This window comes from Jaculus jaculus, chromosome 1 (assembly GCF_020740685.1).
Source record: "Jaculus jaculus isolate mJacJac1 chromosome 1, mJacJac1.mat.Y.cur, whole genome shotgun sequence".
In the NCBI taxonomy this organism is placed as follows: Eukaryota; Metazoa; Chordata; class Mammalia; order Rodentia; family Dipodidae; genus Jaculus; species Jaculus jaculus.
Genome location: NC_059102.1, coordinates 305,766,890 through 305,821,828, shown reverse-complemented (window position 1 = coordinate 305,821,828; position 54,939 = coordinate 305,766,890). Strand labels below are relative to the sequence as shown.

At 39.3% G+C, this 54,939-nt stretch overlaps 1 protein-coding gene and 1 pseudogene across 1 annotated transcript; both read left to right on the top strand.

Annotated features, from left to right (window-relative positions):
- Positions 1 to 20,139: 20,139 nt before the first annotated feature.
- LOC101594850 lies at positions 20,140 to 20,734 on the top strand (annotated as a pseudogene).
- A 6,230-nt stretch (positions 20,735 to 26,964) lies between these two features.
- Positions 26,965 to 46,313, top strand: Fmo3 (flavin containing dimethylaniline monoxygenase 3). Its single transcript, XM_004658890.2, has 8 exons — positions 26,965 to 27,096; positions 32,836 to 33,024; positions 36,455 to 36,617; positions 37,495 to 37,637; positions 38,707 to 38,906; positions 41,051 to 41,406; positions 45,017 to 45,089; positions 45,968 to 46,313. The coding sequence occupies exons 1-8, from the start codon at positions 26,965 to 26,967 to the stop codon at positions 46,311 to 46,313; spliced, it is 1,602 nt and encodes a 533-aa protein (XP_004658947.2).
- The last annotated feature ends 8,626 nt before the right edge of the window (positions 46,314 to 54,939 follow it).

Below are 54,939 nucleotides of genomic sequence, written 5' to 3'. Positions count from 1 at the left end.
CGTTCAGCTGCAACTGAGAGATTACAACCTTTGAGACTGGGCTAGCTGACCTGCGCTGGGGCAACAGGAACAATGTTGATTCTTTTGAAGGGGCCTGAGTGCTCAAGGAGTGTCCTGTTCTTCATAGTCTGCTTTATTCCCCCCCCCCCAGATTAACAAATTGGCACCCTACCTGGTATTGTGGAGTATAAGAAATGCAGGAAAAAGAGGGTCATTGAGTTTGCAACACGGTCTTGTGTTTTGGAAATGGCCATGGGCGGTGTGAAGTGGATTTTGTTGGTTGCCTGCATGGAGACCCCTTGGGGCCATAAGGATGAACCATGGATTGTAGTAGAGACCCAGTGGAGATGCCAGGACCATGAGATGGCTACCAAGGACTGTGAGTAGCCTAGCTGGAGGGGCAGAATTGGAATGCCAGAGACTTGTTGCTGGTTAGAATTATCAGACTTGGAGATTTGTCAATGGCTAGAGTTGTTGGACTTGAAGCTAAAGAGTTTGATGTTTGCCCTGGTTGCTTTAAATCTTGTATTGGCTGTATGTTTCTTTGATATGCCCAATGCCATTTTCTGCAGTGTGAATATTTATTCTGTGCCATTATGGGGGTTTTGAGGTTATTTTTTAGTATTATGGCTCAGTGAAAAGATCTTAGACTATGGGGATGTATGAATATCATTGAAATTGATAAAAAAAACCATGGGACTTTTAAAGTTAGATGAATGCATTGCATTTTACATCATGTATGGTTATCAGTTTATGGGGAACAGGGGCAGAATGTGGTGGTTTGATTCAGGTGTCCCCCTAGCTCTGAATGCTAGGTTCCCAGCTGATGGATAGTTTGGAATTAACGCTTCCTGAAGGCAGTGTATTGTTAGGGGTAGGTTTATGGGTTTTGTAGCCAGTTTCCCCTTGCCAGTGTTTGGCACACTTTCCTGTTGCTATTGTCCACCTTATGTTGGCAGGGAGTGATTTCCACCCTCTGCTCATTTTCCCCTGCCATCACGGAGCTTCCCCTCGAGCCTGTAAGCCAAAATAAATCTCTTTTGCCCAGAAGCTGCTTTTGGTTGAGTGATTTCTGCCAGCATTGTTAACTAGACTGCAACACTCTGCCTCCAGAGTTCTGGGATTAAAGGTGTGCACCATCACACCTGGCTTAAATTGAACTATCTTGAAAGCACCAGTCATATACTTGTATGTTCACACAGTGCCCATCACATCAAAAATCCATGTGGATCTACAGAGAAGAAAGTATGGGGAGTCAGAGTAATTGTCAGTCTTTGAAAGTGGGTTGAGAGAGATATTTCTGTGTCCCCACCCCCAACTCTAGCACTGTGTTTGGCATCTGGAGAAAAATTCAAAACATTTATCTATAATGTATAGTAGAAGTCACTCGTTCATATGCAATCATTCATTTAATTTGTAGTGCAAGTAAGATACTGAACTGGGGATTAAGTATATAAATATATTATTTCCAGGTATATAATTCTAATAACATAACTGACTGTGATATCAATTCTTCTATAATAGGATGGAGCAGAGAGAGAAGAGCTGTTTAGCATCAAAGATGAGCTCAGGGGTAGAGCATATGCTTAGCATGTGGTAAGTCCTGGGCTCAGTCCCCAGTACAAGAAAAGAAAAAGAAAAAAGAAGATATCTATCTTGTTAGGAAAGTTGCTATTTAGACTGGTAGTTGAAATTGCAAGTCAAAGTAAAAATAAGGAAAAGAGGAAGTGGCTGGAGAGAGTGCTCAATGGTTACAGCACTTACCCACAAAGCCGGATGACCCAGATTTGATGTCCCAGTGTCCCCTTAAAGCCATCTGCACAAAGTGACACAGGCATCTGCAGTTCATTTGCAGTGGTTACAAGCCCTGGTGCTCCTTTTCCCTCTCTCTCTCTCTCTCTCTCTCTCTCTCTCTTCCTCCCTCTCTCTTTGTCTCTTCTCTCTTCTTTCAAATAAATGAACTGTAAAAATAAGAAAAATATATTTATATTAACTCTTTTCTTTCTTATGTGTAATTTATTTTTTGAAATCATGGTGTTGCAGTCAGGTTCTCACTACTGGCAGGAATCACCTGACCAAGAACAGCTTGTGGTAAAAAAAAAAGTGGGGGGCTGGAGAGATGGCTTAGCGGTTAAGCGCTTGCCTGTGAAGCCTAAGGACCCTGGTTCGAGGCTCGGTTCCCCAGGTCCCACGTTAGCCAGATGCACAAGGGGGCGCACGCGTCTGGAGTTCGTTTGCAGAGGCTGGAGGCCCTGGCGCACCCATTCTCTCTCTCTCCCTCTATCTGACTTTCTCTCTGTGTCTGTCGCTCTCAAATAAATAAATTTAAAAAAAAAAAGTGGGGGGGTTACCTTGGCTCTAATGTGAAAACATTAGTGAGGAAGTTCCATGATGGCAGGGGAAACTGATGGCATAAACAGAGTGTGGATATCACCTCCTGGCCAACATCGATGGACAACAGCAACAGGAGAATGTGCCAAATACTGGCAGGAGGAAGCTGGATATAACACCCATAAGCCCATCCCCAACAATAAACTGCCTCCAGAAGAATCCAGTTCCCAAATTTCCACCAGCTGGAGGCCTAGCATTTAGACCACCTATGTTTATGGGGGACATCTGAATGAAACTACCACATTCTGCCCCTGGCCCACATAAACTGAACCATCCATGATGTAAAATGAAATTCATTCAAAGTTCCCATAGTTTTTGTCAATCCTAATGATATTCAAACATCCCTATAGTCCAGGGTCTTTCAACTAAGCCATAATACAAAACAACCACAACAAAATACCATAATGGCACAGAATAAACATTCACACTGCAAAAGATGGCATTAGGCATAGCAAATAAATATCCAGCCGATACAAGATTTAAAACACCAAACTCTGTAGCTCCAAGTCAGTGACAAGTATCCAAGCCTAATAATTCTAACCAGTGGCAAGTCTCCTGAGTTCCAATTCCACCCCTCCTCCTGGGCTACACACAGCCCCAGGAAAACTCATCTGGTGCTGACAGCTCTCCTTGGCAACCATCTCATAGTCTTGGCATCTCCACTGGGTCTCTACTGTAACAGATGGTCTCATCCTCTTGGTTTCATCAGGTCTCCATGCAGGTAATCCAACAAACTTGCATCACACTGCCCATGACCATGACCATTTTCAAATATCAAAGCCACGTTGCAAATACAGTGGCCCTTTCTTTCCTGAGTTTGTTATACTCCCTAATACCAGGTGGACTGTCAATTTGTGAATCCAGCTGGGTAATAATGCAGACTTTGAACAACAGGACACTCCTTCAACATTCAGGCCCCTTCCAAAGAGTCTGCATTCTTCCTGTTGTCCCAATGCAGGCCAGCTGACCCAGTGTCCATGGTTATAGTCTCTAAAGCAATTGAAGATAAAAGGGCAGCAGTTTCAGGCCAAAGATTTTTTTTCTATGCCATATCCCTCTGCTCATACAAGTCCATTTCTACAGAATACAACCCTGCACAAATACTCAGGACATGGATATAGCAGCAAACCTCTCACACAAACTGCTTCTAGCCCAGTCCAGGAAAAGCTCTTCCTCAACCTCACAAGCCCAAACTCACAGTCTTTAGTTCTTACTGCATTCAAGTCTTTTTAACTTTGACCAGAATGGTCCATCAAGCTGTATTTACAGCACTGCAAGGCATCTCTTAAGCCAAGATTTCAAATCCTTCCACATTCGTCTTGAAAATCAGCTCCCATAGGCCAAAAGCCATGCATTCAGGTTTCTAGCAATAATATCCCCCACTTCTCAGTACCAACTTTACTGTTGTAGTCTTGTTCACACTGCTGGTAGAAAACACCCAACCAAGAGCAGATTGTGGGAAAAGGGGGTTTATTTTGGCTTATAGACTCAAGCAGAAGCTCCATGATGGCAGGGGAAAATGATGGCATTAGCAGAGGATAGATATCACCTCCTGGCCAACATCAGATGGATAATAGCAACAGGAGAATGAGCCATACACTGGCAAGAGGAAGCTGGCTGTAGCACCCATAAGCCTGCCCCCAACAATACACTGCCTCTAGGAGGCTTTCGTTCCCAAATTGCCATCTGCTGGGGACCTGGCATTCAGACAATCTAAGTTTATGGGGGACACCTGAAACAAATCACCACAGTTGGTCCTAAGATGACAAGTTGGGAATCATATTATGGTGTTAGGGAGTATATTACCTTAGGTAGAATAGAAGTCACAATGACAGAGAATGAAATTTCTATTATCTTGTGGGAAAAAAAAAAAAAACCTGCAACAGTTCTCTCTTGGAATAGTAATCAGAAAACCAAGACTGAATTGAAGAGACATAAGGTATGAGTCCTGGCTTCTCTGCTACCTAACTGGAAACTAAGTTAACCCATTTCATGCCAGGTTCCTTTACGAGACTAGGGAACCAGGAGTAGCCCTATAGCTTAATGGTGTTTTCTTTCTGTTAGAATGAGTTGGTGCTATGCTGGCCAAGTAGTCTTTCCTTCTTTGGGAAGCCAGGAGGACTGATTGATCCTCAGTTGTGACTCTCTTGTTTCAGACTGTACACAGATTGGGGGGGGGTGTCTCTTTATCCTCCCTGACCGGAAAGACAGGTGACTTACCATGGGGCCAGTGTAGAAGTGTCCCATTATCTCAAGGGGCCTCATGACCTGGGAGCACAGGCCAAAATATTGGCCTTTTTAGCTCCAGTGATTCCAATTGGCTTTGACTTCTATGTAGGTGATTAATACACTTAGAAAGGAAGTTACACAAACCTGGATATATGTACATATAGACCACATTTGATTACTGAAATAGATACAGTTAACGAATGGCACAAGAGTAAAGTCATTTCATCCAACCCTTAAAAACTTGATTGTCTTATGGCAGCATAAGCCATATCTGAGGCAAAGAAAGTAGGCATGTAATCTTTAAATATCTAATAGTTATAACTACAGACAGAACCTGTCACCAGCCTTGAAAACAATACAAATGTAAACCATTAATTTAACCTATAAATTGTCAGAAATGGAAAAGTAAGACAGTATAAAGTCTTGGCACCTGTGTTTGAAATCATCTTTGATTAGTCCAGATACCGGTGTGGGTGCCAGTCACCCAGGGAACATTGGAAACAGAACCACAGAGCTTGAAATTATTTCTCACAGATGAGGGCCATTGTTTGAGCTTGAGGTTGTACCCTAAAGTAGGGAATATGTCTTAAGAGTTAATTTTGTTATAAGTACTGGACGTGAGATGCCAGAAATGAGACTGTTACTTCACATATAATAGAGCAGAATCTGGTCATTGTTGAGTCAAAACAGCTAAGCTGTAATACAACCCTTGACAAATCTGTTTTGAAAGAGAAAACACCATTTGACAACCAATGTTTTTAGCTTAATCTGGATAGCCATTGATTTATGTACCATAGAAATTTTTATTAACATAAAACAATTTTATGTCTCACCCATGACTTAAATTGATAAAGCTTAGACAAACTATCCCAACATATTTTACCTAACAGGAAGATACAAGTTATCATTATTGAAATCAAGTCACTTAAACCTAAATGATTAAATCTAGTGATGACCTTTAAATAGCATTAGAATAAAACAGAAGTTACCTTTAAAGTCACAATGTTTTTAGGTATGAGTACCTCATCTTTGGAAATTAAACACTTATACATGAACTTTTATGTTAAGACTCAGTTTCTCCAAAGAACAGAGGAACACAATTTACTTTACTGAGTCCTAAAGTCAGTTTTTATAACTATCACACCATAACAAATTAACATCAGTGAGCTGTTAATGAGTGAGAACTTAACCATAAGACTCAGTTTCTCTACTGGTTAAAACCTTGGCATCAAGTAAATATTAGATTTTATCCAATTATTGGGTTTCAATGAAGGGGCCCATCCCTGAGCAACCTTCATTCCATCATGATGTCCTGGTGACATCTACCCATTTTTCTTTTTCTCACTCTCTAGTCCTCTTTTTCCTTGGCTTCCCAATTATAATAAAACAGAAGTTGCCACTTAGAGCAACTGTTTTAAATTTCTTATCTGGTTTGGTTACCAATTTTTGTAATTTCATACAAATACCATATGTTGACTGAGTTAAGAATTTATAAGATGAATTTCCTCCTCCATGGTTCTGGAGTTACATTAGTATGTCTTCTAATTGTCTCTTTAAGTCTCTGGAGAGAAGTAATAGACAATTCTTGTTCTCCCTGTATTATCTAAATTAGCCCATTTTTTAAGGAGACAGGCTAGCAGAGACTTTTAGGGTGTCTTGGAAGCTGATTGTCCCATCTGAAACAAAGTAGAAGAAAGTAAAAAGAAGAGTCTAGAGCCAGGTTATGCCCAATCCTGACTTGCATCATCTCAAAGAAGGGAGCATCCCTCCTAAACCAGATTTGGAAGAAGAAATTAGGGCTTTAAAGGAGTCCTAACCCAAATTTCCCTGTTTTCTCCCCAACCAAATGGGGAAACATAGAGTGGTCTATGTGCCTCTGGGAACAAGGATGGATCAGGACAAGATATCCATTCATCCTCCTGGCCAGCTCAAAAGCCCACATACCTCCAGCATTCCCCCAGCCCTGCACATGTCTTACATCACAGCATATAAGCAGTGCCATTGGCAAGATGGGCCCAAGCGTGAAGACTTCCACATTTACTCCTGTCTCAGCAGCCTGTATGCCCTTCTAGGGAGGAGGGTTTTCCTGGGATCACTACCCCTTCTCTGCACTGTGGGAGCCTGGGATATGGGTCCTCCACATTTATGAGTGTTTCAGAATGGTCTAGGGACTAAAGAGTATTATTTTAAAGGTAATCTTTGGTTTTATTACTTTAAATATAGGGAACCTACCCTTTGTTGATATTAGAGAGTATGAAAGAAAGAGAAAGAGAGAGATGAGAGAGAGCATGCCAGGGTTTCTAGCTATTGCAAACAATAACTCCAGACACATGTGCCATCATGTGCATCTGGCTTACTTAGATGCTGGAGAATTGAGCCTAGATCTTTAGGCTTCCCAGGCAAGCACCTTAACTGCTAAACCATCATTTACTTGATTAGATGCCTTTTTTTAAATCATATCTGTTTATATCCTGATATATATTTAGGTAAGTCTAATGTTTGCCTATGTAAGGAGTTTGTAACTTGATCCAGTACCTTAACTCAGTTTACCTATTTGACCTTTATGTCTCGTGAGGAATCTGATTTAATAGAGGTGACTTTAGGTGTTCAAAAGAGAGGAACTATAAAGAAAAACAAATTTATATACTGTTTGTCATTCCCTTTTCCTTGTCAGGGACAATTGGCCCTTTTGTCTCTGGACACGTTATGTGAGACACATGGCCCAAACTTGCATGGAGTCTGAGATAAAGAGGGTGAGACCCCTTTCTCTAGAGTCTACCTTCCATGACTATAAATAGCATACAACAGTAAGGAAGAGCAAAGGGAAATAACTAAGCAGAGAGCTAAGCATCCTGACATTCCTTATCTTACTCCAAAGTTGTTTGATTTGCCAGGCGTGGTGGCGCACGCCTTTAATCCCAGCACTCGGGAGGCAGAGGTAGGAGGATCGCCGAGAGTTCGAGGCCACCCTGAGAATACATAGTGAATTCCAGGTCAGCCTGAGCTAGAGTGAGACCCTACCTTAGAAAACCAAAAAAAAAAAAAAAAAAAAAAAAACCAAAGTTGTTTGATTTACCTAGGAAATTTATCTTACTTATTTGTAATACACAAATGATAGGATCTTGTCTATGTCTAACCTGGTTAGACCTCCAAAGAATATGAATTACACTGGTGCTTATGCCTTTGTGACTCACCTAGCATAGGACATCACCTGTTTCTAATGTAAGCCAAATTTAGATTAAGTCTATGTCCCTATATAAACTTCTAAATTTAGCCTGAAAATTAGACTTCTGTTCCTTATAAAAGGAAATTAATTTTTAGGCAAAATTTGGTCCTTTTAGATCTCCTATATTCTTTCTATATATGCACACCTTCATCCACATACTTTAACATTCTGATCTAAGTTCCACTCAAAAAAACATTTTTCCTTTGAATATTATTTATTATAATATTTATAACCTCACTTTTTGGTGAGGGAAGAATAGTTTAGATTAAGGAATTTATCCAAAGAAGCACAGTTTATAAATAGTCTAGTTTATTTTCCTGGTTGACATACCAACACAAATCCATGCATATGTGCAGCACAAATATGCAAATACAAAAGGTAGTCTATTCATATACTTTTCCTTGTTCCATTCAAAGGTGTTGTTATTGTTTCTTGTTTCTGCTGACTTCTGGTTATATATAGACGTGCCAAATGCATCACCGGCGTGCAGGCAGGGCAATGCATTTCCAATGATGAGTGCAAAAGTCCTTCCTGGCAACTAAACCAAATCCCACATGCTTAGACCCTAGCATTGCAACCATGCTCTTTTTTTCATTTTTTTTAAAGATTATTTAAAACCTAAAACCTATTTAAACTGCAGGTTGGCTTCATAATGAAACTTCTCATCTTAAACCATACTCAGAATTCTATTTCATAAAAGGACTGCTAACATGTAATGACAGACAGCTTTAAGTAGGCATTCACAAAGGGCACAAGTAGACACAAAATTTATGAAAAGTATAACATTTTAAAGCCAAGCAGGGTGGTGCATGCCTTCAATCCCTGCACTCAGGAGGCAGAAGTAGGAGGATCACTGTGAGTTCAAGGCCACCCTGATACTAGATTGTGAATTTCAGGTCAGCCTGAGCTAGTGTGAAACCCTATCTTATTCTATGTCCAACACTGAAAAATTCCTTCCCAGTTCCTTCAATCATTTCATCTCAACCCATGATTAGCCATCTTTCTTATTAATGTTATTAAGAGAAACTATACCAAATTGATTAATCATATTACCCACTGACAAAGAAGCAAGTAGTCTAGCTTCAGAGTTGACCACCTTATTGTTGGAAATTTGTAGAAAAACAGCCTTAGCAGAAAAACAACTTTCTTAGTAACCAAAAATCTCTATCAACAACCAGACTTCTTCTACATAACCTATTGATTTGAGATGTCACCTATTAATAAACTCCGTGAAATACACTTTTACATTATAAGTCTATAAATACAGGCAAAACACAACAACCATCTTGGGGATAATCTTTATGAATACCTCTAACACATTTGGAAATGCTTTTATTAAGAGTAACTAAGACAAATTTTTGTTTCTGTCTTGAGGCAGGGTGGCCTGAACTCAGGCCAGTTGCCTCCTCCTTTTAAGAAACAGGGCTTTACATACTTTTAAAATACCTGGCAAATTATGAGACACCACCTCAGAGAGAATTTTGTTGTTTTCAATAATCCTCTATGTAAGTTGAAGTTGACCTACAACATAAATTCAGTAATAATATTCATCAGTTCAACATAGGCTTTAGTTAAATCTGAATTTTAAAGACAAAAGCAAAACAAAAAAAAAAAACCTTGAAATAAAGCAAATGCCAACAAAAACTTTAGGACAGACCTGTTGTACTATCTGGATTAATAAAGAAACCAAAAGGTGTCGATAAACAGCATCTTATTTGTTTAAAGCCCAAACAAAAGAGAAAATATCAAGCATAGTTTGAATTAAAATTATGTACTTATTTTTATAAAAGCCACATGATTTAAATGTGGAGTCAGGCTATCACACTGAAACCTTGAATTGGGGAAGGAGGCATGTGGTCTGGACCTGCAGGACTGTGGTGAGGATAAAATGTCAGTTTAAACTGGCAACTGACACATAAAAGGGATTTGAAAAATGTTGCCCTACACTGAAGACCTATAGAGTACCAAGTAATATTGATAGGAATCAGAAATTGGCCAGGCAGTCATGGTAACAGACCCCTCCCCCCCCCAAAAAAGTAAATGGCTTTGTTTTCTCAACTAAAAACAAGAAATGTCACTAAGCTTACAGAAACCTGGATGTAACATCCTCAAGGAAAGATTTCTAGGTTAAGCTCCCACCTTTCCTAGATAATAGAAACTCTAATCCTTCCCTGAGATTAGTGGGAAAGCTATAAAATCTGGTCTTTGGCTATAGTAACCTATAAACCTGGTCCTCCTCATAAAAACAAAAAAAGAACTGAGGTCTGAGGTGGCCTTCTCAATCCCTGTCTTGCCTCACTAGGCGAAACCTCCACCTTGCTTCTTTCTCCTATGTTCTAGGCTTAAGCCCACCTTCTCTTCTTCCTTTTAAAGTTTAAGCTATAATAAAAGGTTTATGAACCTTATTCTCTGTTACATAGATTCCATTCTTCTACTTCACAGGACAAAGATCTGGGAACACCTCCGGTTATAGGAGTGTTGGCATATAAGGAACCCATAATTCCTGTTTCAATATCACCTTTACTCATTAAAACCCATGAAAATTCTGTGAGTAGGTATGAGTACCATTGTTTAGAATTAGACAAAGCTAATACTTGGTGTGACCTGTCTGCCCACTGTCATAGTTCCAGAAGATAGTGGGACTAACTCCTTAAACTGTCCCACTAACTGGTCTGGTGTGTCACAGTGAGCCCTTGCTTAAATGATAAAGAATTCTGAGTAGTTTGGTAGTTTCCCACTCAATGTAAGAAAAGTCTAGCATTTAATAGTCCAATAAAGTCTTAGGAGGGCTTCACATGACTTAACTCTTCTTCAGACCCAAATCAGCTGTCTGGTGGGTGAATCAGAAATGGGCTCCTGAAAGAGTCAGGCAAAGGATGTTTCAACTCATAGTGCCATCAATGTCTACCATCTGCCAGGCACTGTTTGAAGAGTTTACAGAAGTGAATCAAATGTAAAAAATAATTGCTTTCATGAAGATTGCATCCTAGAAGAATGTAAAAGAGTGATAGAAAATTAGTAAGTAGGGCTAGAGATGTGGCTTAGTGGTTAAGGTACTTGCCTGTGAAGCCTAAGGACCCAGGTTCAATTCCCCAGTACCCACATCAGCCAGATTGCCAAGGTGGCACATGTATCTGGAGTTCCTTTCCATTGGCTAGAGGCCTTGGTGTGCTTATGCTTGCGCTCTCTCTCTCTCTCTCTCTCTCTCTCTTTCTCTTTCTCTCTCAAGTATATAAATAAGCAAATGAATAAATAAATAAAATATTTTTTGAAAAGAAAAGAAAATTAGTAAATAAAAGACAGACCATGTTGGCTGATGGACTATGCCAAGAAGAAAACAAAGGGCTGGAGAGATGGCTTAGCGGTTAAGCGCTTGCCTGTGAAGCCTAAGGACCCCGGTCGAGGCTCGGTTCCCCAGGTCCCACATTAGCCAGATGCACAAGGGGGCGCACGCGTCTGGAGTTCGTTTGCAGAGGCTGGAAGCCCTGGCGCGCCCATTCTCTCTCTCTCCCTCTGTCTGTCTTTCTCTCTGTGTCTGTCGCTCTCAAATAAATAAATAAAATTTTTTTTTTTAAAAAAAGAAGAAAACAAAATAAGAAACATGGAGAGTCAATATGTATGGGAGTGAGTTGTTTTATGAAACTTTTTATCCTACGTGCCACAAGGTTATAAAAAGAGAAAAGGTCATCTTATTGCTGGGTATATAGTAGAAAAGCTGATTTCCTTCCCCACTCCCCCACCAGGGCCCTAGAAAATCACTCAGTTGCACAGATATTATGACTAAGAGACTTGGTGTTTGGGAGTGGGGCTCTCTGGCTGTTCACCCATAAAATATTATGTGGCTCAGAACAGTCGTGAAAGCCATGGATTATGTAAGGTATTGTTAGATATTATAGGTTTCCCCCAACTGAGGAGGTAATGCTCATGCTTTTTATGTAAGGCATCCAAATAACATACCACACATACCACTCAGAGGAAGAACTGGGGAGTTGAACCTTTCCAGAGTCATGACCAATTTAGCAGATATTCCACTCTGCATGCCAGGCTCTGTGCTGAGCTTGGGAACTTCCCATCCATAAGATTTAGTTCCCACATCAAAGTGAGGGAAAGTCCTGGGAGAACAGTGTTTTGTAGGACAGATAAATCAGAACATGCTTTAGAGAACATTAATTTCTTAATAAGCCTATATTCCATGTACCTTGGCCTTAGAGATTTTAGTTTATGGTTTGAAATAAAAGCAGTATTTTCTTATTTATTATCCCATGTGATAGTTTTTGTTACAGAAGATATTTGCAGAGTAACCTATAAACAGCTCCCTGTAACTGATACTATTAAATGCCAGTCCTTGTAACACTATAAAATAAGTTTCAAATGATTTATTCTCTTCAGATCTCTTAATCTTCACCTTCTTGGCACTTCTGACTCACTCCCACAGCTACACCCTTGTGGACCTTGTCATCATAAAAGTTACTCCACCACTGCTATCTTCAAGCAATCCTGCACAAACATCAGAAATTTATTTTCTCATAATTCTGAAAGCTAAAAGTCTAAGATCAGTTTGTTCCTGATCTGGTCTCTCTGGGGGCCTCTCTTCTTGGCTCATAAATGATGCCTTTTCCCCGTGTTCCCCACACATTCCTCTGAAGATATCTATGTCCTAATCTCTCCTCTCTTAAAGATAAAAGACATATAGGGCTGGGGCATCCTAACAACTGCACTTAACCTTAATTTACCTCTTTAAAGATTCTCTACAAATATAGTTACATTTTATGGTACTAAGAGTTGAAAGTAGTTCAACATACAAACTGAAGGGCTAAAGTTTACCCACAACACCTTCCTTCCCACAACCTGGTCTTCTACATTACTAGGGTATGCTTACCCTTCTTAGATGTCTTTTTCTCCTTCCTTGAATGTCTTTCGGATGCTTGTTTTTCACTTTACCACCCTTGTAATAAAAACCACAACTCTAACAACCCCTTTTCATGGGAGTATCTGGATTCAATTCACCTGTTGTACAGCTCTTCTCTGCTCCCTAGTGGACACTGTTCCTAGACACACAGAATGTTGCTAGTGTATATGAAAATCATGTTCTAGTAGAGATTTATGCTTAATGCCAGCTAGGTTTTAATACCCTCGGCAAACCCTAGAGTTCTAAACTCTAATATGTTTCTAAAGACTGCTACTTTACTACATGCCCACTTGTTTTGAATAGATGGCTTTTATCCCTACATAACAAGAAAAAAATAGGACCCATTATCTAGGTGGTCCCTCATTTCCATGTTCCCAGCCCATCAGCATTTGTTCCTAATCTTTCTTTTCCTTGTACCCCTTAACTGATTTGGAATCTATTTGATTCCAAAATTCTAGCATTCTGTTTCTATTGGGAAGAAGGGTGAAATTGGTGGGAGATGAGGAGAAAGTAAAACCAAGTAAGGTAACCCTTTCTGATCTATAGTCAAGTGTAAAAATAAAATGAAATGCTGAATTCATATTTTAACTTAAAATTTTGTATTTATTCATTGATATTTAGAAAACTTTAATGTAAAATCTATTAGTATATGTTACATTCTTTTTTCTGAAGAGGAAATGTAGGGGCTAGAGAGATGGCTTAGTGGTTAAAGTGCTTGCCTACAAAGCCTAAGAACCCAGATTCAGTTCCCCAGTACTCACATAAATCAGATGTGCAAGGTGGCACTTGCATCTGGAGTTCACTTGCAGTGGTTGGAGGCACTGGTACACCCATTCTCTTTCTCCCTATCTGCCTCTTTATCTTTCTCTCAAGTAAATAATATTTTTAAAAAATTATAAAAGAGAAAATGTAGTTCTTAGAAAAGCTCCAAATGAAATAAAACAGTGCTCACAGCAGGGAGTTGAGCTGTATGTGTGTATATGACAGGCGGGTGGGGAAGGGGACGCACACTCTGCTTAGAGTGCACTTGAGATAGATTTCTGTTAGGCAGCCACCAGGGAAGAATCATTCTGAGTTGCCAGATCTCAGCTTGCTATCAATTCACAGGCCTCGGATTAGGATTTAAGATGTCCTTGACATCTCAACGCATTTCTTTCCTGTATAGTTCTTTTTTCGCTTCTTGTTTTGTCTATAAACATCTACAACATCTTCCATTCTCATACTTGATAGCTCCTTATACCCAGTTCTCTCAGAAAAGGTAATAAATGAATATCATTCTATCTTTAGTACAGCCAGAAGCTTAAAAATGTAGGCATGAAGGGCTACAGAGATTGCTCAGCAAGTAAGAGGATTCTTGTGAAACTTGAGGGCCTGGGACTACCTCAGTTTGATTCCCTAGCACTCAAGTGAACAGTTGGTCATGACCATGCAAGTCTTTAACCCTGGTCCTGTGAGGAACAGAAACCAGAGAATCAGGTCAGTGAAGCATGAGAAAACCTGCCAGCTCCAGAATCAGCGAGAGACTCTGCCTCAAGGAGGCATGTGCAGTGGGGGAGTAATGGAGAGGTGACACCCTATGTTCTCCTCTGGCCCCAGCACACATGCACATGGGGTTCATACATCTGAACACACACATCCATACATCTCATCCACACATGTGCACGCACCACATATACTACACACATGCACAAGCAAAATGTAGGCGTGAAATAATCTAACTCAGCTACTGGGTTAGAAGTTGAAAAAAAAAAATCAGGAAAGAAGCCAAGCTGCCAACTTGGAGAAGTATTTGCATGGTGTCAAGTCAATATCTTGTATATATTATTTAAAAAAAAAAGTTTCAACCAAAATAGGAGCTTCGTTTCTGGACGTTTATCAAGGCTTATGTAAATCTATGTGTCACTAGCATACAGGGTATCTAACACTTCTTTCTAAGATCCACTTTAATATCTCTCTCCCGGTAACATTGTTTTCATTTTGAATGGTATTTTTTCTCTTTTTTTTCCCCCTTGAAAATGCCCATATTCTGTTTGTCTGCACGGCTACCACCTTATATAAAAACAGAAAAAAACACAAAAGGATCATAAATGACTTTCAATATTTGTCACAGAGATCCCACAATTATTCCACATCAAGAGTCCTTAGACACTGTCTTTCTGCATCTAACAAAAAGCCTATGAGTCATACCACGCTTTTACTCTTACAGCAGAAACATGGGACATGTCATAATCTGTTAGGTGCCTGATACTTAAAGAACTGAAATGACACATGAATGATCATTATCTCATCTTTTATGAAGGACACCTGCTACAATTTGACCATATATATATATATATATATATATATATATATATATATATATTCCATATATTGGAACCTAAGCCCCATGGAGATAGATAAGTGATAGGGTTCTTAGAAGAGAAATTGTGTCCTTATCAAAAAGATTGAGGAAGAAGGTTCCTCCTTTGCCCATTTGTCACAGTACACCATGTAAATACACATAACTTTGAAGAACGCAGCAGCAAGAGGCCACCTTCAAAGCAGAAATTAAACCCACTTATCCAACCAGATTATGAAGCTCTTAGTGCCCTGATCTTGAATTTTCCAGCCTCCAGAACAGTGAGAAGTAAGTTTGTATTATTTATGAATTCCTAAGCCTGTGGTATTTGGTGAGATCGGCAGTAGCGTACTGAGATAGGGTATATTTTCTACAGCGTCCAGAAGATATAAATCGACTGACAAGATGAGTAAGGGAGAATTTAAATCAGTGTGAAGAGCCAACACTTCCTGGAAGTGCAACCCCTCCTCTTTAATCTCAACAAACAGGTTGCTCAATGAGTTTCTCCACAGTGGGTCATAACCTATCTCCCATGATATTCTCTCTGGCTGTGTTACTGTGAAGTCTAATATGAAGGTGTTTATAAAAATACACGGGCGTTCTTTGAATAGGATATCAGTAAGGAAAACCCTATTCTTATTTTTTTCCACCTTTTTTCCCTTTTCTCTAACTTCCCTTGAAAAATTTTAGCCTCGAAATCTATGGCAGCAATCAGATCTCACCCTTTAAGTGTGTTTCCCTTCAATATGAGGAAAAATTCATACTTCCTGCTTACTGGCTTCCCCTAACCTTTGAAAATGCCATAGTCATTTGCACAGTTGCCAAGCACATGGAGCCATCTTTGTTTTCAAGTGTGAAGAAAAGGTGTGATGGGCAGGAAAATTCAAGGGTATCATGTTCAAACTAACGTTATGACCAGATTTTCTTATCTGTACTGCTTAAGCTCTTGGTTTGTGTCTCCAAACCCAGTTTCCCTCCCAGTTATGTTTCCTGGTGCCCCTTCTTCCAGATTTGGCCTACATCATTTTAAACAGCACTCAGATATCTCCTAATTATAGTTTAATAAAGCAAATTGGAAGCATAATACCTTTAATGTGTGTAAATTCAATTTATTCAAGTTTACAAATTGCATTCAGCTATTTCCAGTGTCATCAAGAATCCCTCAATTATTAGTTCATGCTCTCTGTTTTAATTTCTTTTGCACTTTGGTAACAAAAATACCTGGCATAAATAACCTAAGAGAGGAAGGATTTATTTTAATTTACAGTTTAGAGGTCCTTGGACCATCGTGGTGGGAAAGTCACAGTGGCAAGACCTGCTTAATCCATGACTACAGGAGCTGGTGGCAGCTGTTTACCAGATCCAGGCTGGGAAGCACAGACTACAGACAGAAACCAGGGTTGGCATAGCCCCCAAAGGCCCTACCCTAGTGACCTACTTCTACCTGCCAGGCCCCTTGTCCTAAAGACTCCACTCTTCAAAACACTGCCACAGTATGGAACCAAGCATTCCAAACACAATCCAAACACAAAAACGATGGAGGATATTTCAGATTCAAACCATCAGCATTCTGAGAAATTGAGAAGCCCAACTGAGAATATGAGGTTGCACAAATGGGGTCCTGAAGAGTGAAATAATTGCTCACAAACTGCATATAGTGGGCAAAATGTCTGTGGACTGGACTCATGAAAGCATTTAGGCCAGATGAGGATCTTACCTGTGTTCCCTAGTTGTGGCTTATAGGGGATACACAGCTTGATGGTTTGAACATGTGACACTGCCATTATGCAATTATGAGTAGAATTAGAAAACAGTAATGAGGTGTGCTCAAACACGAGTGACAAGAGGCATGTGTGAGTGACTCTTAGGACATGACTTGGTACATAAGCACTTGTTTATTAGATTAAGCAATAAAAAGTGTGTGTTTGTGTGTGTATGTGCTAGGCTGAAAGTAACTGTTTACATATCTGTCCCATTCACCAAACCCTGTGCTGTGTCTTATAAACCTTATCTCTTATATCATATATATCTATATATGCTCAGCACTTCACTCAGTGTTTGGCACACAGTACATGTTCCTGAAATACTTGTTGAATTAATCATCCACGGTTTGAATAAATCAATGAATGTCTTCTGTCTATATGAAAAAAGTCAACTTATCAATGTTTCTCAGTGATGGCCATACTTCCTCTTTGGAATGTCTGGAAATGTACAGAAGCACGAGTTTTAGCTTTAGTTTTTTCCTGATGCCAGGGAAGTTTAATTGGCATTTATTTACTATGCCTCAGGTGGGATAAATACCTAGAATCATCCTTTGGGTGCTATGTGTGGACTACAGGAATAAAATAAGTACATTCTCTGGACTGAACTCTACTTCAGGCTCATAGGGCTCAGGAAATGCAATGGAGAATGAAGATCTATCCTTATCCCTTACTGATACTCCCCATCAAGACAAGGAATTCCCTAATAGTCAGAAATGTGCTTTTTCTTATTCCATATGACTCCTGCTTTGGAAGGCCCTAGAGATTACTGTCACTTTCTTGTGACACATGGTTATCTGGAACTTTAGGAACTGTGGTTGAAGTTTTTTAGATGAGGGCTCAGAGTTTTAAGTTTCTTGAATCATGGCCCCTTTGGGATTTCTGCTCCTAGCATACAATTAGCAAGAGCAATGCTTTGTCCCTCAGTACAGGAAAGCTGAGCCAAAGAAGGCTGCAGGGTTTGTGGTTAGATCCACCTTCCAAGCCAAGGTTGCTCAACAGAGCATCCAAAGGTCAAAATTACAGTGAGTCACGGCCAAACTTTGTCTGAGACTCTTGTTGAAATGTACACTGGCTTTTTAGTAATAGGGTGAAGTGTACAGCCTTTTATTATCTAAGTTCTAGGACATTTTGTTTTATTTTTTTCAATAAAAATTTTTAGTTCAGCTTTGTTTTTCTATTTTATTTATTTATTTATTTGTTGTTAGCTCTTTCATCCACTCATATTTGAGTTCCTTCATCCACAAGGTAAAGTATATTAAGAGCTTGGTATACATACATAATCAAATTTTCTTACTTGATAAAAAAAACATTGCAAATCTCTAGCTAAAATATACTATTTATTCTTCTGTGGAATAGATTACCAAGAGTAGAATTACTGGATCAAGTATCATATAACTTTCTAGAATAAAAACTTAAGTTTATTTTTAATACCATCATAATTAAAGGTAAAAAAATGACCAATTAATCAAAGGAAACATTTTATAGTATTTTGCACTGGTGTTTCAAGATCCACAAGATACATGATATAGGGAGGTAAGAGCAGATGAAAATATAACTTTGGAAAGAAACACTGCATTCTTCTGGCTGTGAAACTAAAAGAGGATTAGACAATTTGCCTGGAGCAGAAGGGGCAATGTTCTGACACAGCCTGTTTTTGCACACTGTGAACCAAGTGTTGCATTATGGTTGGTCAGGGCAATGCCAAAGAAGCCTGTGGGGTGGAGATAGGACAGAAAGAACACAAGTTATTGGAAGATATGTTCCTTTTTGCCCATTTTATACAAAAGTCAAGCTCCATAGAGAACATATTAAGCTAGCTTAAACCTCTGCAGAAAGGAGGGAGGGAGCTGCTGGCAATCAGCAAGGATCTGGCTCCAGCCTCTGCCTCCAGAAAGCGCTGCCCTGCCTTAGCCAGTGGAGCCTAAGAAGACTGAGAGGGGCTTCTCCCCACTCAGACAAGCCCTACAAGATCTAGGGAACTTGGGGGAAAGAACAAAAGGATCCGCTGCTACACAGTGCCTGGTGCCTCGAGACAACATTCCAGGGCCAATGAGTGCTTTCAGTGCGAAGCCTGGAGATCCCAATTCACCCCTCCACTAAACAACCTTCTCAGACCAACTGATTCAAAGTTCTGACTTACATAGTCAGCTGAGACAAGCCAAAGAGGAAACTGGCTTTACAGCTGACAAAACAAACATAAAATCCAAGTAATGAAATAACCTGAGATATGAAAATCCCAATGCAGTAATACAAGGAACACAAAATATCAAGGCAGCATAACTCCTCCAGAAATCATGAATCCCACAGTAATGATCTCCAATGAGACTGAATTAAAAGAAATGCCATACAGAAATGAAAGAATTATTATGAGAATGTTCAAAAAAGTCAACAGAATCAAAGAAGAAAGCATACTCCTAAAGGAAAACACAGGAAATCAACTTAATGAAATAAGGAAGTCAGTATAAGTAGAGTAATAGAAATACAATTTGAATTAATAGAAATTAAAAAAAAAACAGTCAAGTAAAAATCTCCACAGAGCACTTCATCAATACAATGAGTCAATAAAGGACAGAATGTCTGAGCTTAAGACAAGGTAGCATATTTGGAACATTCTAACAAGGAGAAAAAAATCACTTAGTAAGAAGTTATGGTGGCTGGAGAGATAGTTTAGTGGTTAAGATGCTTATCTGCAAAGCCTAAGGACCCAGGTTCAATTCCCCAGTACCCACATATAAGCCAGATGCAGAAGGCGGTATATGCATCTGGAGTTCCTTTACAGTGGCTAGAGGCCTTATCATGCCACTCTTCCCCCTCCCTTGCTCTCAAATAAATAAAATATTTTAAAAAATTAGGAGAGAAGGTATGAACAGGAATTTCAAGACATATGGGATACTATGAAGAAATAAAATCTAACAATTCTGGGTACAGAAAAAGGAGAAAATTTTTGATCAAAGGATGGCATCATAGTTTCAACAAAATCATACAAGAAAGCTTACAAAACTAGAGAAACAGAGATACAGGTGACCTTTAGAACACCAAACAGAGAGCATCAAAAAGTAACCTCTCCTCATCATATTATAAATGAGCTCAGACAATGCAAAGGTGATGTCCACCAGCCCGGCCTTGGCAGCAGCAGTGGGTCCTCCTGTGATGCAGGGCAGCCTGGGCCTTGGCCTCCTTCGGGTTCACTGAAAGCAGGCTGCTGGCCAGTGGGGGAGCAACCTGAGCAAAGCCAGGAGAGGCCAGGTGGCCTGGGTGGCTGGAGAGAGTCCACTGCCCAAGAATGGAAATTCTCTTCACCAGCATCTGGAGGCAGTTCAGTCACAAGGAGCACAAAGTTATCACTGTGGGTTTGGATAATACAGGGAAAACTACCATCCTTTACCAGTTTTCAGTGAATTAAGTTGTCCATACACCTCTTACTATCGGAAGTAATGCAGAAAAGATAGTGATTAATAATACATGTTTCCTAATGTGGGATCTTGGTGGTCAAGAATGTCTTCGTTCTTCCCAGAACACTTTGTATACTAACACGGAGTTTGTACCAGTTGTAGACAGAGCGGGCAGAGAATGGATTTCTGTGCCTAAAGAACTCTACAAAATTTTAGTGCTCAAGGACCTAAGGAAAGCTGAATTGCTGATTTTTGCTACTAAATAAGATGTCAAAGAGTGCATGATTATAGCAGAAATCTCCGTTTCTGAAGCTAACTTCTATTAAAGATCACCAGTGGCATATCCTGGCATGCTGTGCTCTGACTGGCCAAGAATTATGCCAAGGACTTGAATGGATGATGTCAGCTGTTAAGATCAGAGGATCCCTGTTGACCTCTTCTCACAGGCTTATACAAACAAAGTGCTGGGCTTTACCTCAAAGCTGAAAAAATTAATGATTTAGATATGTTTATAATAAACTGATTCAAACATTTTCTATAAGAAGAAAATAAATAAGCTACTAAGTATGCACACAAACTACAGAAAATATATTGAAAGCAGTAAGAGAGAAGCATTTAATTTCCTATAAGGGTAAGCCCATCAGAATGACAACAGATTTCTCAATAGAACTTTGAAAACTAGAAGAGTCTGGAATGATGTATTTCAAGATCTGAAAGAACAATTTCCATTTCACACACACAACATAGAGCAAAGCTAGCTGTCATAATTGAAGGAGAAAGAACTTTCCATGATTTAAATTTTTAAAAATGGCTAAAGTAATACATGACCATTAATCTGGATCTACAGAAATTACTTGAATGAATATGTTGAACTGACAGAAATAAAACCACATTTATGAGGCCACAGAAAAAGAATATACCATGCAGGAATGAATAATAGTTAATGCAAGGAAGGACTAGAAAACTATGGAGGAAGAGAGAGAGAAAAAGAGAAAGAGGGCTGGAGAAATGGCTTACCAGTTAAGGCATTTGCCTGGGAAGCTTAAGTACCCAAATTCGATTACCCAATACCCATGTAAGCCAGATGCACATAGTGACACATATGTCTGGAGTTCATCTGCAGTGGCTAGAGGTCTGACATACTCATTCTCTCTCTCTCTTTCCTTTCTATCTCCCAAGTAAATAAAAGTCAAATATTTTTTAAAGGAGACAGAAAGAAAAATTGAGCAGAAGTACCCTGCTAGGGTGGAGAAACTTTACCCTGAAACCTGGGGATATTGCTGATAAATCCTGGTGCCAGAATCACATCACCGCCCCCCTTCCCACACATGCACAGCTGTTTTTCAGAAAGGTCTATGAAATCCCCAAAACAATGTGGGCCATTGCCAGAGCACTTGGTTGCCCACCAGAACCAAATGGTTGCTGAAGATATCACAGGTTGCAGTCACATGTTGTGGTCATTTAAATTAGGTATCCTCCATAAACTCATGTGTTTTGAGTGCATGTGTCCCAGATGATGGTAATTTGGAAAATAAAGGCTTGGTAAAGGAGATGTTTGTTGAGACAGGCTTAGGGGTGTTATAGCCAGCTCCTCTTGCCAGAATTCGGTTTACTCTTCTACTGCTGTTTTCCACCTTCTGTGGCAAGAAGATGATGTCAAGCCAGTGCTCATGCCATATTCTCCCCCCCTTCCACCATGGAGCTTCTCCTGAAGAGTGCAATCCAAAATTAATACTTTCCTTCTATCACCTGCTTTTGATTGGGTGCTTTCTGGCAGCAAGGGAAAGGTAACTACAATATAGGACATTAACAAATCAAGCTGGAACTGAGATGGAAGTCAGCTTCCTGTAAACTAGCTGTCATAATGCTGGAAGGTACAACATAAGCTGTGGGAGGGATGACAAAAGTCAGGAATGGTATGAACAAGTAGTGGATCCTTCTAGCTACAAAATTAACCAGCAGGCAAGATGTAGCCACTGACGCAATATAGGCACATAAGTTATGGAGATAATCAACTGCTCTCTGATTGGTTATGAGGCCAATCAGAGAGTGGAGACCTCCATGGCATAAAGCTGTGAAGATGAACTGTGGACTGCATGGAGACCTCAGGATTTTGGAAATGCCAGGACTATATAATAGCCACCAACAAATGCTGCTGACTCTAGCTTGGGTAGATTTTTGGCTGGAAAGCTAGCAACACACTGGAGATTTTGACACTGCAAGGTTTGATGTTTGCTCTGCTTGTTTTCTTATGTTGATCAGTGTCTCCTTCTTGAACCTTCTCTTTGCAATGGGAAAATATTCCATGCCATTATCATTGTGGCCTCTGTACCACTGCTGACCTGCAGGAAGCTACAACAGGCAAGGAAACACTCCAGGCTGTACTGTTTCTAAAAAATACAAGAAAAAGCAAGAGCATTGACCAAAATAGAAAGAACTATATGGAAATTGTAAGGATGAAAGATACAATAATTGAACTGAAGAGTTCAATGGAAAGTTTCAATTGTACAAATGAACAATAAAAACAAAGAACCAGTTAACAAGGAGATAAAACATTTAAAATTATTTACTCAAGTGTGGCAGTTTACATGAACCCCCCCCCCCCAACCACAGGCTCATGTATTTGAAAACTTGAGCCCCAATTGGTGTCACTCTTTGGGAAGTATATGGAGCCTTTAGGAGGTAGAGCATCATTGGAAGAAGGGCTCTTTTCCCCTGTCATCCACCAAGTGAGGTCAAATAGATGATGCCATCTCTGAAGACTAAGCACTCACCATACACTGAAACTGCCAACTTGGTCTTGAATTCCTCACCTTACAAAACTATGAAAAATAAGTGGCTGTCATTTGGTAAATTAAGTCTCAAGAATTTTGTTATAGCTGCTCAAAAGGAGTGACTACTGCCGGGCGTGGTGGCTCATGCCTTTAATCCCAGCACTTGGGAGGCAGAGGTAGGAGGATCACTGAGAGTTCAAGGCCACCCTGAGGCTACAGAGTTAATTCCAGGTCAGCCTGGACCAGAGTGAGACCCTACCTCGAAAAACCAAAAAAAAAAAAAAAAAAGAATGACTACAATTAATAATACAATGCTAAATATTTGAAACTTGAAAAGATCTTCAGTAGATTTTATGGGTTTTCACCATAGGATAAACCAGAAACAACTACAAGGTTAATTGACTTGGTCATGTCAATAACTTTATAATGTATACTTGTATCAAAACTCATGCAGTTCTGGCCTGGCATGGTGGCACACGCCTTTAATCCCAGCACTTGGGAGGCAGAGGTAAGAGGATCACTGTGAGTTCAAGGACACCCTGAGACTACATAGTGAATTCCAGGTCAGCCTGGACTAGAGTGAGACCCTACCTCAAAAAACAAAAAACAAAACAAACAAACAAAAAAAACTCATGCAGTTCTGTACCTGGCACAAAATAAAATAAAATAAAATCACATACAACTTAAATAAATGCAACTTTTTATATGTTGATTATGTCTCAATAAAATTTGAAGAAAGGGAAGTCTTTGATTCTCTCTTAGCACACATAAGACAGATTGGCAGGAAAAGATGTGTCCATCTTGACTAATTGACATGTGTAAACTTAGCAATGTTTCTTCTCCAGTAGTCACTGGCCTCTGTACCACTGCTGACCTGCAGGAAGCTACAACAGGCAAGGAAACACTCCAGGCTGTACTGTTTCTAAAAAAACTGCTCAGACCTAATGCACAAGTACAGGAGTCAATCTGTTTTACAGCAGTATACTCTGTAGCCATGATACAACTTGAAGCACTGGGCATTGCTTGGTTGAAAAACAGGCTGAATTATGAAGCAGAAGTTGACATGCCAAAGTCACAGGTCCAGTCTTGTGCAATACAGACCAACTTATTCTGAACAGTTTGACAAGTTGGTTTAGCTAGAGTGCATTGTGGGTATTTCTACTTGTTGATGTAATGAATTTCTCTGTGGAAATAAAAGCTATTTCTCAACAAAGGTAAGATTTTATCTGATGTTTATTTTATATTGAAATATCTTGTTAATATTCTATCACTGTTTTTACTTCTCCACACATATCACTAATCATTATAATAGCTCAATGGTCAAAGCACACAAAAGGTGATAAGTTCATCACATGGACCTTAAGTGACTGAGAGTTGTAAGACATTGTGTCACTCAGACACTCACACTGAGATGATTCATTTGGAAAGTGCATCCTGAACAAACTAAGTAAGTCTCAATTTTCAAAAATATAACTCTTTGAATAAAAGATCCAGCTAAAGATATACTTATTAGATTAGTAGCAGAAAATAAAGTCTTTATAATTTACTTTAAAAATGTGTTAAAGTTTTGATTGAAGTTAACTAACTCAAGTTTTATAAATGCTTCTTCGATTTTTTTTTCAATTTAATTTGATTTTTTAGTTAGTGTACAAAGATTTAGGTATCATTGATTCTGGCACTTTCAAATATAATTTGTTTTAGTTACTTCTTTTTTACCCACTTCTGTCTTCAATCACCCTCTTTCCCTTCAGTACCCTCCTTCTCCTGTTTTCATGTTGCATGTATCTTTTTGCCCTTCCTCTACTCCTCTTCCTACTCATTAAACATTTTTAAATGCATGCCCTCTATTTCAAAGAAGGTGAGTATATGTTCACATAAAATACACATTTGCTGATTATGTGGTATTTAGTCTCCATATACCTTTATATATATAAGCATATATATTCAAGCAGAACAAATTTATGATTTATCTCAAATTTTTCTGCCAAATATTTTATTTATTTACTTCCAAGGAGAGAGGACTGAGAGAGAGGGAGAAAGAGAGGTAGTAGAGAGAGAGAGAGAATGGGCATGCCAGGGCTTCTATACATTGTGAGTGAATACCAGATGCATGTGCCATTTTATGCATCTGGCTTTATGAAGGTACTGGAGAATTCAACCTGGGTCATTAGGCTTTGTAGGCAAGCACCTTAACTACTGAGCCCTCTCTCCAGCTCTCTGCTACATTTTAAATATATTTTCAAGTTGGTTTCTAATAGTTTTCATTCTGGGCACTTAGCTACTGTATCTGGTTACTTATGATTACTATCTTCGTGAAACACTGGGATAGTGGGATTGGGACATACTCAAGTATCACATAAAATCCGACCAAAGAGAACACCCTATAGACATTTTGCTCAGAACTTTAACATCCAAGCTCCTTCCCCTTTGTTCACAATCTATTTCCATTCCTTTCCATTTGCATCTAAACTTTTCTTTTTTGTTTATGTTTTTGTTTTCTCTGATTCCAGTATATGCTCTTCCCTTTGAGAATGGCAGCTCTTCTTGGATTTGCTAGCTGATTCTTCACTGCTTTCTGAAGAGTCTGACTTGGTTCTGTTGACTTAATACCTTATGCAGCATATCCTCCCATAGTTCTGACCTTGTGACCCCATCCCATTTTGACCAAGTGTTAGGAAATATAAGTCACCTTGATGTCCTCAGGTTAGTTCAAATAATTTACCATGTGTGTTGGTTAAACAGACAAGCTTTTCCCTCTTTAAATAAGTCTTTTCTATATCTTGTCTGCAGTGACACTATGACTTAGATATGACTCATATGTGGAAGCAGAAAATCTACTTTATTCTATTTACTCACACAGGTCAAACATGAATGCCCACTTTGGAGACTGATGACCTCTCATGAGATAGAACTTGATCAGCTTAATTGGCTTTTACTGATATTAAGAATGTGCAAAAAGTGGTGTCTAAAATGACCCTTACTATTTAGTGGCTTTCTAGACTCACATTTCCATTTACCCATTTCATTTCTCATCACTCCTGGTCATTATTTCAGCCACTGTGATTTGTGTCTGTGAGTAGCAGAGGGCTGCTCAGGTGGAGATGATAACTTGGTGACAGTCTTAGAGAATGGATGTAGTCTTCTGGTGGGCATCTACCTAACTGAAAAGTTTTTTTTTTTTTGTTTTTGTTTTTGTTTTTGTTGCTTACGAATATAGTGGACACCTCTATCCACTAGAGGAAGGTCCCTCAAGAGAGTAAAATATTTTAACTATTTCCTTTGAAATTCCTTTAAAACAGTTGCAAGCTCTTACTTTGAAGCTGTGAAGTAAAATCAGTTCACCTCACAGAAGACTTGCAATGATTTGGTTCACTATGTGAGATCCCTGAAACAGGGGTAAGCCTGTAGCCAAGTGTGGCCCACTTGTATTTTTTCTGCAAGTAGAAAGCCAAGAATGAGTTTTATATAGTATTGGAAGCCATTTTCACTGCTGAGCTACTATGTAGCAACTTTTTTTTACAGCATATGGAGGGCTACTGTGGGCTCCCACAAATGAGTATGAATGTGGAAAATAAGCTTAGATATAACACATATTGAAATAGAGTAGAGAATCCTAGTCACCTGGAGAGAAGTTCTGCAGCCAGTGACCCAGGAAGGTAACTAGATATTTGTGGTGATCTGGCTTACAGGAAAGGAGATCTGAGTAACCATAGAGACTGGCCAGAATCCCACACATCATAGTAGCCAAAAAAGTTTCATGTTTTGAAGGAAAACATTCCCTTTAGTAATGTGATTGCTAACAAGAATTCTGAACTATTTTTTAAAAATACTTTTTGCTTATATGAAAAAGTAAAGTTTCTTATAAAGTCTAAAATTTGATAGCAAAATATATTCTAGCAATACTGCTGCTGAAATAGTTTCTGGGCCTTGACACGGGCAGCCATGGGGAAGAGAGTGGCCATCATTGGAGCTGGGGTCAGTGGCCTGGCCTCCATCAGGAGCTGTCTGGAGGAGGGGCTGGAGCCCACCTGCTTTGAGAGGAGTAATGACATTGGCGGCCTGTGGAAATTCTCGGTGAGTTGGACATCCATGAAAGACACGGCAAATGGGAAGTGTCAGTAGCATGCTATCTGAGCACAGCTTTCAAGCCTTCTGCAGTGGGAATTAAGATCCCTACTGGGTTTTGAACTCGATAAATACAATATCAGTAGCAGGTTGGTAAACAACCATCTTGCACATTAGAAGCAAAACAGCAACAGAATAGTTTAGAGAGTGTCTGTGTAAAGAATTCATTTCTGTTAAATCATTAAAGACACTGGAGATAAAATCCATAGCTAGATACTGGGCCATGTTTATATAATATAGTTACATGGATTATTCATTTAAAAAATCAATAGCAACATGAAATTACCAAAAGTCCTTAGTGATTCAAACTATAAAATTCATGGCTTCAAGTGGTTTTTGTTTGGCATTTTTGTCAAGAATCAAGTGGTCATAAGTGGATAGGATTATTCTTAGGCACTGTATTCTGTTCCAGTGGTCTGTGGGTCTGTTTATAAGCCATGCTGCTTTGGTGATTATAGCTTTGTTGTATATTTTGAAATCAAATAATAGAATGCTTCCAGCTTTTTTCTTTTTGCTCATGATTGGGATCTTTTGTGCTTTAATATGAATTTCAGGATATTTTCCTCTAATGCTATGAAGAAAGTCATTGATTTGTTGATGGAGACTACATTGAATCTATAAATCACTTGGGTAGTATAAATATTTTAACATGAAACCTTCCCACCTATTACTAAGATAATAATTTAGAGGAAGTCTTTTTTAACTTCTTTTATGAAATTTTATAATTTTCATTTTAGAGGCCTTTTACTTTCTTGGTTAAGATATTTCTGAGAATTTTTGTAGCTTTTGTTTAATGGGATTTCTTCTATGATTTCTTTTTTATTAGTCTCATTATATGGAATCTCATTATAGGAAAAGGATCACTTCTTTGGTAAATGGTTTTAAGAAAACTAGATATTCACAAATTAAAGAATGAAACTTGATCCCTGTATCTGTCATCCTATGCAAAAACAAAGTTTCAGTAGAACAACAACCTAACTATAAGATCTGGAACTATGGAACTACTTAAAGAAAACATAGGGAACCATGACAAGACATTACTGTAGACAAATCTTTTTCAGATAAGCCTCAGCAGCACAGAAAATAAGATTATAGACAAAGGAAATGTGGTGCACATTCACAACAGAGAATTATTCAGCCATAAAACAAATATTTTTCAACATTTTTCAGCAAAATGTGTAGAACTAGAGATCATATGCTAAATAAATGTGTCAGACAAAAAGGACAATATCTGTACGTTTTCATATGTGTATGTTAAAAACTGATTAGAATATATAATATTGATTACTAGAGTTGAGGAAAGGTGTGAGAGATAGAAAGGATAACAGATGTTGAGATAATTGGTGGCCAAACATGGACAGATAGAAGTAACAAGTTCTAGTGTTCTATATATCAGTGGAAGATTATAGCTCATAGTAATCTATTATGTATTTTTTAATAACTAAAGGAGAAGAGCTCAAATGTTATAAACTCAATTATGATAAGCAAAAGAAAAGCCTGATCATTATATATTAAACATTGAAATAGCACCTTGTACCCCAAAATATGAATGATTATGTGAATCAAAAATTTTGTATTTAGCTGAGCATGGTGGTACTCCCAGCAAGCACTCAGAAGTCAGAGGTAGGAGGATTTCTGTGAGTTTGAGGCCCACCTGGGACTACTGAGTGAGTTCTAGGTCAGCCTGAACCAGAGTGATACCCTACCTTGAAAAAAAATGTTTTAAATAATCACATGTTTTAAAAAAGGAAATAATCACTCTGATTTGATCATTATACATGCAAACATGTATCTGATTGCCACATGAGAGGGAATAATTTTTATAATTAAGATAATAATGTTGGGAGGATAGGGAAGTGCTTACATATAATTTATACTTGTGCAAAAGTGTTCTTAGGTAACACTGTCCTGTACAATAAATATATACCATAAAAGAAAATTATTTTAAAATAATTCTTTGGCATACTATAATTTTACCATTTGATACATATGAATGCAAATTTTCACACAAAATAAAAAGAATGCTAACAAATGGAGGGCTGGGGATGCAGCTCAGTTGGTAGAGTGTTTGCTTTGCTTGCACCAGCCCTGGGTTTTATCCTCAGCACCACATAAACTAAATGTGATGGTGCATGCCTGAAATAGTAGCACTTGGGATGCAGAGACAAGAAGGTCAAGATGTTCAAGATAATCTTCAGCTAAGTTCAAGGCCATCATGGACTACATGAGAAATGTCTCATTTTTTTTTTTTATTTATAAGATTCAGGTAATGATTTTGGTCTTACAAAATCACATTGAGATAGCCAAAAGAGGAAACAAGACTGGGACATACAGCTTTGAAGTTCTTCAGTACATTTTGTCACTGTAAATTTTCAGTGATTGACCTCTCAGTGGAGATACATGTGTTAATTATGAGTTATTTCCTCATTCCTGGAACCTACAGCAGTCACTATATGTGATAGTCAGCTCCATATTGCTGGATGAACTTCCAAACCAGACATAGTTTACTGGACGAAGGGATTTATTTAAAGCTTACAGATTTAGGGGAAGTTCTATAATGGCAAAAGCTGCCCTATTTCACAGATCCATACAGACATCATCAAACAGCCAGCACCACAAGCAAGCACAAAGGGACAGCAAAACAGCAGGGAACCAGCAGCTAGCAACAGGTAGCCAGGCAGAGCTCAGAGGACTCAGTATAGCTTTTGCCTCAGAAATCAGATCAACCCACAGTGGCACCTCTTCCAGACAGCTGGCTGGAAAACCAAGTTGTAATAGACACTTGAATCTGCTGGAGGCACATACATTCAAACTACCACACTATATAAGGGAGTAAAGATGACTATAGCTAGGGTCAAGTTTAAAATCTTGAGATGGAGAGCCTTTCTGAATTATCAGGGTTGTGTAGAAACACCATAACGTCCACCCTTGTAAAAGGGGACTTAAGAGAGAGAAAGAGAAGAGGAGAGAAGAGAAAGTGATGTGATGTGATGTGATGTGATGTGATGTGATGTGATGTGATGTGATGTGATGTGATGTGATGTGATGTGATGTGATGTGATGATGTGATGTGAGTAACTGTTGTGATGATGACCTTAAATATAGATGAAGGAGCCACAGTCCAAGGAAGAACAAAATAGCAGAATCATAAGGCTAAAATGCCAAGGGTTGCTAGTTATACTGGAAGCTGAAGGAAGCAAGACATGTATTTTCTCCTGGAGTCTCTGAAGATGAGCAGGCCCTGCTGAGGCTTTGTTTGAGCCTTTCCATTGCTGGCTTCCAGAACTGTAGAACAAATTCTTGTTGCTTTAAACTATTGAGTTTATTGCAAAAGCCATAAGAAACTAACATAGTTGGCAAATCAGTTTCCTAGTTTACCATTTGAGAAGAGTTATAGATCACAAATGATGTTGGAGACAGGAGTTATCTTTCAAACACAACAAGGGGTCTGCAGCCATATACCCAACATTCATATTATGAGATTATAATAAGTGTATTAATCTTGCATTTGCACTATCTTTAGCATCTAAAAGCAAAATTATACATCCTCTCAACATGGTATTTCCTTCTACATGAATACAAATACTATTTAAGTGTAAAACCTAAAGGTACAGTTAGCCCATTTTGTGCATTTACATGTTTGTGTATGTGTGCATGAACATGCGTATACCATACTTGTATGTGTATGTATGAATACACATGCATGTGTCTGTGCATCTGACTTTTATGAGAGCAATGGGAAATTGAACAGAGGATGGCAGGCTTTGCAGGCAACCACCTTTAACTGCTGATCCATCTCCCCAACCTCATGCCATATCTTTGGTATACTTGGGTTTTGGCTAATCTATCATGTGTAGTAAAGTGAGGGATTTTCTACAAGGCCATGTTGTTGTCCAAAAACTGCAGATTTTGGAGTGCTTCAGTTTTTGGATTTCAGGATGAGATACTCAATGTGTGTCAATTTACTTCATAATTTCCCTTCTTTTCTTGTACTATCATTTCTATCAAACTCATCAGAAGCCACAGAATTTCAACTAGGCCTTGTGATCAGCCAAAAACCAATGCCCTATTCCAAAGTCACATTGTTATCTGAAAGAAATAAAACTAACTGGTCTTCTGTTTGCCAACAATCAAGCTGCAGCTCCACTGGCCTTTTGGCATGACTGTAATATTCTAGTATTATACTAAAGACTTTTAATCTGGGGGATGGACAGCTTTGAGTTGATTGGGGCCTAATGAGAAAGACATAATTATTTGTGTTTTCCTTTACAAGCTAACAACTATCTACAGAGATCTGTTGTTTGACCTTCCTCATAAAACTTCAGCCCCAAATCCAGATAATTTACTGATTAATTATTTGGGGAGCTTCTGAGAAAGATAGACATTTCACCTAAACCTAGTCATCAAGTCCTTGGTGGCAGTTCCTCTGAATCATGGTCCTAACAGTATTGTCTAATAACTGAATGTCCTTTAGTCCCCTCACTTACACTACAGAGCACTTGGCGCTAACAAACATCTGTTAAGATGTGTTTACACACTGTAGGTTGTTTGCTCTACACCATGACTGCCTGGGTGAACATAAAAATTACTGGAGGAGCATTTTTAAGCCCCAGCTGACTGAAACTAATTCTGTGAGAGTTGAATGTAACTCTGCATTGTTGTTATTTTGGTTAAGTACCTGAGTTTACCAGTGTGTGAACAGTGGTAGAACCACAGAATGTTGTCCTGATCTTCCCGATGGCCGCTCTTTAATGCTCTCCTTCTTTCTTCATCATTACTTGATATCTTCTGTAAGATTTTATTAGCCAATGGTAGTCAATGGTGGCTAGGGAAGGAGGAGTCATTCTCTTCAGTGGCATATCCACTGAGGACAAATAGTGGAGGAGTAGGAAGAAGATGAGGTTCAGTGGAAGTAGGAAGGGGATAAGACAGGGTAACTAGGATCATGTATTATCAAAATACAATGCATATATGTATAAAATTATAAAAATAAAACCCCAAAAGATTTTGTTAGAATGATTCTATAGCATGTCAGTTAGTATGACCAATTCAGATATTTTTATATTTTAAACATTAAAACTGTGTTAACTGCATAAATATTCAATGGGCAGGCTAAATACATACATTTATATGTGTGTGTGTGTGTGTGTGTGTGTGTGTGTATGTATAAATTCACTGTCCTTGGTTCAGAATAGTTACACTACTTTACAGATGGTAACGATTGTAAGCTTACTTTCAAAAGATTCAGCTTAAAATTCTCACATTTACAAATCTTATACATAAATGCCAATCAACTGTCACTATTAACTATTTACTTTTACAATTAAAAGTGATCACTAAATGCCCGTGCTAGTGAAATCATGAAAAGTCAAACTTGGGAAAACATTCAAATGGTTAGAGAGAGCAAAAGAGTTTTTCTAATAACATATTTCTAAGAGGTGATTTGGAAGTTTCCCTTAGAAAGATAAAATATGTTAGGAAAAGCATATTCTTCCATACTCTAAATTCCCTTGATAAGCTTGGGAGATTAGCATCAATTGTTTAAGGGAAGTTAATGTACTCATATGTCATCTTTTTGCTTGTGGGTAAAGGCCAATTCATATAAGCAAAATTAGTTAGAGCTAGATCTGAGCATGGTCGGTGCAACAGACAACCAATTTCCTTCCCGTGTAAACTGTTCATTCACAGGACCAAATAGAGGAGGGCAGGGCCAGCATTTACCAGTCAGTCTTCACCAACTCTTCCAAAGAGATGATGTGTTTCCCAGACTTCCCATATCCTGAAGACTTCCCCAACTTTATGCACAACAGCAAGCTCCAGGAATACATCACTATATTTGCAAGAGAAAAGAACCTTCTGAAGTACATACAGTTTGAGGTAAGGACCATCAGCAAATCATCTTCAGGCAAGAGGATGTCCACGACTGGTGTTCTATTCCTATTTTGCCCTTCCACTGTCACTTTCTTGTTTCTTTTTAATATTTTTTCCTGCTTGTTATTTGCAAGTAGAGAGAAAAAGAGAAAATGAGTGATAATTCCTCTCCCCACTGCAAATGAACTCCTGATGCACGCGCCACTTTGTACAGCTGGCTTTACATGAGTACTGGGAAATCAAACTGAGGCTGTCAGTCTTTGCAAGCAAGCGCCTTAGCCTTAAACCGTGAAGTCATCTCTGTAGTCCCTCCACTGTCCCTTCCCATTTGCCAACGTTTTCAGTGGAGTGGCTTATCTAATCGTGGCTTTAGAGTACCTCTCTCTCTTCTTTTTAAGAATCCATGATTTAGATCAAAATAGCACCAGCTTAGAAAAGAGTAACAGAGAAATAGACATAAAGTATGCATGAATTTGTAATTTACAATTCTGAGTAGCATAGTCAAACAAGAATTTAAGTAGAGGGCTGGAGAGATGGTTTAGCGGTTAAGCGCTTGCCTGTGAAGCCTAAGGACCCCGGTTCGAGGCTCGGTTCCCCAGGTCCCACGTTAGCCAGATGCACAAGGGGGCGCACGCGTCTGGAGTTCGTTTGCAGAGGCTGGAAGCCCTGGCACGCCCATTCTCTCTCTCTCCCTCTATCTGTCTTTCTCTCTGTGTCTGTTGCTCTCAAATAAATAAAAAATAAATAAATAAATAAATAAATAAAAGAATTTAAGTAGAGGTTTACGATATCTAGAACTAGATGTTAAATTAGACTACGTATTACTGGTGGAAGGCACAGAGAGCCATATTTTATGAAATTATAAGCTTAAACAGTTAATGAAAAATTTAAAAACAATATGGTAAAGGAGTTGAAGAAATTTGCAAATTAAATCAAAATCAGGGCTGAAGAGGTGGCTCAATTCCCCAGGGCCCATGTAGCCAGATGTACAAGGGGACGCTTGCATCTGGAGTTCCTTTGCAGTGGCTGGAGGCCCTAGCATGCCCATTCTCTCTCTCTCTCACTACCTCTTTCTGTCTGTCTGTCTCTCTCAAATAAATAAATAAATAAACAAAAAAAATTTAAATCAAAATAAACCCAAAGAAATGCAGATAAAAGTGATAATAAATTTATTTAATTAAATACAAAACAAATTGAAAGTTCATTCCTTGCAGAATCTAATACAATTAATAATAAGTAAATAGGGCTGGAGAAATGGCTTAGCAGATAAGCGCTTGCCTGTGAAGCTGAAGGACCCCGATTCGAGGCTCGACTCCCCAGGACCCACGTTAGCCAGATGCACAAGGGGGCGCATGCGTCTGGAGTTCGTTTGCAGAGGCTGAATGTCCTGGCGTGCCCATTGTCTCTCTGTCTATCTCTCTTCTCGATCTCTTTCTCTCTGTGTGCTTGCAAATAAAATAAAGTATTTAAAATAATAATAATAATAAGTAAATAGCTATCAGTTTAAGAAAAATGAAGAATGACACAAGTAATACAGATGCAGGTAAAAAATTTAAATATAAGTATTCTCCATATAGTATTTTTAAGTTGGTTAAATTCTTAGATATTTTTAATCTTATCAAAATTCAGTCAAGAAGGAGAAGTCTTGCATAAGCCTTCACATCTTTTGACTTAAAAATCAAAAGTCTTCCCATTAAGAAAATAGTTTTGGACTAAAGAGATGGCTCAGTAGTTAAGGGACTTGCCTAAAATTCCTAATGACCTGGGTTCAATCCCCCAGTACTCATGTAAAGCTGGATTCACAATGTGACACATGCATCTGGAGTTTGCAATAGCTAGAGGCACTGGTGTTCCCATTCTTATTCATATTCTCTCCTCTCTCTCTCTCTTTCTCTCTCTCTCTCTTTCTCTCTCTCTTCTTGTAAATAAATAAAAATATTTTAAAATTGTTTCATAAGTATTTCACATTTATAATAAACATGTTATTTCAATATTTAAAATTTTAGAGGCTAGAAAATGAGGTATGATTTCCAAACTCTTTCTAGAACCTTAATTTCAAAAACAGAAATGATAATATGAAATAGGCATTATATGTTATATAGAAAATCAACCCAAAATTCCTTCAGAAATGAATCTAACAGTGTATGTTTCACTGTGCGTATGGTGTATATGATGTGTGGGCATGCTTATGTGTGAGTGTGGGTGTACATGTGGAGGTCTGAGGACAACTTCAGGAGCTGGTCCTTGGCTTCAGTCTTTTTTAAGACAAGCTCTCTCACTGTTCCCTGCTGTGTTTGCCAGGCTAGCTAGCCCACAAGTTTCCAGCCAATTCTCATCTCCACCTCTCTTCTTGCCTTAGATAAGTTGCCATTACAATTGCTTGCTACTGTTTCCAAACTTGGTTATCCATACTTGCATATGGAGGGCTTTATCCCTTCTATGAATCCATCTCCTTAGCCTCTCAACAGAGCATTTAAGAAGAGTAACTATTAAGTTGTTTTGTCTAAAGATGCAAAATTATGTTGATATTATAAAATATAAATAATTTACTACAAAAATCTATTACAAGAAGAAAAAAATGTATTTAAAAAATTCAGAAAAGCCATAACTTAAATTCAAAGTCATTCATGTTTGAAAGAGAAGAAGAAAACTGTCCATAAACATAGGTTGCAAGGGAACATTTTTTTCATATCATTTTTTTATGGGAACTTTAACATATGAACATATTACAAATGTGTCATATTCCCATAGACTGATCCTCTTATGTCCCCTCTCTCACACTTCCAATCTCCTAAGGGGCCCCTTCAGTAGTCTCTGTGAGGTCATGGATGCACCAGTCTGTTCCCATGGGGAGGACAACACTTCCCAGTATACCTCCTCCTCCCCCTGTGGCTCTTACATGTTTTCTGCCCTTTCTTACACAACATAAAGGAACTGTTTTTGACTCATTGAAACTTATAAAAACATTAACTTAAATAGATGCTGTTCAATACAGTAGCCACTAGCCATAAAAGTAAGATGCACTATCAATACAAAATACATATCAAATTTCAAATGTTTCTGTGAAGATAAAGGTAAGTCACTAATAACTTTTATTTTGCTTGCATACTGGCACTTTCTGAGCATCCAGTCTAGCCTTCCTGGCAAGTTCCAAGCTAGTCAGACACACTATCACAAAGGAGATGGACAGCACTCCTAAAGATGACAGCTGGTGGTATAAATTGTCCTCTGGAATCCATACACACATGTGAACATACACAAACACAAACAAAAGCATATATACTCTATCCACACATACATATGAAATATAATATTTTGATTTATTCAGAGGAAAGTGTAAAGTTTCTTAACGTGTACCTTACTAATAATTAAATGTTTTATTAAAACACATATACCTATTAGTATAATGAAGGCTTTCTCCCTGTATTTCTCTTAGACACTTGTATCCAGTATAAATAAATGCCCTGATTTCTTGACTACTGGCCAATGGGATGTTACCATTAAGAAGAATGGTAAAGAAGAATCAGCTATTTTTGATGCTGTAATGGTTTGTTCTGGGCATCATGTGTATCCCAACCTACCAAAAGAGTCCTTTCCAGGTAAGGCTGAAACTCAGGCTGCCATCTACACATCTGTCAAGAATAGATATAGTTGTGATGTCTGTATTGGTCTGTTTTCCGATACTATAAACAGAATACCTGAGGAAGAATACATTATAAAGAGGTTTGTTTGACTCATAGTTATGGGAGATGGAAGGTCCAAGCCACGTCATGCTGGCATTCTAGCAAGGACCCTTTGGTTGCTTCCCAGCAGGGTGGAGAAGTGGAGAGACAACAGATCTGCACAGAAGGGGGAAACTACATGGGGAGATGGGAAGCTGAAGGGATTCAGCATCCACGCTGGCTCTTTTTATAACAGCCTGTCTCATGTAACCAAACACATTCCACTAGACTACCCTGGATCCCTTCCAAGGGTGTTGTAGGCAATAAGTAAGTTATCTACAAGTCATCCCCACCTCTTTTTTTTTGTTTTTGTTTTTTGAGGTAGGGTTTCACTCTAGTCCAGGTTGACCTGGAGTTCACTCTGTATTCTCAGGGTGGCCTTGAACTCACTGCGATCCTCCTACCTCTGGGATTAAAGGCGTGCACCACCACGCCCGGCTCATCCCCACCTCTTAAAGATACATACACACAGCGCAGCGCAGCTACACTGAGGACCAAGCTGCAGCACATGCACCTTCGGGGAACACACTCATGCCATGGCAATGTCTTTCTACAAGCAAGCATCTTTAACTACTTGAGCCATCTCCTCAGCCCTGGCAATGCCTTTTTAAATAAAAATATTACCTGGTAAATTAAAACATATTTCTGTTATAGCTAATGTATTACAGTCCTTGTTTAGTCACTTAAAAAAAAAAGTTTCTTTCAATGTTTTAATGGAAACCCAGTTGACTCATGTTTCCCAATTTTTATGCAGGACTAAAACGCTTCAAAGGCCAATGCTTCCACAGCAGGGACTACAAGGAACCAGGCACATGGAAGGGGAAACGAGTCCTAGTGATTGGCATGGGGAACTCGAGCTGTGACATAGCTGCAGAACTCAGCCACACAGCTGAGCAGGTACCCCACCACACATCTCAGGGCACAACCTAAAAGAGATGGGAATATGATCACCACTTTAAAGGTGCGATATGAAATGGGGTGAGATGTGAGGAGTATTGCATACAGCTCAGCTTCCACAGTCATGCTTAAGGCTTGAAGGATCATAAGAGGCAGAGACAGTGATATTGACACCCAGCATAATATTTTTTTATAAGAAAAAAAATAACCGAGAACATCTGAAAACACCACACTGCTGGGAGTTAACAAGACAGAAGAGAAAGGAAACTGACATTTGCTGAGCACACAGTGCATGCCAGGAAAACATTAGTCGTGATGACATATCCTCACATCAAATTTGCCCTCGTGCAGACTTGATGTGGCAGGCGCTGGCTCTCCCCATTTCAGAAACAAGGAAACAAGCTTAGAGAAGCTCAGGGATTCTCCCCTACAGCCCATCACTCAGAAGTAGGAGAACCTGGATCTGAGCCTAGGGTTTACTAATAGCAAATTTCTTCCTTCATTTTAAAATGGCAGCTGACATTTTGAACCCAAGGTCTTGAGGTCATAATTGTTGCTTTATAGATATCACCAGTCACATAAGCACTAAGGGAAATAGGACTAGAATTCACCTGTGCCAAGGAAGATGTGACTGAAATATAAAATATTTCCAGCAAAAAATGCAACAGGGTGGTGGGCCCTCACTCGCCATTAGATTAGAACTTGGGTGTTTGTGACAGAGTGCTCTGGGTATCAATGCCTCTACAAGTAAGGAAGGCCTCTTCCCTTTGATTTACAGGGAGGCTCTGATGGTTCATTAGAATTGGTCCAAGTGGGGGTGAAGGCCTGAGCCTCTTACTGCCTTCATTGGCCAGTTATTTGATATACTGACCCCAGAAAGAGTATAAGACCTTAAGGGGGGGCCAGGTCTTTAGCCAGCCAGCTCCCAAAACAGAGTCAACACCTGAGTAATTCCCCCACAACAAACCCAAGAACCGGAGTGATAAACTCATTCTTAAATTAGGATGCACATAGCTTATTGAAATATCCAGAACTAACAACCATTTGTCTTTGAATTGTGTTTTGGAAGGTCATCATCAGCTCCAGAAGTGGATCTTGGGTGATGAGTCGAGTGGGAGATGATGGCTATCCTTGGGACATGATGCTTATTACTCGATTTAAAACCCTCCTCAAGAACAACTTGCCAACAGCCATCTCAGATTGGTGGTACATGAGGCAAATGAACATGAGATTCAAGCACGAGAACTATGGCTTGATGCCTCTGAATGGGTAACAAGGAGTTGAACACAATGTGACATCAGACTTTATGTGTCAACAACACATGTGTGTTGTAACCCTCTGAAGATCTGACTAATCAATACATTAGTGCAATAATCGCACCTCATATATCAGAGGACAAAGAACTGCAAACATCGGGAGTGATTTCCACACATCCTCCTTTCCAGAACTCGCACAGTCTGGCAGTTAGAGAATTCTTCAGCAATGGGTCCTCATAGTAACAATAACATTTTACATACTTATTGCATACCAGAGGCTCACCCAGTCTCTGCGAGGGTTCTGAGATGTATTAGTGCATTTCATCCTCACAACTACGAAGAGGGCTCTGCTGATGTTCCTGCTTTACAGATACTTACAAAAAAAAAAAAAAAAAACTGAGATACAGTGTAGTTCGTAACCCTACCAAACACTCACATACAGGAAGTAGAAGCAACATTCAGGACACAGCCAGATCTGCGTACTCCAGGGCCCTTGTCATTTGGCCACTTCCTGAGGCCTCACACTTAATGGCAAAGTTAAACACACATCTCATCGCAAACGCTTTATCAGGATCCCTCGCCCCCAACAAGTCACCACCACAAGTCTACCATCTCTAGTTTCCTCCTTATTTTTTTTCTACAACTCTCCCAAGCCTATCACATAATAAAAAATGACTTTGATACAAAATCAAAAGGAAAAAATTTTGCATCAAAATGAATTAGTTAACTGAATAAATATAAATAAAGTACTTATCACATGCCAGGTTATGAGTTAAGCCTTTGTGTATATTGCTATTGTGAATATTAATGTAGTCAATGCAGATATGCTTTCCTCACAGAAACTACATTCTGGGTCTCAGGAAACAGGAAATCAAACATTATCAGAAGGAACTGGGAAGATACCTCAATTGCTAAGCAAGCACGAGAGCCTGAGTTCAGATCCCCAGTACCTACATTTAAATGCTGGGTATAAAAGTGCCCACTGGGATCTGAGATAGGTGGATCCCTGGAGCTCACTGGCCACCCAGTTTAACCTAATAAGGGGGTTTCAGGCCAATGGAGACCTTATCTACAAAAGGGGTGAAGAATGTACCTGAGGAACAGCAGCCAAGGTTATCTTGTGGCCACTGGACCTGGCAGCTTCATTCTGATGGCCTGAACAAGTACAGTCTCAGTATAGTGGAGGTGGTCCATGACTGACAGCAATGAGTTGAAGTAAGAAGGTAAGAAGTTCAGTTGAGACTAGCAGTTTTCCTAAACAGGATTCCAAAGTCCAATTTCACTGTCGGGCTTGGTTTCTTCCCCAGGGGATTCCTGTGGCTCTTTCCCACAGCCACCACAAAAGCCTTTTCTTTCACCATTATCCAACTTCATCCCTAAGTTCAGATGAATCTACACAGTAATATATTTCTGAGTTGCAAATAGTCAAAGACTCTCTTTTCTCCAGTTGCCAATTCTCTGACTTGCCCCCTCCCCTGCCTCTTCTGGCCTTAAGTAAGCTCTGAGATGTTCCTTCCCGCACCTGGATTGTGCCATTATCTGCAGGAGCTCACACCTCACTCTTCTGTGAGAACCCAGGTGCAGATTTACCACCTTATGCTTTCTTCCTCCTATGTGAGTTTGTTTATATTACCTCGGCCACTCTGGGCTGTATTGTACAAGAATGGCAACTAACCCGGTTAGCGCTATGTCTGTGCAAAAGACTACAGAATTCTTCATATTGTTTTAACTGAATCTTAACCGCCCAACAGTGACTTGTACAGTTGCAATGACTTAAATAACAATGATACTGTCATTCCAGCTGAGAAAAATGAGACAAAAAATTTAAGCAACTTTAATCTTATCAATGTTTATAGGTGATAAATAACAAAGAAAGCATCCAAGTACCAAGTACCCTTCCCTTAGGACTTTGCCTAATATGAGTGTTAATAGTGTCTAGGTATGTATATCTATTCTGAGCTATTTGGAACGAACTCAAACCAAAACAAATTTCTCTTACTTCATGTTATGTCCTCATGTTAGTTTTCTTTCTTCACCTATATTGATGATATTCTATAACTCAGAAAAAAATATTAGGTAGCTTTCTTAGCAATTTGTATGTAGCTCAATAAGTGAATGGGGAAATATAATTATAACCATTGTCTCTTGTCCACACAGAACCCTCAGGAAAGAGCCTGTCTTCAATGATGACCTACCAGCTCGTATCTTGTGTGGCACCTTGTCCATCAAACCCAATGTGAGGGAATTCACAGAGACCTCAGCCATTTTTGAAGATGGCACCATGTTTGAGGCCATCGACTGTGTCATCTTTGCAACAGGCTATGGCTATGCCTACCCCTTCCTAGATGACTCCATCATCAAAAGCAGAGACAATGAGGTCACCTTGTATAAAGGCATCTTCCCTCCTCAACTAGAGAAATCAACCATGGCAGTGATTGGCCTTGTCCAGTCCCTTGGGGCTGCCATCCCCACAGCTGACCTGCAGGCCCGCTGGGCAACACAAGTAATCAAGGGTAAGTGGAGAGAGAAGTTCACTGATAGATGCTGGTAAGTCGGTGAGAGCAATAATTCTAATTACAAGGGATGTATCCAATTTACAGATTCTATACTTTTCTTTCATTGGTATATATAAGCAATTTGAAAAACAGCTCATTGAATTACTATAGATAACAGTAAGATATTATTAGGAAAGCTTCATCAATTGTAATTCCTTAGAACAGACAATTGCCCAGATCCATTCATTAAATAAGAGCTCCATAGTTCTTAGTCAAAAGTACATGACTGCTTTATAAAACTGTGATTTTAAAACTAAAGAGATATTCCACTTATTGGAATGTTCATGGAGAAAGATGTTTCCAAGCCTGTATCCATCCAACCTTGGAATTATGAAAGACATGGTTTCTGGAAAGGCAGTGGTTTTTCTGCTGCTGCATGCTTCCCTGCCACATGTTAGTTAAGGACAAGAAGTGAATAATTGGAGGCAAAAAGTGCTATGGGTATTAGCTAGTCAGTCTCTAAGCTCTAAGAGAACCAAGCATCTATATTTTCAAGAGAAAGAAACAAAAGACTTGATTTGGATGAGGCATAAAAGGCAGCCAGCACCCTCCGGCAGCAGGCACTGGGATTGGATTCACAGTAACATTGGAATGCACTTGTTTAGCTGTGGTCAAGTGCAGATGATAAGACTAGGTATTATCATGGTTAAATAAAAATTAGAGATTCCACCCATTCTGTGGGTAATCTATTAGCTTTAAAGTTTATTCTGTGAAGTTTAATTGAACCTTAAGTTATGAAACTTCTTGATGCGGTAGTCTTAGCCAGCCAGGCTCCTTCTGAAGTCACAAATAAGGCTTCTAGTCTATTCTGTCTTACTGGGGCTTAAAGATTCTTCATTGTAAAGGCTTAATATCTGCCCCTATATATGCTAGGTCATGAAGCTGCTTCCCACATCCGAGGGGTCCTACACATCAGTGACCTCCCTACCTCTCCCTTCCTTTCTCCCAGGAAGAGATGGGGAGAGGACTGTCTCAGGGCACAGCATTGCTCAAGTGAGGCAGCAGCAGGAAGGTGATGGCATGAAATGCCACTCAGGTACCAACTAGGTTTCAGACCAGGAAGGCTGGAGTAGAAGGAATGTCAGTAAATTCAGCCTGTGTGAGGATGAGAGTTGTAATTTGGGGCTGCCACATGGATCAACAGTCAAAGTGATTGCTGGCAAAGCCTGACAAAACCCAAGTTTGATTCCCCTGTACCCATGTAAAGCCAATACACAAAGGGGCACATGTGTCTGGAGTTTATTTGCAGAAGCAGAAGGCCCTGGTGTGCCCATTCTCCCTTCTCTATCTTTCTCTCTCTCTCAAATTGTTGTAAGGCCAAGGCACAGAATTAAGAAAAATATAAATACAAAGCAAACAACTAAGTTTGGGAGAATAAGCACCGTGGAAAGTGCTGGGGATTTAGCATGGTGATAAGAGTGCTTGCCTAGCAAGTGCGAAACTTGAATTTAGAACCAAGCACTGTGAAAAGAAAAATCAGACTATCAAGATGGAAGAGGCAGTTCCAAGTGGCCCAGTGGCAGTAGATGGGCTGCTGAACACAGTTGCTTTTGCGAGTCTCTTTATCTGTGCAAGGACAAGACAGGTTCCAAAGCTGAAACAAGGTCATGTCTACTAACGCAGTGCAATGACCCTGTAAGGAGTAAGTCACCAGCGGGCTGGGACAATCATATTCTGGTTCTGACTTCCAATCTCATCCACACTGATTCCAACATTGTCAATGAAATCATCCTAAATTTTAAGTGGCTGGGCATAAAAACATACATTGTCTGTGTTTCTGGGCACTATATAAACCCATATAAGACTACAACCCTGCTGGGCGTGGTGACGCACACCTTTAATCCCAGCACTCGGGAGGCAGAGGTAGGAGGATCACCGTGAGTGTGAGGCCACCCTGTGACTACAGAGTGAATTCCAGGTCAGCCTGGGCTACAGTGAGACCCTACCTCGAAAAACCAAAAATAAATAAATAAATAAAGACTACAACCCTAGGGCAGCTGCAAGTCAGATCTTGTTTCCTCGTGCACCATTATGTCCCTCGTGACTTGTGGTCAGCCTGTAACCTCGGTCATTATCAAGAACTTCTCTCCACTGCAACCTGGGGCTTCACTACATTATTTGTCTTATCTATTCAACATTCCCTTTTCTGGAAAAACAGGAGTGTTTCCTAGGAAGATTATCTTGTGGCAAAATTTGAAAAAGAACTTTTCCATTCACTTGCATTTGGCTATAACTTGTTTTTGCCTTTAACAAATGAAGTTTATTCCTCTCGTGTGGCCACAGTTCTGGAGGTGGGTAGTCGTTGGAATAACTCAGTTGCTTGACAATGGCATCAGTGTCCCAGGCTCTTTTTGTCTTTGGTCCCCATGCCCATTCTTAGTGAAGGCTCTTGGCTCTTTTTTTTTTAATTAAATTTTATTTTTGTTTAAAAGGATATACGCTCTTATTCCCTCACCCCTGCCACTCTCCCACTGAAGGACCTCCTCAGTAGAGTTATTGGTATTCACAGTGGGGTCCTGAAGGCCTTAATCAGTCTTGGGGATGGGAGACCTGAATTCAGATATCTAGAACCTACATAAAATTCCAGGCATGTTAGCATGCACCTGTAATCCTATCACTGGTGATGCAGAGACAGAATCCCTGGAGCTCATTGGCTAGCCAGTCTAGGTGAATTGGTGAGCTATAAATTCAGTGAGAGACACTGTATCAAAGAGTAAGGTAGAGAGTGACTGAGGAAGACCCCATCATTGACCTTTGACCTCCACACCTATACACGTGCACACTTGTATACACACAAGTTTTTTTTGTTTTTGTTTTTGTTTTTTTTTAATTTTTTTATTTATTTATTTGAGAGCGACAGACACAGAGAGAAAGACAGATAGAGGGAGAGAGAGAGAATGGGCGCGCCAGGGCTTCCAGCCTCTGCAAACGAACTCCAGACGCGTGCGCCCCCTTGTGCATCTGGCTAACATGGGACCTGGGGAGCCGAGCCTCGAACCGGGGTCCTTAGGCTTCACAGGCAAGCGCTTAACCGCTAAGCCATCTCTCCAGCCCTACACACAAGTTTTTATTTAAAAAAACGAAACATGGCCGGGCTTGGTGGTACATGCCTTTAATCCTAGTACTTGGGAAGTAGAGGTAGGAGGATTGCCATGAATGTGAGGCCAGCCAGAAACTATATAGTGAATTCCAGATCATCCTGGACTAGAGCAAGATCCTACCTCAAAAAGCCAAAAATAAATAAATAAATAAAACATGACTGAGATTAGGATCTCATCCCTGAAATTGATAGTAAACAACTGGTATCTTTAAGAACAAAGATATAGAGATATTCATGCAATTTTTTCTACTTATTGGGATAATAATTAGTTCTGAGAAGACTTATAATTAATTGCATGTCTATCTCATTATAATTATCTATTCATTTCTTAATATTTTGTTTTGGTACACAGTAAAAAAAAAAAATGAAAGTAATAATGTGGTTCACAACTCACTGAGAAGGGAAAACGTCAGGCTGTTCCCTTACCACACTCAGTTAACTATTTCCATGTGCCTCCTTCTTTTCCAGGAACTTGTACTTTACCTTCTGTAAAAGACATGATCGATGATATTGATGAGAAGATGGGGGAGAAGTTCAAATGGTAAGAATACTTAATGTTGATCGAGGTTTTGCATAGAAAAATCATAATTCTTCAATAATCTGATTTCATCTTAAATGAAGTCAAGAGGGAAAGAAGCTATGAGCCATATTCATTCATCTCAGGAAGAATAGCAAAGATCTACTTTGTCCCTGGAACTGAAAGGTGTCCAGTGAATAGCAAGACTGAGAATATACAGGCATTCTGCAAAACAGCCCAGAAAGGAAACCCAAAAGGAGGTAGGGAACACATAGATCCATACCTGTCATGTATCCCAGAAAGCTGTAATGCCAATGTGTCTACAGCAATGGGAGGTAGAATCAAGTGAATCCCAAAGCTCACAGGTGAGCTAGTCTGGTGTTTTGTCACCAACAGCAAACAAGGGACCCTGTCTTAAAACAAGGTAGAAGGCAAAAACCAACACCTCAAGGTTGTATTCCATTCTCCACAACCACTTAATGGCACGAGCGTGTGCATACAGCACACACACACAAACACACACACACCACATGGCAAAGGATACTTCAAACAGATACCCTAAATGAAAATGACTCAGCAACTCAGAATGAATCTGGGAGGCTGGGCTACACTCCTAGTTCCATCACTAATTAGCTCAGTCATTATAAATGGATAACTTCACCAGAGCAAAGGGTAATTTACCAATTTGTTAATAAAGGGCAAAAATGCTCTTCTCCACCACTCTGCAGTGTTGTGAAACTTCTGAATGAACTATGAACGTTCTTGACAAAACTACTGACTGGCAAGGTTCACCTTACTGACACAAGAGAATAGCATCCAATTGCCCAGATGCAAGGTGTGAGAGGCTCTCGTTTCAACACAACACTTGGTTTTCACAGAAGTGTCTCCTCTCTCACCTCTAGGTTTGGCAAAAGAGAGACCATACAGACGGATTACATCAATTACATGGATGAGCTGGCCTCCTTCATCGGGGCAAAGCCCAACATCCCATGGCTGTTCCTCACAGATCCTAAGCTGGCCATTGAAGTGTTCTTTGGTCCTTGCAGCCCCTACCAGTTCCGGTTAGTGGGCCCAGGGAGGTGGTCAGGGGCCAGGCATGCCATCCTGACCCAGTGGGACCGCTCACTGAAACCGATGAAGACGCGAATCGTCAGGGGTGTGCAGACACCTTGCTTGTTCTTCTGTCTGTTCAAACTCCTCGCCATTCCCATTCTGCTAATGGCTCTTTGCTTTGTGCTGATCTACTGATTAATCCCTCTGGTGGCTCAGAGGCACTGGCAATACCCAGGCAGGAACTTTGCTACTTAACAGTTTAGATCTTCGGGGCTGGAAAGATGGCTTAGCATAAGCCAGATGCACAAGGGGGCGCATGCATCTGGAGTTTGTTTGCAGTGGCTGGAGGCCCTGGCATGCCCATTCCCCCCTCACCACCCCTTTCTTTCTCTCTGACTCTTTCTCTCTGTGTCTGTGTATGGCTCTCAGATAAATACATAAAAATTTTTTAAAGTTTAGATCTTCATACCCCCTATTTTCCTACTGGAATCATTTGCCATTACTAGGTAAGCATTGGTCAGTGAAACAGTGTTCTTTCCAGACTTTTAAATAAGGCCCTTAAAGGAACACACCATGATCTGCAAAAAGCATTAATCCCATTTCTTCACATCCCACTAACACTTTACGATGAGAATTGTATTCTTTGTCTAACTTGACTCATCTTTTGGAACACTTGAATGTGATTCTCTTTCTCCCTTAAACAATGCTGGAAATATGCTCTTCGAATCTAAACAAAGTAGATTAAGCAGATCAAGAATGTGATGTTCTCAGACTGCCTCTGTAATCCATTTGCAGACCCAAGGGGAGAGTTTGGCTATCACATTTTTAGTTTTTATTGAAAGTGGCATGCTCCAGGCAATACCTCCTATTTCCTGGCCAAGAAATAGGATACAAAAGTCTGACCCACACTGAAGGTTAACAAACTAACTCATTTTACTTCTTAAGAAATCAGTAAAATGAGAAAACATTCTCTCCAACATATTCTAGCAAAATAATAATAGAGTACCAAATAAACTTGATGTAATAAAACTTTTCAAAAAATAAATATTTAAAACCGGGCATGGGGGTGCATGCCTTTAATCCCAGCACTCAGGATGCAGAGGTAGGAGAATCGCCGTGAGTTCGAGGCCAACCTGAGACTACATAGTGAATTCCAGGTCAGCCTGGACTAGAGTGAAACCCTACTTAGAAAAAAACAAAAAACAAAAAAAAATTAAATATTTGGGGCTGGTGAGATGTCTTAGTGGTTAAGGCACTTGCCTGCAAAGCCTATGGACCCAGGTTCGATTCTCCAGTACCCATGTAAGCCAGATTTGCAGTGGATGGAGGCCCTAGAGGGCCCATTCTCTCTCTTTATCTGCCTCTTTCTCTCCCTTCCCCAAATAAATAATTTTATTTTTTAATTAAATATTTAGTCAGGCATGATGGCACATGCCTTTAATCCCAACACTAGGGAGACTGAGGTAGGAGGATCACTGTGAGTTTAAGACCAGCCTGAGACTGAATTCCAGTTCAGCCTGAGCTAGAGCCAGACCCTACCTCAAAAAAATAAATAAATAAAAATTAAATATTTAGCCAAATTTATAACCACAGCCTTATACTACACTTTATAAATTGAACTTCTGAGGTAATAGAGTAAATAAAAATATTTATTTTCAGAAATGAGTATTATCACATTATTAAGTTTTGATAATTACAATATTTAATGTTTGGCATTAACAAACTGTCAACAAATCCAGTCTTCAAAGGGCTCAGGAATCATTCTTCTACATCATTCTTTAACACCTTCACTTCCAACTTATAGATTCATAATCAGAATAGTTACACATGAAAAAAGAGATCATATTTTCACTAATGCTTTTTTCTTTGCTACTTTTATTTTCTTCTTCTTTTTATTAGTTTAATTTAATAAATTTATTTATTTGCAAGCAGAGAGAGAGAAGAGATAGACAGAGAGAGAATGAGCATGCTAGGGCCTCTAGCCACTGAAAATGAACTCCAAATGCATGTGCCTTCTTATACATCTGGCTTACATGGGTCCTGGGGAGTTGAACCTATGTCCTTTGGCTTTGCAGACAAGTGCCTTAAGAGCTAAGCCATCCCTCCATCCCTGCTATTTTTATTTTAATGTATCTGTTTTAGTATCTATTATTGATTATGAATGCTATAAAACGTGACCCCAAATAAGTCCCCTTTCCTAACTACATAGAGTAATAAAGAAAACTTCTGCTTATTTGAGGTCTACTCATCAGATGTGAAATATTCACAAATAAAACATTTCTTGAAAATCTAATGTTTCAATGAAAGCAAATAGCTAAGCATTAAGTACAGTCCATAAAATTTAACTTGTTTAATGTTTTAAAGACTTGTAGATTAAATGTCTGTATGTTTTTCATGTGATTATTTAAATTTTTAGGAACATTTTTAATTGGCTCATGAAGGATATAAGATTCCTCTGAACTAATCTTGCCAACACACTCTTAGTAGCCCTATTAACATCCATCTATTCCCATACTTACTGAACTGAATTTATATCATCACAAATAAATTGATATGCAATTTGAATAGTTTCATTCATTCATTTTTTCATGTTACTCCCCCCAAAAAATAAATGAATTTATTTATACTTCAAGTGACTTCTTCATTTTGAGTAAATGAAGCACAAAAGAGTTTTTCACGTTAAATTTCATCTGTGAGTTTGTATAAGTTCACCTATGAATGTGTATAAATATTAAAATACATAGATATTAAAAGTGAAACCAAATGCACATTTTCTTCTTTGTACAGCTAACATAGTTATGCCTATGAGATGTGAATCTAACCTTCAAGGTCACAGAATTACTAACCGCACTCACTGGCAGGATGGCAAGAATGACCTGAAAGGAGACTTTTGGCTAACGCGTTTTAGAGATTTTACAATTTTGGAGACAAATAGTAGTTACCAGACAAACACTGACAGTGAAGCCAAAATTCACTGCACATACCTACTTCCTGCCTCTACTTCCTCTTCCTTCTCCTCTCCTCTCCTCTCTTCTCTTTCTTTTCTTTCATTTTTTTTCTTCTTATGATTACTTCTTTTCCCCCTTACATTTTTTTCTGTGTGTGTATGCTGTAGTATGTGGTGTGTGTGTGGGGGGGGGGTGCATGTGTGCACAAGTGGCGAGGCCAGAGGAAGATGCTGGCTGTCCTCCTCTATCATTCTTTCACCTTATTAGCTTAAGACAAACTTTCTCCTTCACCTATTTTTAAACCCTCATCTTTTTTCCTCTTCCTTCAACAAAAACTATGAGAATGTGAAAGTATTTCCCCTGAGACTACTGAGTATTCTGAGAGGTCCCAGATACTAACCACAGGCTCTCTTCCCAGATGTGAGCACAGCCCGCAATGCAACTACTTAGCCAAACTCAACTTTCATTCCAGACTCTGCTCAGATATCCATTCTCATTATTCTGTATAAAATGGTCCCTTATCACTCTCTACCCTCCTAGCCTGCTTTCCATCATAGATCTGGCAGAGCTTGTATTTATTAGTGATTTATCTGTGTTTGTAAGAGCAGGAATAGTTTGTCCATTGTTGTGTCCTCCAAGCACCTGGCCACTAGTCTGTGGCCAAGAAATAGCTGCAACTCTTGTTGAAATGTTACTCAGCCTCAATCAAATGTCCCCCACACAGCCAATGAAGTATAAAGGAAGGGGAAAGGGCTGTACCTCTGAAGGTTTGTTAACATGTAGGATCCTTGCTGCTAGTGTCCCCAGAGATGGTTTTGATCAAAGTGGTGCTATTAGGAGATGGTGGAACCTTTCACAGGTGGGATCCAGCAGGAGGCCCTGGTGGCATTCATTGGGGCATTCCCTCAAAAGGGAATAGTGAACCATCAGTCTCTTTCTCTCTGCTCCTGGTTTTGAATGAAACCATGCTTGCTAGCTCCTGCATGTGATCCCACCACTGCCATCTGCCATGATGTGATGCCACCAAAATCTGAGCCAATGCCAGTGGCTGGACCCTGAAACCCCCAAACTGGGAACTGTCTCAGATTTCTGTCATAGTCACAGAAATATTACTGACAATTATGACACAGGCATTTTGAGGCCAATAGATTGGGAAATAAACATCACTGAAAAGACACTTTGTCCTACTCACAGATCCCCAACAGAAGGAGGCTATCCGTGACACAAAGGGGCTCACGGGGAAGTTCCACAGTCAGTCAAAATGGAAAGGAAAATCAATCAATCTTTTATTTTCTGAAGAAAAGAACAGGCAAGGTAGAAGGCGTGAGTTTGAATAACTTCAACAGCCTCTGTACTGTGGGGGTTGCCTACATGTCTCTGGAGTGATTATGGCAGAAAACTAATGGCCAAGAAAGGTAGACTCTTCAGGTAACTCATTTGCTAGTTCTAGAAAGTAATTTAGCCTTTTTTTTTTTTTTTTTTTTTTTTTTTTGAGGTAGGATCCTGCTGTAGCCCAGGCTGACCTGGAATTCATTATGTAGTCTCAGGGTGGCCTTGAGGCTATTCTCCTACCTCTGTCCCCCAAAGTGCTAGGTTAAAGGTGTGTGCCACCATGCCCTACCTAAGAACAAGAATTTTTTAAAATATTTTTTAAAGTTTACTTGCAAGGAAAGATAGAGAGAGAATAAACACGCCAGGGCCTTCCGCCACTGCAGACGAATTGCAGAAGCATGCACCACTTTGTGCATCTGGATTTGCAAACCTCTGTTGCAAGGTTTTTGGGGCAAATGCCTTAACCACAGAGCCACCTCTCCAGCCCAAGACTAGTATTTTAATCTTCTATTCAGTAAATTTTATGAGGTTCTTTCTGTTTGTTGAGATTTCTGCTAGGTGGTAGGATTTTTTTTTTTTTTTCTTTGCCTCCACAAGGTTTTCAGCCTTATTGCTGAGGACAAAGGCCTCAGGGTCAGTAAGTCCCTAGCATATCAAAGCAACAAAACTATGCAATAGCTTTACTGTGCACAAGATGGAAGAATATGGTGAGGTCTCCAGTTCCACTGCCATAATCAAAACTCACCCAGCAATTCTCCACAAAAAGTAATAGTAGAATATACTAAAACTCAGCAATAAGCCAAAACACCCTCTTGAGCCATAGTACCAAGAAAACCCAGGATAAAATGATGAGATGAACAGTTGTCTTCAGCCATGCACCTCACTACCAGTGGTAAAAGTGCTTGCCATGTAAGCAAGAGAACCCAAGTTCAGATATAAAGCTAAGCATATCAGCATATGCATAGAATCCCAGAACCAGGAAAGCAGGGACAGGAAGATCCTATGGTCTTGCTGGCTGTGGATTTTGAGAGACCCTGCCTCAAAAAACAAGGTGGACAGCAACCAGAAGATATCATAGGTTATTCTTTGACTTCCACACATGTGAACACACGTGAATGTGCACCTGCACACATATGTGCCCACCCCCATATGAATATGCATACACATATACTCAAGCCACAAAAACATGCACAAAAAATTTAAGAAAATAAAATCCTCTTTTCCAATATCTTATGTCAGTTCCTAAACATGAAATAATAGTCTATTGCTATCTAACCAACTTGTTAGACATGGTTATGGAAATGCTGAGTTAGGTCTTATGCCTCTTTCAGTTAATTACAGCCTGAAAGGTAACAGAAAACTGGGGGGAAAAAATATTGCTGGCTTTGAGCAAAGAAAAGCAAATAAAATCTCTGCATCATAACATCTATCTAATGAGTCAAAGTATCACATTGTACCCATAAATATACAAATGATTATATGTCAACTTAAAAGGCAATAATTTGGGAGCTGGAGAGATGGCTTAGTGGTTAAGGTGCTTGCCTGCAAAGTCATAGGATGTAGGTTCAATTACCCAGTACCCACATAAACCAGATGCACAAAGTGACTCTTGGTGGTGTCTGGAGTTAGTTTGCAGTGGCTAGAGGCCCTGGTTCACCTGTTTATTTTCCCCTATCTCTCTCCTCTCTCTCTCTCTCTCTCTCTCTCTCTCTCTCTCTCTCTCGTAAATCTTTTAACAAGGCAATAATTTTAAGAAAAGAAATCCAGTCTCTGTGCCACATGTTGGGTCAGGATATACCGAGACATTTATCATACCAATAACTGTGGGCTAACTTCATAAGACATGACCCATATTCCTCAACAAGGAGGGGCCAATGGGGAGGGGGAAGGTCATGGATGAGCCTAACAATGGTACCAAACTGCATGTATTTGCTGAATAGAAAACTAATTTTTAAAAAAAAAGAGAAAAGAAAAAAAAATAAAATAAAAAATAAAAGGGTTAGGTCTTTATAAATGAAAAATCTCATTCTAATGTTGCAATTTCAGAATGCTCACTTTCTTTCATCCCATGGAGAAAGCACTCTTAGTAAATAAATACATAGACATTTGTTCATTTTGAACTGGTATCTTCTTCAGCTTATTCTTATAAGAAAATAAGGTAGGAAAATAGTATTTACCCATATAGGTGCACCATGCATGGGTAACATGTAAAATACACAAACAGAAATATTTTAAACAGAAGTCAATCCTGAAGGTACAAGTCAAACAACTATTTGGTTGGGAGGAAAAAAATGTTCAGCTGAAAATTAAATTATTTTCTTGTGGACTGGAGAAATGGTATGGTGGTTAAAGGTACTTGCTTACAAAGCCTGACAGCTAGGGCTCAATTCCCAGTACCTACTACATAAAGCCAGATGCACAAAGTGGTGCAGGCATGTGGAGTTCCTTTGCAATAGCAAGATGCCCTGATGTGCCCATTCTCTCTCTCTCTCTCTCTCTCTCTCTCTCTCTCTCTCTCTCTCTCTCTCTCTCTCTCTTCTTCCCTCTCCTTCTCTTTCTCCCTTTCCCAGCTTGCAAAAAATATAAATTTTTTAAATTATATTGTCTTGTAACAACACCATATATAACCTAGTTCCATAACACTTCAGAGAATAAAGAATAAAGAGTTTTGTATTTATCAAAAGAAAAAGAAAAAGAAATCCAATCTCTGTGCTCTTAATTGATCAAGAGTTTCAGAAATTTCTCTTTAACCCTACAGAGTGTTAGTATCATTAAAATCATTAAAGCTTGATTGTTCTTCAAAATAATCCTTTGAGGTATGTCTGACCACAAGAGTTTTTTCAAAGGCCAAGGGAGGAATGAGGTAGTTGTTCCATTTGTCTTGAGGATTTTTTAGTAAAGAAATGTTAAATGAATTATAATTTAAGTAATCATATAGTACAAAACTTTTAAATAAAAAATACAATACAATGTTATATATAGTCAAGCCAACTATAGATTTTATTACAAAAATAAGAACTCATAATACCATAGATTAAAAAAAAAAAAAAAGCTCCAAGTTCACTGGGCATGGTGATGCATGCCTTGAATCCCAGCACTTGGGAGGCAGAGGTAGGAGAATCACCTAAGTTTGAGGCTACCCTGAGACTACATAATGAATTCCAGGTCAGCCTGGACTAGAGCAAGACCCTATCTCAAAAACAAAACAAACAAACAAAAAAAAAAGCTCCAAGTACAAAGTTTTAAGATAGACATCTTCTTTCAACCCTCTGCTTGTGATGTATGACCATAGGTCCTAAGTGGCCTCTTTTGGTAGCATCATTTATCAAAATATATGTCAGTAGTTCTCAGCACAATCAAATCCAGTGGATGTTTTCTTTTGATAACAAGGGTCTTATAACACTAATGATATGTCTGAAGTAAAACATAAGTAATATATCCCACTAAACACATATTGCTACTGCTCCAGACCTTATCAGACTTTGTAAGTACAAATCAACATCAGTGGGCTTCAAAGTTGTTTGAAACATGGATCTATCCATTGTGCAACACTTGGCAGACCCTCTAATAACCTGCATTTTCCAATCACTCAACAGAAAGAGCTGCCTTTGTAACTTCCAAAACAGCCACAAATGAAGTGTGAGTGGAACTGATAAGGATCAATGTAAAATGAACAAAACATCTGAAGTAATGATGCAAGACCACACTCATCTATAAATAACAGAGTTCAGATCTAAAATTGTGTCATATGATGTTCAATCTGATGAATTTTTGAGAATGTCACAACAGCATCCTAATTTGTGATGGCTCTTCACAGTGAAAATTCTGCATGTGTCTGAAGTGTGCTGACTTTTATAGACACAAATCAGGACATATGTATTATCTTTCCTTACAACAAAGCCAAATTTACTGACACTAATAGATACTAGACTAGCCTCACACAGCCAGACTTTGTGTTGACATCTAGATGTGAGTAACAATTACCAAAGAGTGGCTGGAGAGATGGCTTAACAGTTAAGGCACTTGCCTACGAAGCCTAAGAAACCCAAGTTTGATTCTCCAGGTCCCACCTAAGCCACATGTGTCTGGAGTTCATTTGCAGTGGCTAGCGGCCCTGGTGTGCTCATTATCTCTCTCTCTCTCTCTCTCTCTCTCTCTCTCTCTCTCTCTCTCTCTATCTTTGCCTTTCTCTGTGTCTCTAAAATAAATAAATAAAAAGTCAGAGGTTAATTAAAAAAAAAAATTAGATAAGGGTTACTGAGTGGGATCATTTTTATAGCAATTTCCAAATTTTCCAGGTTACACATACCACTGCCTATGTAAGACCTTTTCTTATATGTAAAATATTGTGTTGTTTGTAAATAGACTTCTGTCAAGCAAAAAGCAGCTAAAAATACATATTAATTTCCATCTACACCCCCATCTGTATCCCAGACTTATTCCTTCCTCAACTTTACTCATGCTGATAGTGAGACTTCTCAACATCTAGTTTCTTCAGACAAAAACCTAGACATACCATAGGCTGGGCATTATAAGCAATG

Bases quoted from the DNA above. Each gene is read 5' to 3' on its own strand.
- Fmo3 (XM_004658890.2), top strand. From the start codon at position 26,965: ATGGGGAAGAGAGTGGCCATCATTGGAGCTGGGGTCAGTGGCCTGGCC. The intron at 33,025-36,454 runs GTAAGGACCATC...TATTTCTCTTAG, and splicing joins TGAAGTACATACAGTTTGAG to ACACTTGTATCCAGTATAAA. The intron at 36,618-37,494 runs GTAAGGCTGAAA...ATTTTTATGCAG, and splicing joins ACCAAAAGAGTCCTTTCCAG to GACTAAAACGCTTCAAAGGC.